General features: G+C 38.3%; 1 protein-coding gene across 1 annotated transcript; it reads left to right on the top strand.

Moving 5' to 3' along the window:
* The first annotated feature begins 25756 nt into the window (after positions 1-25756).
* Positions 25757-51055, top strand: pdx1 (pancreatic and duodenal homeobox 1). Its single transcript, XM_002934019.5, has 2 exons — positions 25757-26275; positions 50132-51055. Exons 1-2 carry the CDS (start codon positions 25867-25869, stop codon positions 50536-50538), a joined length of 816 nt encoding a protein of 271 aa, XP_002934065.1. The 5' UTR covers positions 25757-25866; the 3' UTR covers positions 50539-51055.
* The last annotated feature ends 21034 nt before the right edge of the window (positions 51056-72089 follow it).

Raw genomic sequence — 72089 nt, 5'->3', positions numbered from 1 at the left:
TTATTAGATGTGAATCCTTTAAACCCAAAGACATTTTACCCTTGTCATTAGTGGCCTAAGTGGTCCCTTGGGGGTAAAAACATGGCATCAAGTACAGAGGACTTATTATATTGTCTAACATATGTGTTATAGTACATACATCAGGGATATGCAATCTGCAGCGCCAAAAGTTCTAATGGATATCCAGATAAATCACAGGCCCAGGATATGAATGATGACATATAAATGATGTTATTGGAGTTAACGAGGAGCTCCAGCCCAGGGTTCAGAAAAGCAAGTGAACATGCTTAAGGGATACATGAATAATAACTGTAAATATAATGTGTAAAATATACGTTAATGATCCATTTATTTCCAGTCATTGTGAACTGAACTGTTATTAAGAGCAGTAGTAGTATGCACTGGCACTGCTGGTCCTGACTACATGTACCATTGAAACTATGTAGTAGCTTACCTCTAGCTAAGACTCACTTTCCTACAATGCCTTGTGATTCTCCTTCTTTACAGGCCTGTAAGTGACAGAACATTTAAGGCAGTGCTGTCCAACTTCTATGGTACCAAGCAGCATAGGGCAGGCAGAGTATGGCACACACAGGCAGGGTAGGGCAGGTAGAGTATGGCACACACAGGCAGCATAGGGCAGGCAGAGTATGGCACACACAGGCAGGGTAGGGCAGGTAGAGTATGGCACACACAGGCAGTATAGGGCAGGCAGAGTATGGCACACACAGACAGGGTAGGGCAGGCAGAGTATGGCACACAGGCAGGGTAGGGCAGGCAGAGTATGGCACACACAGGCAGCATAGGGCAGGCAGAGTATGGCACACACAGGCAGGGTAGGGCAGTCAGAGTATGGCACACACAGGCAGGGTAGGGCAGGCAGAGTATAGCACACACATGCAGCATAAGGCAGGCAGAGTATGGCACACACAGGCAGCATAGGGCAGGCAGAGTATGGCACACACAGGCAGCATAGGGCAGGCAGAGTATGGCACACACAGGCAGCGTAGGGCAGACAGAGTATGGCACACACAGGCAGCATAGGGCAGGCAGAGTATGGCACACACAGGCAGCATAGGGCAGGCAGAGTATGGTACCCACAGGCAGCATAGGGCAGGCAGAGTATGGCACACACAGGCAGCATAGGGCAGGCAGAGTATGGCACACACAGGCAGGGTAGGGCAGGCAAAGTATGGCACACACAGGCAGGGTAGGGCAGGCAGAGTATGGCACACACAGGCAGGGTAGGGCAGGCAAAGTATGGCACACACAGGCAGGGTAGGGCAGGCAAAGTATGGCACACACAGGCAGAGTATGGCACACACAGGCAGCGTAGGGCAGACAGAGTATGGCACACACAGGCAGCATAGGGCAGGCAGAGTATGGCACACACAGGCAGCATAGGGCAGGCAGAGTATGGCACACACAGGCAGGGTAGGGCAGGCAAAGTATGGCACACACAGGCAGGGTAGGGCAGGCAGAGTATGGAACACACAGGCAGGGTAGGGCAGGCAGAGTATGGCACACACAGGCAGGGTAGGGCAGGCAGAGTATGGCACACACAGGCAGGGTAGGGCAGGCAGAGTATGGCACACACAGGCAGGGTAGGGCAGGCAAAGTATGGCACACACAGGCAGGGTAGGACAGGCAGAGTATGGCACACACAGGCAGGGTAGGGCAGGCAGAGTATGGCACACACAGGCAGCATAGGGCAGGCAGAGTATGGCACACACAGGCAGGGTAGGGCAGTCAGAGTATGGCACACACAGGCAGGGTAGGGCAGGCAGAGTATAGCACACACATGCAGCATAAGGCAGGCAGAGTATGGCACACACAGGCAGCATAGGGCAGGCAGAGTATGGCACACACAGGCAGCATAGGGCAGGCAGAGTATGGCACACACAGGCAGCGTAGGGCAGACAGAGTATGGCACACACAGGCAGCATAGGGCAGGCAGAGTATGGCACACACAGGCAGCATAGGGCAGGCAGAGTATGGTACCCACAGGCAGCATAGGGCAGGCAGAGTATGGCACACACAGGCAGCATAGGGCAGGCAGAGTATGGCACACACAGGCAGGGTAGGGCAGGCAAAGTATGGCACACACAGGCAGGGTAGGGCAGGCAGAGTATGGCACACACAGGCAGGGTAGGGCAGGCAAAGTATGGCACACACAGGCAGGGTAGGGCAGGCAAAGTATGGCACACACAGGCAGAGTATGGCACACACAGGCAGCGTAGGGCAGACAGAGTATGGCACACACAGGCAGCATAGGGCAGGCAGAGTATGGCACACACAGGCAGCATAGGGCAGGCAGAGTATGGCACACACAGGCAGGGTAGGGCAGGCAAAGTATGGCACACACAGGCAAGGTAGGGCAGGCAGAGTATGGAACACACAGGCAGGGTAGGGCAGGCAGAGTATGGCACACACAGGCAGGGTAGGGCAGGCAGAGTATGGCACACACAGGCAGGGTAGGGCAGGCAGAGTATGGCACACACAGGCAGGGTAGGGCAGGCAAAGTATGGCACACACAGGCAGGGTAGGACAGGCAGAGTATGGCACACACAGGCAGGGTAGGACAGGCAGAGTATGGCACACACAGGCAGGGTAGGGCAGGCAGAGTATGGCACACACAGGCAGGGTAGGACAGGCAGAGTATGGCACACACAGGCAGGGTAGGGCAGGCAGAGTATGGCACACACAGGCAGGGTAGGACAGGCAGAGTATGGCACACACAGGCAGGGTTGGGCAGGCAGAGTATGGCACACACAGGCAGGGTAGGACAGGCAGAGTATGGCACACACAGGCAGCATAGGGCAGGCAGTGTATGGCACACACAGGCAGCATAGGGCAGGCAGTGTATGGCACACACAAGAGAAGGCAAGTGCCCCCATTGTGGCTGCAAGGAGGAAGTGCCCTCGGAACCCCAATGAATGCAGATGGTGAACATCATAACGTATTACTATCCATTATAAACTATTATGGGTTATCATGTAGTGCATCATAAAGTGGACCTGTCACACAGACACAAAAAGCTGTATAATAAAAGTTGTTTTCAAATAAAACCTGAAACCCAAAGCCTTTTTTTTCAGTTAAAACAACCATAGATGTTATAAACTTGTCTCAGCTAGCAATCCTATTTTGCCTTCCCTGCCTCTTTGTTGGAATAACTGCAATCACTTTCATTTTCATTTCTGCACTTCCTGGATGTCTCTTATCTAGTCTCCACCCTCCTCACTGTCCAGAATCAGACTGGGGTTTCCAGGAACCATCGGGCTGGAACCTCAAGGGCCCCCTCCTGCCCTGCAACACATACCTTTTACCTCCTCCTTAAAGGAACACTGTAATGGGAAAACAGTTTTTTCTTAAAACCCATCAGTTAATAGAGTTTCTCCAGCAGAATCCTGCAGTGAAATCTGTTTTTCAAATACACAAACAGATTTTTTTTTATATTTAATCTTGAAATTTTACATAGGGCTAGCCATATTCTTCATTTCCCACGGTGCTACAGCCATGTGACCTGTGCTCACTTTTAAAACGTCACACTTTACTGCTGAGCTGCAAATTGGAGTGATATCCCCCCTCCCAGCAGCCAATCAGCAGAGCAATGGGAAGGGAGCAAGATAGCAGCTCCCAGTAGGTATCAGAATAGCAATCAATATTAAGAAATCCAAGTCCGGCTTGGGACTCCCCCAGTTACATGGGAGTAGGAGAAACAGTAGGTTACCTGAAAGCAGTTCTAATTTGTAGCGCTGGCTCCTTCTGAAAGCTCAGACTCAGGCACAATACACTGAGATGGCGCCTACACACCAATATTACAGCTAAACAAAAAAGCAATTGTTGGTTCAAAAACAACATTTTTAATGGTAGAGTGAATTATTTGCAATGTAACAGTGTAATTTAGAAATAAAAAGTATACCATTAAAATCATGGCAGTATCCCTTAAAGGTGCACTATATGATAACCCAACACTGTTATAGTGCAACTTATGTCCTCTATGCAATGTCCATAATGGATAGTAATATATATTGATCCCATCTGTTTACAGTGCAATGGCCTGTCAAAGCATTTGCCACTTCACATGTGTCCCTAGTATCATTGGGTTCATCTTCTACATCACCATACATTGGTCCTGCCCAACTGTAGATAACATTACAGTCCTTGACCACTTCACCTCTTGTCTAAACAGAATGAACAGAGAAAGACAGTGTCGCTATCTGGCCACATCATTGTTCTTCTAATGTCTAGTTTTTTAACAAGACTGATTAAACCATCAAACATTGAAGAGTTGTTTGATCTAAGTTCTCTTTTACCACCAAACGATTCTGTGTATGGAGCCCAAAGAGATAAATCATAATGATCAAAGTCTTTAATTACCAGAACACAACTGATCTCTATTCAGGTTTGATGGTTGAAGTCCAGATGTTAGACCCGTACCATTGGTCAATTAGTCTGCTAGCAATTGAAAGTCAGTATGAGCTGACCTGGTGGCTCTGGTTTATGCACAACTATAATACAATGATCTATATTGTTACAGCTAAATTAAAGTGGTCATACATGCACAAAATGAATTTTATGATATTTGGTGTGTGTGGTGGGAGACGAGGCAACCAATATCGGCAAAAGCCTAGGATATCGGTCGTCTCATTGATCAGACAGAATGGCAAATTTTTATTGGGTGCCTTTGAAGGTGCCATTGGCAAATTGTTAATGCTAAATTGTCAGATAGGGGTACAATTCCTTTGTTTCTACCTGCATATCTGACAATTAGTAGCTCTTAAGGTGGCCACACACGTGGTGATCTGACGATCTTTCGTGTGACCGTTGGTCGCACAAAACATCCTCAGATCCGCCACACACCGTTCAGGGCTGAAACAGCAGATAAGGAGGTAGAAACAATAGGATTTCTAGCTCCTTCTGCCGATTCAGCCCTGACGGCAGATTTTACTCAGGCGCCTTCTATGGCGCCCGATCAAAATCTTTTAACCCGCCCGATCGACGAGTCGACCAATATCAGCAGCTTCCTGCGATATCGGTCGACTCGCCGACTTGCCATACACGCACCGAATATCGTACGAAATGAGGTTATATTATCGGTGCGTGTATGGCCAGCTTTAACATTAGTAGAAAAAAACGATTTTGTGACGTGTATGGCCACCATTACACATTAGCTGGCTGTTACTAAGATCTTTCCAAAACAGAATCAACTTATTTGCATAGTGATTAGATTGAAAAAAGATTAACTTTGCGGATTCACTTATTGATAACCTCTATTGTATTAATCCAACAAGCTGAATACTGAAGCTCTGGACTAATCTCTTTTACCGTGGGCGACTAATCTCCCACAAATGCTTTTTTACTGGGAATAAAGTGAATCACTGGTGGAATGGCCAATGCATCACTTAGTTTTTCCGAAAGTTGCCTGGAGAGGAAACTTCTGAAAACTTCTGAAAACCAAAGCGACTTTATTGCTAGTGGAAAGGCATTTTGAGGAGATTTAACCGTGGGCGACCTGAACACAAGCCAGTCCAGGTCTTTCCAGCTATTAAGATCTGAGAATGAGCTAAATTCTTGCATTACTTTGGGTCTGGCATCTTATGAACTTTGTTATGGAACGGCACAATCGCAGTCAGCCACTACATTTAATATAAATTCAATATTTACTGAACTGATTTGCTCAACTCTAATGTATTAAATATGTTCTCTCCCCATTCATTTCAGTTTATTGTTCATCTCTGTTTCAATTCTCTTGTTTACCGTGGTGCATATATCAGCTATAATCATTTCATTTACTCTTTCAGTTTCACTTAAGCCAGGGGTCGGGAACCTTTTTGGCTGAGAGAGCCATAAACACCACATATTTTAAAATGTAATTCTGTGAGAGCCATACAATATGTTTGGCCGCGGATGCTGCGGGGCAAGGTAGGGTGGGTCCCAAGGATACCGGATGTGGATGTGATGTGGAGGAGGGCGTGGCCTGCGCTCAGCAGATAGAAGACGTGTTCTAAGGCTTAGAACATGTCTTCTATCCGCCGAGCGCAGGCCACGTCCCCATTAATTTTTTTATTAAAGATTTGGGAGCAAGCCAGATGCAGCCATCATAAGAGCCACATCTGGCTCCCGAACCATAGGTTCCCTACCCCTGACTTAAGCCATTCCATCATTTGACCTGCCTAATTAACGTTATGTCTTGTGATTCCAATGTTCTGACCTACAGTATATATTCTGGCTTTTCTCTTAAGGCATTATTTCCTATCTGCCATATTAGTTTATCCCTGGGGTTACTCCATATTTACCAGTTACTACTTGCTTTCTTTGGCTTACAAACATCTATCAACACTGAGCTTACCTGAAACCAATTAGATAAAGCCATGCCTAGCCTGAATACATTCCCCTACACATTAGCAGATTTTCTTTATCCAACTGCAAGAAAACCTATGCGCCCAACTTATCTTCCTGGCAACGTCAACCCCCTTCTCTCTTGAAAATTACAGTTCTGCATTGATCTGGGCCTCTATTGGTATAAATGGGCTAAGTGGTATAAAAAGCCACGTATGAGGAAAGTTTAAAAATCTATGAAAGAATCAACACTTGAGAAGGAAGAGAAAGTGAGAAACAGATGAACCCACAAACCATGCAAGGGGCAATGGACTGGCAACAGATAGCCCAGACTGAATTTTGAATTGTGCTTACCCAATAACACTTTCCTGGATTGTGGGTCTTTTTATTTCTCATTCTCTTTCCTATGAGTGTGAGATATATAATTGGACACAGTAAGTAGGAGGTACAGTTCATCCACCATTGTTACCCCAGTGGAGTTTTCTCTTTCTACACATTGGCAGTAAATGCTCTCAAGCCCGGTTATTCCCTTTTGTGTTTGATGCCGTTTCTTTTTGCTTAGTTAAATGTTAACACTTGTAGTTTCTATTATTGATGCGTTCTTGAATATTATTAGTATTTTTGTCCAGGTTGGACCTTTAGCCATTTGCTTTGAACCCTTAGCGCTCTTTATTGCATCAAAGACCAATTAACATTCCTCTGGGTAGAAGGTAGATAGATGACGTTGGCAGCCAGCTGTCGCCAGTCTGCAAGTCAGCTTTATCACAGGCCCACTAAACCTGACATGTATCAGTATTTATCTGGCCAGATTTTGTCAGTTTTATATGAGTAAAATAAAGACAATAAATCATTCAGCTGCTAATAATATGTTTGTTATTACTTTTATACTGTCAACAAAGCATTAGGGTTCTGTCCCCAGCTACCCTTCTATGCAGCCAGAATAAAGAGACTTGACTGCCCTGTGATCTTTGGTGAAAGATATATTTTTAATGGACTAAGACAGGTAACATATTCTGTTGCACAGGCTGTTAAAGCCACATTTGAAATTAGAGGAGACCTTTACACTAGGATTCTTCATATGTAATATAAATGTATTGGCCACATGCATTGCAGGAAACCTAGTTGACAAATTGACAAAATAACTAATTTACAAAAAGGGAGCAAGGTGCAAAGTGCAATAAACTCCCAACTGAATTTGTGGGAGGCACAATTCTTTGTGTTTGTAAAATGGAGAGCAAAGGGTTGCACCACTCTCTGTATTAGGGTTTCCACCTTTTTAACAGCCTTCAGATTGTGGGGCGGGAAATGATGTAATTTGGGGGCAGGGCTATAACGTAAGGGGTGGGGAAAATGGGTGGGCTGGGCAGGGGAAAGGTGGATGGGGCTGGCAAATGGACAGGGAAATGGGTGGACTGTGTGGGGTTATGGGCGGAGCAGAGGTGGACGAACGGCAGAGGAGAGGTTCAGGGAAGGGAGGGATTTATAGGCCATTACAAATTTATCGGCAAGTACATTGCTGGTAAATTTCTAATACCGGCACTGATCCTAGCTGGTGATTTACCAGTTAGGGCGGTCAAAAATACCAGCCAGGTGGCAACCCTTACTCTGTATTTAGCTGTGTTATACAGAATGGCGGGAAGTAGGTTCCTGCAACTGCACCTAGCCCTTCGTAAATGGACCCTAAAGCCAGAATGGGGTATGAAAGGATTATGGCCCCCTGCATAGAGATCAATAGGCTTATTTTAATAACACCATTACTGTATTTGAATGCCATCCAAGCTGCAAAGCATGTTCATGCCCTTTACATGGCAGAAGGTGAATGGCAATATTTAGAATTACGCCTGTAGCAAAAATGGGAGATTACTGCTCACTGCTAAATTATAAACCATTAGGCAGGTGTGCAATGTTACTGTGAATGCAAAATCCATACAGACAAAGAAAAAGGTCCTTTTCACCCATAATAAATAAGTATAGGAAAGACATTAAGAAAATTTGTGTAAAATGTCTTCCCCTTTAAACAAAACAGAGATTCATTGTCCATATATTGCAATATATTCAATGTGGGCGACTACTTCAAAGTCATTATGCCTGCATAGGTATTTCCCAGGTATTCAGGTGAATGTGCCGTCTCTCCATCTGTCCAAGAAACACTGCGCCGATGCTTTCCAGCTCCTTGACGGGTAGCTCATTATCTCTTTGCTGTGGTTGTAGCACAAAGGTTATTTCAATTATGAATTTCTTTATTCTTCATTATTTACAGGATTTAAGGAAGGAGATTTAGCTCTGTAAGTTGATTTATCTCATAGCCAGGCCAGTGTTCAGCAATTGGAGATCAGACTAGCAATGCTGGTTCTTTGGCCCATTTGCCTACAGTCCCTCCGCTGTTAAGACAGTAGCTATGTGGGTACATTATTGTTCCAGTGCAAAGCTAAATGAGATTGGTTGAATACTACAAAAATGTACTTATTTTACAAGTAGCTTTTAGCATGATATTTCTATATATTGGTATTTGCAATGGGACTTCTTTTTCTATGTTAATTGTTATCTCTATACCTCAAATTCAAATTTAAAATATAAACTGATATCTCATCGCTGGGGTTATCTAGGACCCTAGTAACTAGATAATAGTATAAATCATACACTGGTTAGGTGCAAAACTAGAAACCACTGCACCGCTGGTTAGGTGCTAAATTAGAAACCCAAGGGGCCTGGTAAGGCAAAGGTTTATGAACCTGGGCCCTGCCAGCTAAGTAGTATATGGCCCCATGAGTTCTGATGGTCGCCCTGAAAAGCAGGCAAGGCTGGTACTGGTAACAGGCACAAAAGCAAAATAGACAAGTTATGAAGAAGCAGTGCAGTAACAAAGGGCTAAGCAGAGTTGAAGTCCAAGGCTGGGTTCTGGAAATAAGATCAGAAAACAGACCAATATCTATCAACAGGAAACCATTAGCAACATTGCTTTCAGGAATAAGTTAACATAAACCTACAATCAGGCAATGCATTGGTGTCAAAGGTAGGTTTAAATAACAAAAGATCAAGCTTTTGTGACATTGTGTGCAATGACATTGGAGTCTCTGGACCAGCAGGCGCTCCAGCACTAGAGGACGTGCTTGCTTCCAATGTGGACAGAAATGATTCCTCTGGAATGAAGAGACACTTGACTATGGCGGTCTGAAGGACGAGTCTAGGAGAATGCTACCTGCCTAAATGTGCAAACATGATGGTCAAGCTGGGTAAAATAGGAATAATAGTTTTGACCATTGGCTCCAATAAATGCAGACAACAAGAGCCCCTCTGCACTTACCCATTACCAATATATATGGGACATTAAGAAATGCTGTGCATTAAGCTACCAAGAAAGGCTCTCCCCTTAAAGGAACAGTAACACCAAAAAATAAAAGAACTTTAAAGTAATAAAAATATAATGCACTGTTGCCCTGCACTGGTAAAACTGGTGTGTTTACTACAGTAACACTACTATAATTTATATAATAAGCTGCTGTGTAGCCATGGGGGCAGCCATTCAAGCTGGAAAAAAGGAGAAAAGGCACAGGTTACATAGCAGATAACAGATAAGTTCTGTAGAATACAATAGTGTTTTATCTGTTATCTGCTATGTGCCTGTGCCTTTTCTCCTTTGAATGGCTGCCCCCATGGCTACATAGCAGCTTATTTATATAAATTATAGTAGACTTTCTGAAGTAAACACACAACTTTTACCAGTGCAGGGCAGCAGCACATTATATTTTAGTTACTTTTATACACTTTCATTTTTTGGTGTTACTGTCCCAACATCTAGTGGGAACCTTCCCAGAGGAGCAAAGAAAGTGACCAACTTCATATTAATGACCTTGGTTTTGGGACAGGCAGGTGTGCTTACACTTGGTACTAATATAGCTAGAATCTGTGCCTTAAAGTAGGACAAAGCTGCAACTGTACCATTTAATTGCACTACTCTATGCAAATAAAAAGTGCAGGCCCGGGCTGGCAATCTTTGGGTTTGAGGGGCTGCTGTAAGATGCCATAGACAGTCACTATTTATTGGGCTGGTGGGGGGGCTGTTTGGGCCTCTGTGTACTTGAAATACTAGGGCCTATTTTGAATCCATATCTGAGTCCATGCCCTGAATTTCTTCAAGGTTTAATTAAATCTGTCACATATTTACCGTACATCTGCATTAAATGTTTTGGGAAAAATAAAATGTTACCAGGCACAGAAACAAATTTGCTTGATTTTTTGATAATAGTGCCTCCACCAGTATAGTTCCATATAGCAAAAGGCACTTCTTTGGGTAAAGGTCCAGAGAAGCCTGGGATCTACCTTCAAGGGGCCTATTTATTATACTGTGTAAAAACTGAGACAAAATTTGCCACTCATCACCAGGCTTTGCTGCGTAAAATTTTTAATGCCTTTTTTCTTCTGCCGGAACTTATGCAGAATAACAGCATCAAATCTGGCGTCCGGATGTGAAAATTCAGCATTTATTATACACAGCTTTTTACACTTTTATTTTGGCAAATTTTATTTTACACTGCATAATAAATAGGCCCCTTAGTGTACTACTGGAGAAACAGGCAGTGGCATGGCAATTCAGGTACTTGTGTCTATCGAAAAAACAAAAAGAAATATAATCATTAACATGGGTTTAATCATAGCGGGGATGTGTATTGTGCAAGGAGCCTGCACTCACCAGCCACTATCCCCTTTGGCCACTAGGGGTCTTACTGTGCTGCTTTCTTCATCCTCCACAATCTGTGCCTGGGGCTTCACTGCCATTATTTCCCTGTTATCAGTTTCTATTAATGCCACTCTTTATATGAACTGCTTATTACAGAGTAACATCAGCTGTTTATTTGGCACAAACAAGGGGAGTGGCCAAAATTTTGGTACTGTGCACTTGTGTTCAAAGGATTCCCCATATAAATAACTTGTATGGGGCCCCAAAGTTTCTGATGGCTGCCCTGTGTGATGGTGATAATAATGTAACTGTAGAGGGGAGTTGTAGGTGAGACATATAGATGACAGATAGATATCTATAGATGATAGATGTCATAAGGTGGCACATAGACAGATACCATACATCTAGGCCAACAGGTAGTCACACATGGCGGCCATAGAGGGGAAAGGCAGGAGCCTCGGCTGGATTGGAAGCAATGTTTTTCAGTTAGGGTCCAGTTTTCATTACTATATAGGAACATGTAAGTGGCCTTCTATGATGACACCCAGTACCTATCCTTGAGTCTACAGTCATTTTAATTTGTACAGCTGTTCATTAAACCCACTGGCAAAAAGTTGAAGGGATGTGGTGGTAGCAGACATTTTTGCTTTGTTTACTCATTCAGAGACTCCAGTGAATTAGTGCCCCCCATTGGCCAAATGATGACAACAATAAGTGAATGCTTCCTTGAATTAACCAAGATAATCATAGCATCCCATTTAAGGGGTTATGTAATTAAAGGTGTCATAACAGGATTCTGGGAAGAAACTCCTTTAGGCTCTTAGAAAAGTCCCATTTACATGGGTTTATCTTATAGACTAATGCTGACCCACTGGGTTTTCAATGCAAAAGCCAGGATAATAGCTGGTCAGATTCCCAACTACAGACCGGTTTCGCCCTTCTTGGGGCTCATCAGTGTAGTGCAAAGGTCTAGCCACTTACAGCAGCCAATCAGCAGGTAGAATTAACTGATCACCTGGGTTACAGTACCTGGGCACACATTGAGCCTATATGGGGGGGGGTATTTGTTTAAAATCTTCACCTTAAATGGTATAATACACTAAGTGGCGATCCCTCTTCATTATTATTGTGCTGTTTTTACATAATGGGGTGTTCAGAGCTCAGTTTGGGAACCACTGGGAACTAGGGTTAGCTAATGACAATGCATTCGATGGAATTAAAGGGCATATAACACCTATAAATAGCTGTATCTGTGTGTCTCTATCTTATTTTATGGAAAGGGGTGAATGTACTGCAGTTCCTAATAATGTGTGACTATAGAGTGACTAATTTGGCCAGGCTAATGCTAACACACGGTTATCTTGCTTGAGAAATAGGCCTTGTGATATAGCCTGGGTATAGTGGCATGTATGAGGCGCGCCAGAATGAAGAGTTCAATCCAAGCTGATAAGACAGGCTCCTGCTATGGGCCCTTGCATTGTTCCCAGGTTACTCAGCACATTGGAGCGGGGCGACCATACTGAGCAAGATTTTCTGCCCTGCTCCAGGGTCCATGAGAAGAACAAGCTCCCTGTGTGTTAGTTTTGTCACTAATCGATGGCAAGAATTGGGCTGTACTCAAACAGGCCGGGAGCAGATAAGAGCAACGTTTGCATTTGCTTAACAACAGATCTCTTCTCAATACTCAGCCTTTTTCAAATCGAACCAGCAGATAGCTGCTCCTCCTCCTCAAAAATGCCCCTGCTGATAGCACTAAGCCCCAAACAGGAGCTGCTCCCAGTGCAGGGCATACAGCAGTTGTACAAAGCCAAGGGGCAGATAGCATTCACTGTGTGCGGCCTATCTCTGGCACACAATGCCCCTTTGTGTAAGCAGGTTGCTCAGTATCTCCTGGTTAGGGCTGAGATTGCAGGTTCCCTCCAGCCAAGGTGGGAGCAATGGGCCGCTCTCCTACTATGGTTACTTATTAATACAGGGAGCTCAATCGTAAACTTAGCTGTCTATAAAAATCAATAGGTGAAATAATCAGTTTTTAAGAGGGTCCATTTTGTGAGCCGTGCCGCGTTGAGCTGGCAGGTTGTTAGGGACGAAAGTTAAATATTGTTCTTAGCCTTTTTTTTTATCTTTCAGCATTACTGTGTGACACTTTCAGTGGCATTTACTGCCCTCGGAGGCACCGGAGGCTCACACAGCCATAGACGTGGCCATTGCTCACTGAGCGGGAAAGCAAGCAGGGGCTATTGCTGGGGTGATTAAAGGCTCCACTGGAGCTAAAAATTAGTCCATTTTAAAGCATAAAACAAACTATCAAAATTAATCTGGAGGTTTTGGATAAATGCAAAAAAATCAGAACGGAAGCATAATTCATCTATCTGTACATACCCTTGCACAAGCATGTATTCCATATACTCTGGGAAAGTCTCAGTAAATGAAATGCACAGAAAAGCAAATCATTTTCATAGTACAGGTATGAGATCCATTAACATGAAATCTGTTATCCAGAAAGCTACAAATGATGGGAAGGCCATCTCCCATAGACTCCATTTCAATCGAATCATTCAAAATTTTAAAACTGATTTCCTTTTTCTCTGTAGTAATAAAACAGTACCTGTACTTGATCCCAACTAAGATATAATTACCCCTTATTGGGGGCAGAACAGCCCTATTGGGTTTATTTAATGGTTAAATGATTCCCTTTTCTCTGTAATAATAAAACAGTACCTGTACTTGATCCCAACTAAGATATAATTACCCCTTATTGGGGGCAGAACAGCCCTATTGGGTTTATTTAATGGTTAAATGATTCCCTTTTCTCTGTTATAATAAAACAGTACCTGTACTTGATCCCAACTAAGATATAATTACCCCTTATTGGGGGCAGAACAGCCCTATTGGGTTTATTTCATGTTTAAACTACATTTTAGTAGAATTAGGGACACATTTATTAAAACTCTATAATTTCTAATTTTTTTAAATTTTCAAACTTGACTAAATTCATTTCCTCAAACGTCTAACATTCACTAAAAAAATTTGATGGGAAAAGTCTGTGCAACAGAAAACTCAAATTTTTCAAGTTGCCACTTCGAAACCACCTCTGTGCTGGCTGATACATTATATAACTTTAAGTTGATCCAGGGACTGGGCCGATTGCCATCTTGGAGTCAGGAAGGATTTTTTTCCCCTCTGCGGCAAATTAGAGAGGCTTCAGATGGGGTTTTTCGCTTCCTCTGGATCAGCTAGACGTTAGGCAGGTTATATATAGGCATTATTGTTGAACTTGATGGCGTATGTCTTTTTTCAACCTAACTATGTTACTATGTTACTTTTTTTAATTGTTACACAAAAACCTGGGTAAAAAATCCAAAAACTCGAGACAAAAAAGAAGGAACTTCTAGGAAAGTGAAAGGACATCTGCCATTGACTACATTATCTCTGCAAGTTTTAGCTGGTAAATTATCGGAATCAGATTTTTTTTTTAGAGCTAAAAAATCTGAATCAGAAAATAAAAAATTGATGGTTAGTCCCCTGATCCCAAACATTCTGGATAACAGATCCCATACCTGTAACAACAGTGCTCACATCCTTTGCTCCCTTTGCCTAGAACTGGCACACAGAACTGTTATCATGGGTGCTCCTGGGTGCCAGTGCCTCCATTCTCACTCCCCCATCCCTGAAGCAGGGGTGTCAAACTCAGTCATATAAGGGGGGCCAAAATCTAAAACACAGGCTAAGTCGCCGGCCATATTTTTTTATTAAGCTACTGTACGGTCAGGCGCAGTCACAGTGCAGTCAGGCAATTGGTGCAGGCACAGTCACCAGGGGCCACATAAAACAGCCACAATTGCCGTATTCGGCCCCTGGGCCTTGTGTTTGACACATGTGCTTTATAGGGTTGGAAGCAGGAATCATAGGGCTCCTATTTTCCTATTTAGCATTGGTGCACCCTCCTCTTGTTACACCTGGGTGCAGGGCCCTGGCATCTAAGTAGAATGTACTCGTAGCTGTGTATAATAAGCCTGACTCCCTGGGAATATGGCAGTGCTGCTAGTGAGTAGGTGGGCAGACAGGCTGCTGGGAAACACTCACACGTGCCCGGGTTTGCTTGGGTGCGCACTGGCTGTTAGTGAGCGCTGCTACAGGTACTTATCGGCTGCTTTTGTTTATCCAGAAATAAGGAGGAAAAAAAGTGTAAAATTCTATAAAATCCATTTACCTGCATGGAAAATGTTTATCCTCTTCCTCACGCTCTGTGCCCAGCAGGGTCTCTCTATCAGGGCAGAAGCTGATGGTGTTTTCCTAGGAGATGAACGAATTTGCGCTGCTTTTATTACCTGACTTTATTGGTTTATAGTTTGTTTTGAATGCTAATGCATGGAGAGGCTGTACATCCAGATTTAAAGGGACAGTGTTGACTTTATATAAAAGAATATTGTGGCCGGTGGCTACGCTGCAAGTTATTGTTCTTTTATAAAGGATCAGTCAAATAAACAATTAATACATTTATTTCAAATAATCAGTTAATATTTTGAAGCAATACGCCTGCTTTTATGTGTTGGATAATAAAGCCCAGCGCAATATAACATGTTCAATAAAACCTACAAGAAATGTTTATGTTCAGATGATGGAGCCTATTTAGCAACCTCAACCTTGCTCACGAGTGCAACTAAAGTGGGGTCTCCCTGCTACATTTAATTGCGTTCTGCACAGAGTCATGTGCTACACTAGAAGGACGATAGGATAGGAAAAAGGAAGCAAAAATGCTGCTAAATCCTGGTTACAAAGGGGACTGGGACCCTAGCAACGAGCTGCTGAAACTCCAAATTAGAAAGCTGCTGAAAAAAAGTTAAAATACACAACCAATAAAATAAAAAAAACTACAAATAAAAGATAAAGACCAATTGCAAATTGTCTCAGAATATTACTCCCCAGTGAAGCTTCCAATCTAAGGTCCCTATCCCATTCCCATCAGTCCCTGCCCCAGTGGAGCTTACAATCTAAGGTCCCTATCACATTCCCATCAGTCCCTGCCCCAGGGAGTTGAGTTTCATTCTATCATATTATATTTCACATTTTCTTCTTTTTGACCTTTTCCTCTTTCTTTTCAGTAGTATTTTTTGCGCAATACCAGTAGCAAGTCACATTGCACATTGCTAGCACTTTGTAAACCCACTCAATATCAGACACGTTATTATTAGCAATATCTAAAAGACTCCAAAATAAAGTGAAGTGAAGTGTCTATTTTGTTTGCGACCAGCTTTCTGCCTTCAGCAACCTGCGCAGTGCCATTCAGTCATGCAGGAACTGTAACTTGATATATGTCCCCTTAGATTGTAAGCTCCACTGGGGCAAAGACTGATGGGAATGTGATAGGGACCTTAGATTGTAAGCTCCACTGGGGCAGGGACTGATGGGAATGTGATAGGGACCTTAGATTGGAAGCTCCACTGGGGCAAAGACTGATGGGAATGTGATAGGGACCTTAGATTGTAAGCTCCACTGGGGCAGGGACTGATGGGAATGTGATAGGGACCTTAGATTGTAAGCTCACTGGGGCAGGGACTGATGGGAATGTGATAGGGACCTTAGATTGTAAGCTCCACTGGGGCAGGGACTGATGGGAATGTGATAGGGACCTTAGATTGTAAGCTCCACTGGGGCAGGGACTGATGGGAATGTGATAGGGACCTTAGATTGTAAGCTCCACTGGGGCAGGGACTGATGGGAATGTGATAGGGACCTTAGATTGTAAGCTCCACTGGAGCAGGGGCTGATGGGAATTTGATAGGAGCCTTAGATTGTAAGCTCCACTGGGGCAGGGACTGATGGGAATGTGATAGGGACCTTAGATTGTAAGCTCCACTGGGGCAGGGACTGATGGGAATTTGATAGGAGCCTTAGATTGTAAGCTCCACTGGGGCAGGGACTGATGGGAATGTGATAGGGACCTTAGATTGTAAGCTCCACTGGGGCAGGGACTGATGGGAATGTGATAGGGACCTTAGATTGTAAGCTCCACTGGGGCAGGGACTGATGGGAATGTGATAGGGACCTTAGATTGTAAGCTCCACTGGAGCAGGGGCTGATGGGAATTTGATAGGAGCCTTAGATTGTAAGCTCCACTGGGGCAGGGACTGATGGGAATGTGATAGGGACCTTAGATTGTAAGCTCCACTGGAGCAGGGGCTGATGGGAATTTGATAGGAGCCTTAGATTGTAAGCTCCACTGGGGCAGGGACTGATGGGAATGTGATAGGGACCTTAGATTGTAAGCTCCACTGGGGCAGGGACTGATGGGAATGGGATAGGGACCTTAGATTGTAAGCTCCACTGGGGCAGGGACTGATGGGAATGTGATAGGGACCTTAGAGTGTAAGCTCCACTGGGGCGGGGACTGATGGGAATGTGACAGGGACCTTAGATTGTAAGCTCCACTGGTGCAGGGACTGATGGGAATGTGATAGGGACCTTAGATTGTAAGCTCCACTGGGGCAGGGACTGATGGGAATGTGATAGGGACCTTAGATTGTAAGCTCCACTGGGGCAGGGACTGATGGGAATGTGATAGGGACCTTAGATTGTAAGCTCCACTGGGGCAGGGACTGATGGGAATGTGATAGGGACCTTAGATTGTAAGTTCCACTGGGGCAGGGACTGATGGGAATGTGATAGGGACCTTAGATTGTAAGCTCCACTGGGGCAGGGACTGATGGGAATGTGATAGGGACCTTAGACTGTAAGCTCCACTGGGGCAGGGACTGATGGGAATGTGATAGGGTCCTTAGATTGTAAGCTCACTGGGGCAGGGACTGATGGGAATGTGATAGGGACCTTAGATTGTAAGCTCAACTGGAGCCCACTGCCATCCCACTGGCGATTTACATTCTTGCTGGTGGGATGGTATTGCGGGAAGATTAGTTGTCTGTGGTAATGAAGATTTATCGCGGGTAACTAATCTCCCCGTGTGCTACTGCTCTAAGGAAATCTCAACCCAAAAACGGATTTTTACATAAATAAAATGCAATTCTAAGCAACATTCTAATATACGTTTATTACAAATGTCCAATGGTTTGAAAGTTATTTGCTTATGTCATTGCTACTGAAAGTAATATCTGTCTGGCTCTTTATATTCTCTTCCCCACTGGCTCTGACTCCTGAAACAATGTAGCAAAGTCAGCTGATCAAGTGAGGAGAACTGACTTCTGCTACATTGTTTTGAGACTCAGAACCAGCCAAAAGGGACATACACACGAACTGCTTTCATTTGCAATGACATTTGCAACTTTAAAAACACTGAAAATATTTAACTTGTAGCGGTGAGGGAATATTTTCGCCAGGCATGGATTCGCTGCAAAATTCTGTTTTTCACTATAGGCAAGCTATTTGTGAAACTGGAACAAAAAATTTGCCGCAAACACATTTGACGAAAAAAAAAGTTGCACATGTAAAACAAAGTTGCGTACTTAAAAAAGTTGCATGGTAGCGTGAAAAAACTCCTAGTGACTTCAGTGCATGTTGCATTTTTTTTTCCATTTCGTGAATTTTTCAGCAGTTTCGCTGATTTTTTTTGGCAAAGCGACATGGAACTTATTTGCTTATCACTATTAATGTGTTTAAATAATATTCTTGGATTCTCAGGTATGGGATCCATTATGTGTAAACCCTTTATCCAGAAAGTTCAAAATTATGGAAAGATCAACTCCTTTAGACTCCATGATAAGCAAATAATTCTAATTTTAAAAAATGATTCCCTTTTCTCTATAATAATAAAACAGTACCTTGTATTTGATCCCAACTAAGATATAATTAATCCTTATTGGGGGCAGAACAGCCCTATTGGGTTTATTTCATGGTTAAATGATTCCCTTTTCTCTGTAATAATAAAACAGTACCTGTACTTGATCCCAACTAAGATATAATTACCCCTTATTGGGGCAGAACAGCCCTATTGGGTTTATTTAATGGTTAAATGATTCCCTTTTCTCTGTAATAATAAAACAGTACCTGTACGTGATCCCAACTAAGATATAATTACCCCTTATTGGGGGCAGAACAGCCCTATTGGGTTTATTTCATGGTTAAATGATTCCCTTTTCTCTGTAATAATAAAACAGTACCTGTACTTGATCCCAACTAAGATATAATTACCCCTTATTGGGGGCAGAACAGCCCTATTGGGTTTATTTCATGGTTAAATGATTCCCTTTTCTCTGTAATAATAAAACAGTACCTGTACTTGATCCCAACTAAGATATAATTACTCCTTATTGGGGGCAGAACAGCCCTATTGGGTTTATTTAATGGTTAAATGATTCCCTTTTCTCTGTAATAATAAAACAGTACCTGTACTTGATCCCAACAAAGATATAATTAATCAATATTGGGGGTAAAATAATCCTATTGGGCTTATTTAATGTTTAAACGATTTTTTTGTTACATCAAAATTAAGGAAAAATCCCTTATTATAAAAAAATATATTTTTGAATATCCCTTTTAAATAACCAGAAGACATTTTATTCCCAATGCTTAGCGAAGTCCTAAAATGATTTTGCCATGGAGCCCCCCTCTAGTTACCCCACTCGCAATAAACATATTTGTACTGAATGAATGGACATTCAATTAACCATTTACTTCCTTTATTGACATTATCTGTGCAATATATTCTTATAGGGTTTGAACTAGTCTGACGCATTAGGGTGCATTATTATCCTATATTCTGCCCTGTTTATCTCAGGCTGTCAGTCATGCCTTGTGGGTAAGTATGTGGCTATTGTGAGTGCAGAGATTCCTAGCGAGCTGTATGTGTGTGTTATGGGCAGTGTGAGAGCTTTCTATGGGAAACGCTGCTATAAATACAGAGCTTTATCTCAGAAGGAATGTACCTGCTGCTGCTGCTACAATAATAATAGCTCCTGTTCTTTTCTATCTACACTGCTGTCTTCCTGGCCTGCAAACAGGATAGTGGCCCCGACAGTCACTTCATATGAGCCATATGTATATTTATATATATTTATTCTGAGCTTTCGAAACACTTCTTCATCTTCTATGCACCAATTCTTAATGTGGGGCTTGGGCACAAATACCATAACTAACATATTGAATGCCTAGAACAAAGCAGTAAGCTGCTCCTACCCCCACTGTATAGCTACTAAAATCACAACAAGCCCATACACTATACAGGTATGGGACCTGTAATCCAGAATGCTTGGGACTGGAGGTTTTCCAAATAAGGGGGCTTTCTTCAATTTTTGATTTTCATACCTTAAGGCTACTAAAAAATCATTTAATAAATAAACCCAATAGAAATGTTTTGCCTCCATTATGGATTAATTATATCTTAGTTGGGATGAAGTACAGGTACTGTTTTATTATTACAGAGAAAAGGGAATCATTTAACCATTAAATAAACCCAATAGGGCTGTTCTGCCCCCAATAAGGGGTAATTATATCTTAGTTGGGATCAAGTACAGGTACTGTTTTATTATTACAGAGAAAAGGGAATCATTTAACCATTAAATAAACCCAATAGGGCTGTTCTGCCCCCAATAAGGGGTAGTTATATCTTAGTTGGGATCAAGTACAGGTACTGTTTTATTATTACAGAGAAAAGGGAATCATTTAACCATTAAATAAACCCAATAGGATTGTTCTGCCCCCAAATAGGTTGTAATTATATCTTAGTTGGGATCAAGTACAGGTACTGTTTTATTATTACAGAGAAAAGGGAATCATTTAACCATTAAATAAGCCCAATAGGGCTGTTCTGCCCCCAATAAGGGGTAATTATATCTTAGTTGGGATCAAGTACAGGTACTGTTTTATTATTACAGAGAAAAGGGAATCATTTAACCATGAAATAAACCCAATAGGATTGTTCTGCCCCCAATAAGGGGTAATTATATCTTAGTTGGGATCAAGTACAGGTACTGTTTTATTATTACAGAGAAAAGGGAATCATTTAACCATGAAATAAACCCAATAGGGCTGTTCTGCCCCCAATAAGGGGTAATTATATCTTAGTTGGGATCAAGTACAGGTACTGTTTTATTATTACAGAGAAAAGGGAATCATTTAACCATGAAATAAACCCAATAGGATTGTTCTGCCCCCAATAAGGGGTAATTATATCTTAGTTGGGATCAAGTACAGGTACTGTTTTATTATTACAGAGAAAAGGGAATCATTTAACCATTAAATAAACCCAATAGGGCTGTTCTGCCCCAATAAGGGGTAATTATATCTTAGTTGGGATCAAGTACAGGTACTGTTTTATTATTACAGAGAAAAAGGTGGCCTTCCTGTAATTCAGAGCTTTCTGGATAACTGGTTTCTGCATAAGAGATCCCATACCTGTAATACATAAAAACGAACAAATACGATGGTCACTTAATGATGGTGAGCAAAACAGAGCAACTCCTATGTAATTGCTGCTTTCAGTCCAGGTTTATTTATAATAATTCTAATAATGAGGCAGCAGCAGTAGTAATTGCATAGTGGGGGGGCATATATTTTTAGCAGATGTTGTTTGCGCATATTTTCCGCTAAACGCTTCCATTTTGCACTGCTGTGCCGTCTTTTCTTTTATGTGAATTGCGCACACAAATTTGTAAATGAGATTGTGATTTGCATGAGCATGCTCTCTGTGCGCATTTATTATGTAATAATAATAGAATATATATATATATATTATATATATAATACTGCAGAATATATATTCGCAACTTGCAAAATCGATTTAGCGAAATTTAGAGCACTGAAAGCACCAGTCTTGTCCAGTCCATATAAACATGTGCAGGGCAAATATGTTCATTGTGCAAATAATTATGTGCTGCTCAAATTTTATAAATGACCCCCAGTGTATGTAATGCTTCCCGGTGCAGGCACACGTAGACGTTTTTTTCAAGCGTAGGGGCGTATTCCCAGCAAGTGTTTTTCGGCTTGCAGACAATACGCTATGTGTGGCATTAGCATCCTTACAAGGTGCGGGCAGTTTTCCATAAACAATTAGGGGATTTATCAAGGGTCATATTTTGCTCCGTTGCTAAAATGGGCAACTTTCCCTAGCAACCAGGTAGGTGCTGAAATTAACTCTTCCTAACTGAAGAGTTAAACAATAAGCTAAATAATTAAAAAAAAACGCAAATAATAACAAATGAAGATCAAGTGCAAATTGTCTCAGAATAGCATTCTTTACATTATAGTAAAAGTTAATTTTGAAGTAAACAACCCCTTTCATTTTCTGCCTGGCATAGAATATTGTAATACAGGGTATTATGGCCCATCTTGTTGCCCAGTTCCATCTTCCCCCTGAGAGAGCAGGTTGCCTATATAACCCCAACGTTAAGCAGATTGCGCGGATCTTTTCCCCTTGACCCCGCTGCTGATGGGGTTAAGTGAGGGGCTCAGGCTGGTAAATCAGTGCGCACAATTAGTAATTGAGGCTAATAAAATACTTTTCCCCTATCCACTGTGTAATTGGTTTACAGCCCCTTGTGTTTGTTTATTCAGCCGAGCTGCTGTTAAATGGCTTGGGGAGCAATTGCCTAATGGCACAATATTGAGACAAATGCTCCCATATCCTATTTAGGGATAACATGCGATTCCTAGCGGAAACAAGCTCTAAAACTAATGGATCTAGTACGTTATGGGCTCAGGAAACAGCGTATTTACAGAACAACTGATATACATTAAATCCATATCAGCTGAACAGAGAGGCCATCGAGTTAAAGCTACTCTTTCCTCAGAATATTGTGTAGACTTGGGCCTGAAAATAATGTGTTATCCAGAAATCTCCGAATTACAGTAAAGTCATCTCCTATAGACTCCATTTTAATCAAATAATTCAATTTTTTAAAAATTATTTCCTTTTTCTCTGTCACTATAAAACCATAGATTGTATTTGATCTCAACTAAGATATAATTAATCCTTTTTTGAGGCAAAAAAAGTATTAGGTTTATTTAATGTTACAATGATTTTTAGTAGACTTAAAGTATGGAGATACAAATGACAGAAAGATCTCTGGAAAACCCCAGGTGTCGAGTATTCTGGATAACAGGTCTCATACCTGTATACTGAATTTCCTTGGAATTTTTTCCACCCGATATTGCTCTCCAACTCATTATGTCCTATGGCAAAACTGTGGCATATTTTCATTGAAAGTCAAAAATTCTCAAGTTGCATCTATAGGAGAGTGTCACACAGGACAGAGAATACAATGCATAAAAACGACATATCATATATTATTTTTGGCTGATTTTATGATAGCAACTAAACTGCATAAATCCATATTGGTGGTAAAATTATTCTATTGTATTTTTTAATGTTTCAAAATAATCCAGATATACTCATAAATACCTAAAAAACATTCTACTTTATGTTTGGGGCCAATTTATACAATTACTATAGCACAAGTGAGTGCTCTCTGTCTAACTGTTGCTCACCTGTCTGTCCATGCCCCCGTACATACAGTATGTACCCCCATCCACATGAGAAAACATTACAGGCCGCCCCATTTGGCCGCAGTACATGGCATTATTCAGAGCAAGGATGGAGACTCAGACTCAGGCTCATTTAGTCTCCCACTTAGGCAGTTGGTGTAGAAGAGAAGTGCTGAAATAGGGGGAAATGAAGCATTTAAATGGACACGGATTTCCAGGACGTGCAATTAGAGAGAAGTGCAGAGCAAATAGGAGCTGCATGTTTTCCCTGTGTGAGAGCTCAGTCAGCCGGGAGAGTGATCTTTGTCCTGCCCGACTCTCGCCTCCTCCCCATATCGTTGTCACCAAGCCAACCAGCAGGGCACTATCTCCTGGGGTCAGCTCCATGTCCTTTAGCCCCCCTACTGGGGCATTGGCCACTGCTCTCTGGCTACCAGTCTGTGTGACTGGTTATAAGCATATACAATAGTTACTTGCTGCAATGTAAATGCACTTTATTGGGTCTGGAGTGGCCTGGCATGTCCAACATGTCCAGTGCATCCTCAACATATCCTTTGGCTTTCAGGGGCTGCTGGGAGTTGTACCCCAAAAGGCACTGCTTATGCATCCTGGCTTAGGACCAAATGTTATACTCATTGGGACTGGGCTTGATGGCTATGTATTGCACTCTAGGTGCCACTTTCCTAGGATGTCCAGATTGCCCAGCTTTTCAAGAACATCTCCCAGAACTTATTGCCCCTTTTTATTTACGGGGGCACTGGGAGCTGTAGTCACACAAAGCCAAGGGGCCTCATGACTCCTTGGGGGGAGGTGGAATATGTTATGTTCAGTTGTGGAAATAAGGAGTTTTGAGTAGAACAATAAAATAAATATTCTGCTGTTCTGTTCTGGGGATAATTTCCCTACAGATTTATTGGATTACATTTTGACATATTTCTTCTATTTTACCTTGGTAGCTGCATGGCAGTATGGCAGCACCCACGCCTCTGTATATTTACTGATATTTGTGTTTGTTGCCTGTATTAGGTGAATGTGAAAAAAACATGATGTACTATGGGCAGTCAGAATGCTGCGGCTAATGGGTTAGATGTACCAGTCCTGCTCTACTGGGCATTGGCTTTGGTTACGTGGCTAATGTGCTGTATATAACCTGCTGTATTTCAGCTTGAGGCTATAATGCTACTATTCCATTGTAACGATTGCATATTGTTTATGTATTACATTTAGCACACAGGTGGCTACAGAGATTTACAATGTGACCACCAGACCCTGCTGTGGCTGTAGCAAAATGTTATCTGATAACCACTGATTTCAGAGAATCCCCCCTCCCCTTTCTGTTAATCAATAGGTGTGCACTCAGCCCCTGTATTGATAGCAGTGGGATTCCTGCCAGGTAATATCCAACAATGACCCAATTCACTGCTGCTTGGTAAACAGCTCAAAGAAGGTCACTTGGTGATTCTGCCAGAGACTGGGGAGCAGCTGGTACTATTCCCAAGCATAGGGAGTCTGAGCATGCCTTGACATCCCCAGGTCACCCAGCAAAGGATATTCTCGGACCCCATAACTAACATAACCCCACTACCCCACGTACATTGACATGAATGTTCTTTCTGGGTCTATGCTGCACTCCCAAGTAGCAATTAATTCTGCTTTCTCTATTGTCCCATAACTAACTGGGAGCGCTTACCTGGACACCAAAGCACAAATACAGTTTATGCCCCAATTGAACCAGGTATAGGACCTCATTAAGAGTCATTTCCGAGGAAAATTTCATCATGTTGTTTGTTGTCCAATCAGTGGCATGCAATCAAGGGGGATCATGGGAGTTGTAGTCTATTAACAGCTAAACAACCACCAATATGACATTTTATTGATCAGCTGTTAATGATTAATATATATCCATTATATACACGCATACACACGTACCGATACCATTCTTGTACCAGATACAATTAAATTGAAAATTATAGTGCCTGCTGGGAAATGCAGTTTAACAACTTCTAAAGTTTCTCATTGTAAATGTCCCTTTTTATTCTTTATATTGGATTCACCAGACAGACATATTTGTTCAGAGCATGATTTAATTCTAGCCAGGAATCCTCGGTATACGTAAAACCCGAATATGAGTGCAGTTTGTACTATTAATGGCCGAGGTCACGTATAAAGTGCTAAAAGTAGGGAAAATGGTCACCATGAATAGGGAAGGAGCTCTCCTTATCTACTAGTCCTAACCCCTCCCAACAGGTGTCCACTGCCAAGTCACATGTGCAAGGGATGGACCAATCTGGCTGCAGAAGGAAGGCAAGGGACCATTCCCTGCAGGTAAAGCTTACCTGTCACCTAACACAGCAGACTTGAGAGAGAAGTGCAGAGTGATCACCTTATGGTTTCCTCAGCTGCTTATCGCCATGAACACCGATGACCAATATTATCCCCAAGCTCCACTTTACAAAGAGCCTTGTGCGTTCCAGAGGAGTCAGGCGCAGGACTATAACCCAAGCCCCCCAGCATGCCTTTACATGGGAAGGCAGCAGCAAGCAGCCTACAGCAACCCCTTGGTAGCTCTGGACCCCGGCAGTCCTCCAGACATCTCACCGTATGAAGTGCCGCCCATATCCGAAGAGCCCATTGTTCCTCACCTCCATCACCATCACCACCATCATCACCACCATCACCCAGGGATCCCTCACCCCCACCAGCAAATGCCATTCCCAGATGACACTGAATCTGCAACATTAGAGGAACGGAATCGAACCCTTTTACCTTTCCCATGGATGAAATCTACCAAATCCCACACCTGGAAAGGACAGTGGACAGGTGAGCTACAGATCACTTTCATTTAATTGCTGGGGCCTGTACTTTTAATAATAATCAGCCAATCAAATGCTCCAGTAGAGTTGAGCAGCAGTTACTATGTTTGGGCACCATGTTTGTCCCCTTTGTGTATGGGATACCTTAGAGACAGTTACATTTTAACCACTGCTGTGAGATAGGACTTTGGTGAAGCCTAAAGGCACGCTGTACTTTCCATGGAAAGGGAATAGCTGTATAGGAAGTTGTGGAGTAGGAGACTCAGGCTGGGGATTAGAGGCGCAGCACTCATGCATTATTGCTGCTATTGCCTAGTCCCGTGCATGGGAGTCTGGCCGGAAACAGGCAGCATAATGCAGAGCTTGTCTGCCCGTGATTGGCACATTTGGGGAGAAAGCCCTCTATCAGCTCAGAATAGCTCCGTCTCTGGAACAATATTCCTGTATCTCATCGCACAATGTTATCACGGGGCCCATTATGCACTATTTTGTCACACCTGCAAAGCAAATATTTTATTAATAGCTTTGTACAAATAGGCTGTTGAAAATGTATATTCTAGCAATATTCAGGGCAGATATTTTCTGCCCTCTAACCTTGCCCAGACGACGTCAGATACCCGGCAGGAAGTGGGTTTATCACCCCCAAGAGATTGACAGGAGAGCCTGAGCCTGTTTGGGTCACGCGGCCTGGGAATGGCACAATTATTACCTGCACTTTCCTTTCTATTGTCTCCAATGAGTAAATCAAAATTCTGATTTTATTGCAATATTTATATCATTCTTCCAAAATACATTAATCTTTTAAATATCATTTCTATGATTTTATATCAGAAAGTTGACATTTTCTTTCATTATGCAAAAACAGTTTTTGGGTGGATATCCCCTTTATTAACAATTCATAATACAGTATAGGATCCATTATTCGGAAACTCGTTATCCAGAAAGCTTTTAATTATGGGAAGGCCATTTACCGTAGGTCACATTTTAATCAAATAATTCAAACTTTTAAAAATGATTCCCTTTTCTCTGTAATAATAAAACAGTACCTGTACTTGATCCCAACTAGGATATAATTACCCCTTATTGGGGGCAGAACAATCCTATTGGGTTTATTTAATGGTTAAATGATTCCCTTTTCTCTGTAATAATAAACAGTACCTGTACTTGATCCCAACTAAGATATAATTACCCCTTATTGGGGGCAGAACAATCCTATTGGGTTTATTTCATGGTTAAATGATTCCCTTTTCTCTGTAATAATAAAACAGTACCTGTACTTGATCCCAACTAAGGTATAATTACCCCTTATTGGGGGAAGAATAATCCTATTGGGTTTATTTAATGGTTAAATGATTCCCTTTTCTCTGTAATAATAAAACAGTACCTGTACTTGATCCCAACTAAGATATAATTACCCCTTATTGGGGGCAGAACAGCCCTATTGGGTTTATTTAATGGTTAAATGATTCCCTTTTCTCTGTAATAATAAAACAGTACCTGTACTTGATCCCAACTAAGATATAATTACCCCTTATTGGGGGCAGAACAGCCCTATTGGGTTTATTTAATGGTTAAATGATTCCCTTTTCTCTGTAATAATAAAACAGTACCTTGTACTTGATCCCAACTAAGATAAAATTAATCCTTATTGGAGGCAGAACAATCCTATTGGGTTTATTTAATGTTTACATGGTTTTTTTTAGTAGACTTAAGGTATGGAGATCCAAATAAAGCAAAGATCCCTTATCCAGAAAGTCACAGGTCCCGAGCATTCTGGATAATAAGTTCCATACCTGTATAAGAAATGATTTATAATATTATAATACATAAGCATCATAACCTCAGAAACCACATTACTATTGAGGCTGCAGACCATAAAACACTAAGGTGACCTCTGATTATTATTACAAGAATAGGTGCATTATTTCTTTTCATAAACAAAATTCAGGGAGCCATGCAGCAAATGTGACATCACTAAGCCCCAGTTTATTATTGATGACATCATGTAAAGATGTAATTATCTTTATAAAGTTATTTGTGGGTTTGGTAAATTAAACGATTGTTTTGTAATGTCATTCATTATAATCCATGATGTCACTTGTTACTTGTGATTGGTTGTAACTTAAAAAATAAATGTACCCCCTATTGTAAATAAGGATATTAGAATTTAACTAGGAGTTCCATGATCTGTATAAAAGCACTCGGCCTGCAGCCTCGCGCCCATTTGTCACTGAGCTCCTCGGTCACCTCTGAAATCCCTATGTTTTATAATATAATAGGTTGTGAGCCTATCGAGCCCCATAGATCCGACTGGTGGCTGTCCGACTACTACAACTCCCAGTATAACGTGATAGCCTTATTGCTATTATGGTTAAATGAATATATCCATTTTAAGGTAGCATTAAATGACACAGTAATACATACTTATGGGTATGGGATCTGTTATCCGGAAACCCATTATCTAGAAAGCTCTGAATTACGGAAAGCCTGTCTCCCATAGACTCCATTTTAATCAAATAATTCAGATTTTTATAATTGATTTCCTTTTTTCTTTATAAAAATAAAACAGTACCTGTATTTGATCCCAACTAAGACATAATCAATCCTTATTGGCGCAGAAAAATCCTTTTGGGTTTAATTAATGTTGTATTGATTTTTTAGGGGACGTAAGGTATGAAGATCCAAATTACGGAAAGACACCTTATCCGAAAAACCCTTGGTCCTGAGCATTTTGGATAATGGGTCCTATAATTTTACTACTTATTAGAATAAATAAAGAAATGTATAACATCATTAACAAAGCCACAATATCGGCACAGCTATGGGATCTACCTGTTCTCCAGGAAGTGACAGGAATCCTATTTCCCATAGGGTCCTATTTAAACAGTTTTAATTTTTGTCCGTTACCCTGCAATTAACAAAAATATCCTATTTTTTTCAATGCCTAAAAGTTTTTAGTAGCCTCGGGGCACAGTGCTCAAAATTACTGGCACCCCAAGGTCCTAAGCAATCTGGATAACGTCTCGTACCTGTAGTAATAACTGAGACAGCTACCATTATTATCTTAATAGTTAATGATAATAAAAAGGATTTCCAAAAATGTTTAAATGGCTATAGGATATGAAAGTACCGGAAATGTGTCATAACGACCAGCAACGTTCATTTATTTATTTATTGCATTAGTATTGGGGGGCCCTTCGTATCCAGCAAATTATTTCTAGCGCTAATTCTTACTGTCACCTAAAGGAAAAGTATTTCTTGTCTTCAAACTGGCAACTTTGATTTCCCCTGGGATCAATATTTACCCTGTAGTTGAATGTACTGATATAACGCTGTTACTTAGTCATTATCCAATCAATGCAATCGATATTTTATAGGACGGCAACAGATTATTCTATGTAGGATGTAGCACAGAGAGACTTTTCTCGCTGCCATTCTCGTACCATAGAGGATAAAATCGCATCAGTGAATATTATATGGAGTACTGAGAGCAGGCACCTTAGTAATTGTGCAGCTCATTTGGGGCAGCCATACTGTTGTTTTGCCTTGGTTATTTATTTTTAATAAACTAATTTATTTACTTTTTCAAGCAACACGGTGCCTGTGGTCATGCAAATCTACAGTATTCTTGTCTTAAGAAAGCAATACATTTCTTGTTTTACTCCCATTTACAGATTCAGTTTCAGAATCCACCATTGTTTATTAAATTGCCCTTCTACCAATGTAGCCCCGAACTTGTTTCCTGCAGTAGTGTTGGCCAGACCCCTTAGCTCTTGTCCAACTATATCTCGCAGGATCCCTGTAACAGGGATTTTCAGTTCTTAGAATGAGGGACTGGGCTGCATCTCCCAGTATCCCCCTGACTACCTTTGCTTTTCAAGGGGTGCTGTTTGTCATAATTCAGTAAGAGCTGATAGGCCAGAGAAGCTGGACATCCCCGGTCCAAAGTACTCCAGTAAAGTGCATAAATATAGCAGCTAGCAACGAACACAGAGTAGCCATACAACATAATCAATGCAATTCAATAAAAGGCAGTTGGCGGTTGTTGTGTTTCCGCACTGTATAATTACTAAGTACAAAGTGAGGAGCCAAAACTTCACTCGGCCGTGCCACTAAGGCATCAGGCCCTGGCCCAGTTCTGGCCCAGTATAAGAAAACCACCATTGTCAGTAATTTAATCGGTTCCAAGCACTAAAGCCTGAAGAAGTCACGCGGTATATAAATCAATGGACTGAAAGCGTAGACTCTGATCCGAGGAAGAGCTACTCTTATTCCCTTTGCCCTCTTACTGGGACTGGGACAAACCCATATGTTTCCCATGTTATCAAAAATCCACTCACTTCAACCAGGGGGTTCCCGCGAATGCGGAAGTTTACTGAACATTGTATTTCTAAGTAAATGAATGTTTAATTTATTAAGGAATATAATAACAACATTGTACATATCATCATATTTTTAAACACACTGTGCTTTGCTATTACTTCGTATTACAAGGGGAGTAATATTTGTCAAAATATTGGTGGCAAATTGGTGTCACAAAGTGATTTTATTCCACTGAAGCTCCACCCAGTTTGGGCAATGAAAAAGCGGCAAAAATTTAATTTCTGTATCATTTCCTGAGAGTATTTTGAGAGCTATTTGGATTTAAGAGACACAAAACCATTTTTCAATTCTGTACCTTCCCCAGAACCTGCTTTGCTAGTCTAGACTAGTTTAGCATTGGGGGCTAGTATTGGGGGCTAGCACTGGGGACTAGTATTGGGGGCTAGTATTGGGGGCTAGTATTGGGGCTAGCATTGGGGACTGGTATTGGGGGCTAGCGTTGGGGCTAGCATTGGGGGCTAGTATTGGGGGCTAGCACTGGGGACTAGTATTGGGGGCTAGTATTGGGGCTAGCATTGGGGACTGGTATTGGGGGCTAGCATTGGGGGCTAGTATTGGGGGCTAGCACTGGGGACTAGTATTGGGGGCTAGTATTGGGGCTAGCATTGGGGACTAGTATTGGGGGCTAGTATTGGGGCTAGCATTGGGGGCTAGTATTGGGGGCTAGCATTGGGGGCTAGTATTGGGGCCTAGCACTGGGGACTAGTATTGGGGGCTAGTATTGGGGCTAGCATTGGGGACTAGTATTGGGGGCTAGCATTGGGGGCTAGTATTGGGGAACAGTATTGGGGGCTAGCATTGGGGGCTAGTATTGGGGGCTAGCATTGGGTGCTAGTATTGGGGGCTAGCATTGGGTGCTAGTATTGGGGGGATAGCATTGGGTGCTAGTATTTGGGGGATAGCATTGGGTGCTAGTATTGGGGGGATAGCATTGGGTGCTAGTATTGGGGGATAGCATTGGGTGCTAGTATTGGGGGATAGCATTGGGTGCTAGTATTGGGGGCTAGCATTGGGTGCTAGTATTGGGGGATAGCATTGGGTGCTAGTATTGGGGGATAGCATTGGGTGCTAGTATTGGGGGATAGCAATGGGTGCTAGTATTGGGGGCTAGTATTGGGTGCTAGTATTGGGGGCTATCATTGGGGGCTAGAGGCCCCAAAAACAAGGCATTTGACAAAAAAAATGTTCTATCTTCAGTATATTGTGGAATTTTTCTGAAAATGCTGTAATGTTGTATACGGTGGAGAATGCTCTCATTGTACTTCAATAAATATTTTACATTCTGCTATTAAACTGTGTTTCCTCAAATGCCCTGAGAGATTTAATTTAATTAAAATAATGGCTGTTTCTTCTCTCTATTCTGGAAAAGAAATTCTATTTTTGATCAGAGGCACTACAGAGCTTTATGCAGAACTATTTCTTCCATAGGACTATTAAAATTGCATTGGAGGTATTTTTTATAGGTTTTGTTACAGAAAAGTTTGTCTTGTGACAGAGGGGAGGACTTTGATACCTCACAGTAAAATAAAAAGTGAATTTTTACACCATTCTTGTATTATAAATGTGCCCTACAGCTCAGATACAGATACATTTCCAAACTATCCATAAATTAGAGAATTACATCTCAGTTGAAAAGGGAAAAGGGAATCATTTAACCATGAAATAAACCCAATAGGGCTGTTCTGCCCCCAATAAGGGGTAATTATATCTTAGTTGGGATCAAGTACAGGTACTGTTTTATTATTACAGAGAAAAGGGAATCATTTAAACATGAAATAAACCCAATAGGGCTGTTCTGCCCCCAATAAGGGGTAATTATATCTTAGTTGGGATCAAGTACAGGTACTGTTTTATTATTACAGAGAAAAGGGAATCATTTAACCATTAAATAAACCCAATAGGATTGTTCTGCCCCCAATAAGGGGTAGTTATATCTTAGTTGGGATCAAGTACAGGTACTGTTTTATTATTACAGAGAAAAGGGAATAATTTAACCATTAAATAAACCCAATAGGGCTGTTCTGCCCCCAATAAGGGGTAATTATATCTTAGTTGGGATCAAGTACAGGTACTGTTTTATTATTACAGAGAAAAGGGAATCATTTAACCATTAAATAATCCCAATAGGGCTGTTCTGCCCCAATAAGGGGTAATTATATCTTAGTTGGGATTAAGTACAATGTATTGTTTTATTATTACAGAGGAAAAGGAAGTCATTTTTAAATATTTGAAATATTGGATTAAAATGTGATCTATGGTAGGTCGCCTTCCCGTAATTCAAAGCTTCAAATCTGGGTTTCCAGATAATGGATCCCCTACCTTTACCTGTATGTATAAATTTGGGTGGAAAATGATTTATAATATTTGGGCATATGTAACACCATTTCCATCCCCTTTCACTATAGCATTAGGAACAGCAGCCATAACAATGTGCATATTATACAGGTTTAAATATAAGTTTTAGTTACCCTTAATTTGCCTTCTATTCAGCTTTCTGTCTCGCCACAGGCGTAGCGCTCTCGGCTGTACAGCCATTATATTTATCCACTGCATAACAAAAAGCCCAAAAACGTTTTTCATGTCCATATTATTCATTCTAATACTTCTTTAAAAGAAACTGTACAATGCAGATAAATTGAATTATACGGGAATTTCAGTTATATTACTGGAGATTGTTAAGGTGGCAGCTGCACCCTCATCTTCACGTAAAATCGTTCTTGGAAAAAAAGACTGTTTTTTTTCAGCGATTTGTATTCTGTTGGGCTGCGCTGTGTTTATTGAAACATTTTTTTTCTGAAAATAATCAATACACAATTGCTGTTAGCAGGGGACAAATGTGACAGGCTCCAGCTCCTGGGTAGGACAGTAGATACGCTGCTGTTGCATGTGTGCCCGGGACAATCATTTTGCAATGCACAGTGCTGAGTGTATTTTCTAGCAGATAATTGGCAGTGGGGATTTTTCTTACGTTATGTGCAGCAGAATTATGAATACTGTAGGCTTGAAATTCTTCAATTCATTTTTTTATTTTAATTTGTCCATTTAATGCAGTCAATATTCATTGCTAGAACAGGTTTCTCTGTAGTACTTTGTACTTGATCCTAACTCAGATATAATTCATCTTTATTGGTGGCAAAACAATCCTATTAGATTTATATATTTTTAAAAAAATTTTTAACAGCCTTAAGGTGGTGATCCCAGTTACGGAAAGATCCCTGATCTGGAAAACAGGTCCTGAGCATTCTGGAAAATAGATCCAATACCTGTATGTTTATAATGTAATTCTATGTGCACATTATTCTGCATATGATAAATATAGAGGAAAACCCCTTGTATTGGTTATAGGTAGTTTTTGTATGTTTAATGCACACACTACACTTTTAATGCATCCATTTCTTGTAGAACACTGCAGAATAAGTTGGCATCTTGTTCATTATATGTTATTATTATTATTATTATTATTATTATTATTATTATTAATGTTATGTATAATAATAATAATAATAATAATAATAATAATAATAATAATAATAATAATAATAATAATAATAATAATAATAAGTATTATTATTATTATTATTTCCATTACAGTTGAACATACAGAATAATATTGAAAAATATATTTTCTATTTATGATTAAGTGGTGCTAATTTTATAAATCTCATAAACCTCATAGAATTCAGATTGTTCCCTTGGTGCATAAGATAATGAACACATTTAGGATTTTTCATTTTCTTGACTGAGAATAACTGCATTTATGAAACTTGTTTGTTTAGCTAATGAAATGTACTGGCAGGAAATGGCCGTTTTACTTAATGGGAGAAATACCTCACATCCTCACATATAAATTTACAAAGATGTATATACAGGTATTGGATCCGTTATCCAGAAACCCATTATCCAGAAAGTTCTGAATTACAGAAAGGCCATCTCCCATTTTAAAGTAAATAATTCTAATTTTTTATTCTGTAAAAAAATGGTACCTTGTACTTCATCCCAACTAAGGTATAAAAAATCCTTATTAAAGGGAAAACAATCATATAAATGCAATATATAAATATTTTTTTAGAATGCTTAAGGTATGGAGAGCCAAATTATGGAAAGATCCCTTGCCTAGAAAACCCCAAGTCTCTAGCAATCTAGACCCATACCTGTATTGATATTATTGAATTATAAATAATGGCAAGGGCATTGGAAAACTGGAAAGACTGAGACTAAACCCTTTATCGGATGAGCATTTGTCTTCCCTGTCCCTATATGGGTTTCACCAAGTTACTCTTAATGGTTGGGATCCGTTATCCGGAAACCCATTATCCAGAAATTTCCGAATTACGGAAAGGCCGTCTCCCATAGACTCAATTATAAGCAAATTCTAATTTTTGAAAATTATTTCCTATTTCTCTGTAATAATAAAACAGTACCTGTACTTGATCCCAACTAAGATATAATTACCCCTTATTGGGGGCAGAACAGCCCTATTGGGTTTATTTCATGGTTAAATGATTCCCTTTTCTCTGTAATAATAAAACAGTACCTGTACTTGATCCCAACTAAGATATAATTACCCCTTATTGGGGGCAGAACAGTCCTATTGGGTTTATTTAATGGTTAAATGATTCCCTTTTCTCTGTAATAATAAAACAGTACCTGTACTTGATCCCAACTAAGATATAATTACCCCTTATTGGGGGCAGAACAGTCCTATTGGGTTTATTTAATGGTTAAATGATTCCCTTTTCTCTGTAATAATAAAACAGTACCTGTACTTCATCCCAACTAAGATATAATTACCCCTTATTGGGGGCAGAACAGCCCTATTGGGTTTATTTCATGGTTAAATGATTCCCTTTTCTCTGTAATAATAAAACAGTACCTGTACTTGATCCCAACTAAGATATAATTACCCCTTATTGGGGGCAGAACAGCCCTATTGGGTTTATTTCATGGTTAAATGATTCCCTTTTCTCTGTAATAATAAAACAGTACCTTGTACTTGATCCCAACTAAGATATAATTAATCCTTATTGGGGGCAGAACAATCCTATTGGGTTTATTCAATATTTAAATTATTTTTAGTAGACTTAAGGTATGGAGATCCAAATTACGGAAAGACCCCTTATCCAGAAAACCCCAGGTCCCGAGCATTTTGGATAACAGGTCCCATACCTGTACAGGTAGGGGTATTATTATCCAGAATTCTAAGCACCTGGGGCTTTCTGAATTTTTAGAATTGTCGATCACCATACTTTGCTTATGTGAACTCAGTGTTTTCCACTTGGGAACAGAATTCTACATAAATATCTACAAGGATCCATTAAAAACATCTACAGAATATGCCTGGAAATAAGGTTAATAGCTATACTGGTTAATATATAAGTTCTACTCATAGTAACAGCAATGGCCCCATTTCTGAAGCCAGTGTTACACAGGGATGTTGGATCAATTCAATCAACCCTGGGCAAAGGGGCCCCTGGGCATTTGATTTCATGGCTGTTTTTATTTTAGTGCTCCACCCCTATATATATAAATGTCTGGGCACTACTGTTGCTGTCTATGTTAGGATAATACTATTATGATGCTGGGGTGATCACACACAGGTCTGAAAATTTTGGGGGGATGATTCTGGCATAACCCTGTCGGTATCCATTAGATCCAGCTTTTTTGTTCTTGTTTATTGGAGATTTTAGTCACTCAAGTCAAACACTACTGACACTGGCGAGAAGCAATTTCCCAAGCGGCTAAGATTTCCCACTAAAGAAAATCCCAGCAGTCCAATAACCCCTATGTCATAGGCCTGAATTAAACCATACTACTAATAAAAAACACAATCATCAATGCAACTGCAATAGTGGGGAACTGCAGATCTACCGATACCTTTAAAAAAATATAATACAGGTATAGGATCCGTAAACCCATTGTCCAAAAAGCTCCAAATTATAGGAAGGGCATCTTCCGTAGACTCCAATTCAAAATTTTACAATATATTTCCTTTTTTTCTGTAATAATAAAAAACTTGCCCCAAACGAAATTATTTTTAAGTAGACTTAAGGTATGGAGATCCAAATTACAGAGAGACCCTTTATCTGGAAAACCCCAGGTCCCAGGCATTCTGGATAACAGGTCCCATCCCTTTACTTCTCTTTTCTTTATATATTAGGAAAATAAAGAATAATATTGGTTTGTTCAATGTTAATCCCCCAAACAGATTCATGCCGTACTGTACATTTGATATCAGACTAAAGGTGAACAAACAGTAAATGGTAGCTTACGGTCTAGTGAGTAGAGCTGGATACATTCGTTTAAGATTTGCAATACAGAATTATGCTAAGCTGAAGTATAAATTCTGAATAATATTTTATTTAAAGGGGAAACATGAGGGTGAGCAAAGGGGAACGGATGGGATATCGCAAAAGGATAATGGATTGTATGAAGGAAAGCTCGCTAGCGGCGGGTGAAAAATTATAATTTTGTAGCATAATTATCAAAGGGTGAACAAAAAATGTAGACAGATACGGCATTCCGTGCCACTCGCAGCCTAGCAAAGAGCTAAAAAGGCGGAATGTTTTGTTGATTTTGCTAAGGAATAACTTTATTGTTAAGGAATAACTTTATGAACGAATTGACTCTTAAATAACTCATAACCTACTTTTAATCGAAAAGAAAGACGACGCAGGGTATTAATTGCTTTCTAAAGCCACAAGTATACACTGCAATGTATAAGGTGCATAAATACAGCCCTCCTGGCGCCAGGTATCCAGACGGTATGTAGAAACCTACGTGCTTCATATCACTTCTATAGATTAAGGCTGATACCACATGCCTCATTCGCAAACACCTTCAGCTCCTCTACATGTTAAATGCCTCCATCTAAACCACCATCGCCTTCTGGAGTAGTTCCTCCCATATGACCCATGATTCCAAACAAGGCTGCTGCCAAACAGAACTGCAAGAGTGTGAATATGTGAATATGGTCACATGATTGTATTTTTATACAAGTATAGGGCTTGTGATCCAGAATGCTTGGGACCTGGGGTTTTCTGGGTAAGGGGTCTTTCCATAATTTGGATCACTTTAAATCATTTAAATGTTAAATAATCCCCAAAGGACTGTTTTGCACCCAGTAAGGATTCATTATATCTTCAAATCAATTAGAAGTTCTGTATTATTAATACAGAGAAAAAGGAAAATATTTTTGAAAAATTTGGATTTTTGTTAAAATTCGGCAATGGCCTTCCTGTATGGATAACGGGGTTTCTTGATAAAAGATCCCATACCTGTATGTTTGTTAGGCTTTCACAAAGGGAATACCACATTCTCCTGTTTTTCTGTTGCTTTTTATTATTGCTAAACAATTATTATTAAATATATCATGTAAAAATAAATGAATTCTGATAATGTGAAAATGGTCCCACAAAATCAGCAGATAAAGCAAAAGCAACACTCCAACCTGCTGAGCCTAAAAACCCTTTATATTTTCCTTTTCTCCAATTTCATTATAATATTTCCAACAATGTCATTTAATAAATAATGTACTCATTGCAGAATGCTCAAGAGAACATCCCATTTAGTAAGAGAATTTTGCACAATTTTGGCACACAATTATTGCGTAGGAATGCAGATACAGTTTCATGGGATTGTTGCAAATTCAAAAATGGAACGATTATACTTTAACTTTGCATTAATATGTTTGTTGACAGTAATTTTCCAATTTTTTTCAAATATCAAATTTTTTATCATTTATAATTTTAAAATTATTTTTATAAACACAATATCTAGTTAACTGTATCTATAACAACACAAACCAAACATGTCACTGTAATAGTTATTCCATTGTGTGTGATAAAAAGCTGTAATGTAAAAGCTCACATTTGCATGGTATCTAGTAAATCACAAGCAATTGTACAACATTGTGATGCTTAGATTTCTTTTAACAACAACATTCTGCTTATTCCTTATCCGGAAAGGCCATCTCCCATAGACTCCATTATAAGCAAATAATTCTAATTTTTAAAAATGGTTTCCTTTTTCTCAGTAAGAATATAACAGAACCTTGTACTTGATCCCAACTAAGGTATAAACAATTCTATTGGGTTTATTCAATGATTAAATGAATTTTAGCAGAGTTTAAGTTATGGAGATCCAAATTACAGAAAGATCCCTTATCCCAAAAACCCCAGGTCCCGAGCATTCTGGATAACAGGTCCCATACCTGTATTTACTTTCAATAAAAATCCCTTAATACCCTTCCAAATATGCTTTCTAATATGAGTCACAAATAGCAAAATGACAATCTGCACAGATTGGAAAATACAAGTAATAAAAAACATTCACACTCTTTTCTCTGTTTTATTCCCTAAAATTTAGTGGACAAATATTGTTTATAAAAAAGACGCTGCATGTTTCACTTTCATTTTTGGGTAAATATTGAGAGCAGTATTTTATCTTAATTCGATCCAAAACCCCCAGTAATTTGTGTTTCTGTTCAGTCCCTGCATTTCTGTTTTCTCTGGAAATTTAGTACAGGTATGGGACCTGTTATCCAGAATGCTTGGGACCTGGGGTTTTCCGGATAAGGGGTCTTTCCGTAGCTTGGATCTCCATACCTTAAGTCTACTAAAAAATCAATTAAACATTAATTTTAAAAATGTGAATTATTTGATTAAAATTGAGTCTATGGGAGATGGCCTTTCCGTAATTCGGAACTTTCTGGATAACGGGTTTCTGGAGAAGGGGTCTGATACCTGTACAATAGAAATACTAAAACTGCATCAAGATAATTAACATTCAGTCTTTTATTTTCTACAAAATGTTAGACTGATACAATTTAACTTGATTATTTTATATTAATATAAGTGGGAAAGAGATACAGGTTGAAATGAATGTGCCTGCAATTTATTTTTAATTTGACATTTTTAAAAAAAATTGTATTCACCAGAGAAAACCCTAATAGAAGGGCAAACAACAGAAAAAATCTCCCTCAAAGAATTAAGCTGAAACTACATGAGGGGCAGTGTTTCTGTTTTCTCCTTAAAAATTAAGTAGGAATAATAATTTAATTGTTAATTCATAAAATGATATAAGCATATTGATATATTCAAGCAATTTGTGGGACTTTTTGGAGCAACATTTCTATATTTCTTTAACCCCATATTTAGTTATATCTCTCATAGAAATAACCGCTCATATTATTGAATGGGATAGAATGACATTATATTTAACACAGGAAGGCAGATTTATTAATTTTCGAGGTCGAGGGGGGAAAAAACTTGATCAAAGGGGAAAAAAGCAACAAAACAAGTGTTTTTGAACACAAGCTTATTTCAGAAAAAGGTGACAGATAGTGATGAGCGAATCTGTCCCGTTTCGCTTCGCCAAAAAGATGCGCAATTAGTTGTGTGTGTCTTAAAAAAAGAACCAACACCTGCAACTTTTTTTTTGATGCAGGCGACACTTTTTTGATGTGGGAGACAATTTTTACGAGGCGAATTTTGACGCCCGTTTTGTGAAACAATCCACCAATGGTGAAATGTGGAAATTTGCCCCCACTCCATGCCTGCTGAATAATTTTGCCCGTCACTAGTGACAGAATATTCTCAGTTACACTTTTTTACAGAAGAAAAATTGTCCCCAAGTAGGAATCACGCTGTTCCGTTCTTTTTTAACCGGCCTACAAATCTCAAATGTTTGAATGACCTGGGAAGTAAATAAACTTGTTACAGACGATCCCCACTGACTCCCTAGATTTTACCTGCCATGTTTTTTTCTTTTGACAAATCCTGACTAAGGTTTCCAAAAATTATTCCCACATATATACACCAATCAAAATAAAAAAACACAATCTCAAATATTAAAATGTGACCTGTAAAAGATTCCCAGAAGCTGGAAATTCTTCACATTTACTAAACTGTCAGGAAAGGGTTTAACAAATTGACACATTAATCAAAGCAAATGAACGCGTCTATTCATCAGAATGTGCCGTCAAACACCATTCTATTCATTACGAGGCTTAGATATAACACCCCTCCGGATTATTAGTTGGATTATTTGGGATTTATTTGGGGCTTTACAATTTGGACAAATTGTTCCAGTGCTGAAATAATCTTAGTAAATCTAACAAAGCTAAATAATTGGAGAAAAAAACCATAAAATATAAAGACCAGCTGGAAATGATCTCAGAATATCACTGTCTACATCATATTTCAATTTGAATAAACTTAAATAATAATATTTTACCAAAGCTGAATGTTTGCTGATTTATTAAAAAAAATATTCATAATTTTCTTTTCAATTATTTTTATTAATTTTTCACATTAAATAAGGTGGACTGAAATACAAAGTCCTTAAGGAAATAACTGGGAAAAGGGGGATTTCAATCATTTTCAATGGGTCTAGAATCTTTCAAAAAAATTTCAAAAGATTTGAATTTACTTAGATTTTAGATTTCAAAGTTTTCTCAGCTATCATACATCCAGCTTCTGGTAGGTATTAAAGGAATACTGTCATGGGAAAATATGTTTTTTTCAAAACGCATCAGTTAATAGAGCTTCTCCAGCAGAATCCTGCATTGTAATCTGTTTTTCAAAAACACAAACAGATTTCTGCCATTTTTGCCATTTAATCAGGGGCGGGCCAAGCCAACCGGGCGCCCTAGGCAACCCGGTCGGCCAACTCCGCCCACCCACCCCCAACGGCACATGCGCGCCAAAGCACAGGAGGAGGTGCAGGGGGGGGGTGCGCAATGCCAATGACAAAGTAGCACTAGGGGTAGGCAGGAGAGGCTCCTGTCTGGCGCCCCCCAATCATTGCGCCCTAGGCAGCTGCCTCTTCTGGGTACCCCTAGTTCCGGCCCTGCATTTAATATTTTCATAGCGCACAGTTATGCTGCCAAATACAATCCTTGGCAGTCTATGTTATATAGGTGATACCGCAGTGACACTTGATAATAAATAGACAATAGTTACATTCATGGGCACGGTAATCATTAATAGCAAATACACACACAGAATAGGGAGGGGGGAAAGCAAAAACCCTCTTTAATTTTGTCATTGTCCCTCCTTTTGGGGGTTGTAAAAGGATGTCTATACATAGAGACAAATATAAATTGCTGGTACCTAAACCGACAACACTACTTATTGTTCTGAAATGCTATAAGACCTTTTTTCGAGCAAAAGCATTGTCAATCAATCGCTATTGGAATCGCTGAAAGTAAAACCCACTGAGCGGGAAGTCGCTGCATTCGCCCATTGCACTGAATGTCATTTGTAATTGTGGGCAGGGAGTATGACACTTGGATTTATGGGAAATAGAATCGCTCCGTTGTGGAAATCTTTAGTAATCACTAAAGTCGGAAAAGACGAACGACTTGTCGCTGGAACTCGCTTTTTAATAATCGTAGCAACTAAATCTCCCCGTGGGACATTAGCCTCACTGATTTGCTTAAATCCCTGAGCATTGAGGATCCACAGAGATTGTTTGATACTTTCTTCATCCGTTAAGGTGGCCAAACATGCCAAGATCCACTAGCTTGGCGGTCCTTCTCCTGATATCCCCACCTACGGGTGGGCGATATTGTGCCAATTCAATCATTTCTGGGGCCAAGCAATCTAATTAAAAAGACCAGTATAGGCTTCAGTTGGTTCGGGGGACTGCATCAACGAGCCAATGCGGTCCCCGATCCAACTAATTTTCAAACCAGCCGTGCAGGCCGTCATTAGTGCCCAGTCTATGGGGCCAATATCGGCAGCTAGAATAGCCCATGTATGGCCACCTTTAGTGTCTTGGGACCCACATTTTCATTGCCCTTCTTTTAACCTGGAGGAAGATACTGTATATCGTCATGACTGTCATACCTCCTTACATGTATGAATGGCCCCTAGGTATATCCTTTTCTGCAGGTTGTAGGTTTCAAGAAATGAATATAAGTGAATATAAAGAAGAAAAAACATATTTGTGAGCATTATTATATATGTTTGGGTTTCACGTGGAGGTCACTGTAAAGACACATCCAACTTTAAGAGACATCACTATCTCACAGGTGGAATTCAGTGGGAATTGTACATATATAAATATATACACTCATTGGGCTCATTTACTTGGGACCCTTCAGAAATAGGACGTACATTTCTATGCATAATAAAAGATGCTAAAGGGACTATAGTCAGGTAGCTCTGTCATAAATCTTATCTCATCCTCAATATACAAACAACTCTTTCTAATCATCTTTGTTGCTAAATTGATTCTTTGGCCACGGGGAATCCCTGTGTAGAGATTAACAACATCATAGCTGGAAGGAATTAGTTGGCCTATTGTCCTGTGAAGTTACAATGTTATTGTTACTTTTTATCTTTCTATGCAGGCCCTCTCTTGGTCATATTGTCTCTTGTTTAAACCACTGCCTGGTTGCTAGGGCAAAATTAGGCCTTATAATAATAATATCATTGTCAAGTTAATTTAACGTTGGACTATGCCTTAAAGAAAGCTCACTAATGCACTAATTAATGAATTATACAAGTAAATGATGGAACAGTGTCCTGACTTGAATCCAACATACCTTCCTCCATTTCAGCCTTAGCTCCTTCTGCATTTCCAGATGGGAATGACTGTGTAATTTAGCTGTTGATTTATCATTGCAGAAATATTTAAGTTCTGTAAAAAATGTTCTCAGGAAGAATTGGTGGACAATAGCAGTTTCCTATAGACATAAAAAATTCAGCTTTATGAACATGTGTCTTTTTTCAACCCAACTTCCTATGTTACTATGACACATCATCAAAGCATGCTAAAAATTTTCTTTTTGGGTTTAGGTCTGGGAATTGGCCTTGGCCAACAAAGGAGTTTATATTTACCTATGTACAATTGGCTCATACCCATTATAAGTTTCCTTACACAAGGCAACTTATCTTCTTCAGGAGTTGCCAATTCTTAAGTTTTTTGTGGTCTGTGCTCACAATGTTGTTGTTTTGGTTCATTTAAACAGTGTAGACCATCAAATCCGCCTCTTGGTAGCCTTTCTGATCATTCTTCATGCCATCGGGTTTGGTGATTTAATGAGGGAGTTCAGTGTTGCTATACGGCTTACAAACATGACTGTGAGGAAGAATTCTCTCCCTTCAACCAGTGTTTCCTGCTGAATTATTCCTATTTCCAATGGATCTAAGCAAGACCTTTCCAGGGCCATATAAACAGGGGGTTTCTAGTTTCTATTTGATCGAGAGTTTGCTCAATAGACACATCTATTGCAATCTTATCTTGAGGTGTGACTTTTCTATTGGAACCAATATTAAGTTATGGAATTGGGTTACAACGGATTGTTGGTGCATTTTAGTTTTGAATCTGCTGTTCCACTGAGATCTATGAAGCCCATTATTAACAATGAGAGCTTCATTTACTGGTGTCATTTAGTTGTGCCCCTGGGCTACCAATCAAGGGAATTATAACACAGTAGGAGAATTATGGGACATGATAAGTAATAGCCTGTGACAATCGCTGCGTAGTAAAAAATTAAAACTGTAGGTTTATAAAAGCTGGGAAACACAAACCAACACCTCTTAATATCTCCATGAAACACAAATAGAAAACGAGCCATGTGTTTTTTTTTTATTCAAACAAGGAATGAAATGTCTCCTACAAGTCTTTGGAAAGCATAACCATTAATCCAGCAAACCTTTCATGGATTTATCAGTGTAGCTATATTTTTATCATGGCTTGGACTTATCAGATGCAAATTATAACATGTAAGGAATAGGACTTATTGATCCATCCTCATAAATAGACGCCATCAGTCTTTGGGACTAATAATGAACCAAGCGACAAAAAAAAGACCAAAGTTCAGGTAAACAAATTGATCTTGGAAAAACGAATGTATATTTGTTCTGTGTTGCTATATCACACAACAATAGCCTTAGACAAGCACCCCATACAGCATATAGCCCAGAACTCGCAGCCAATAAGTTATTGATATCATATTTTTAGATGGTAAACTAGTGATTTTTACCTCTTTAAAGGTTACTCTTTCTCACAACTTTACAAATTGGCAACTTTACAAATGTGCCGCTGCATATTTCCGTGCTTGGGACAGAACACTTGAGAGCCAGAGAAACTACAACTGTGTATTAAGGATCAGTAATCACTCTTTGCTTTTCTATGGGCACACATGCGCAATGCCTTTCCAGGGGGGCATTGCCCCCGCCATACGATAACAAGCATGGGGGCAATGATACCAAGCATGGGGGCAATGATAAAGGAGCGTGAACTACGGGTAGGCAGGGGAGGTACCTGTCTGGCCCATCATCGTTGCACCCTAGGAAGGTGCCTCTCCTGCCTACCCTTAGTTCCAGCCCTGCCAAATATTATTGGAAATGCTTATCTCCGTCAAGATAAAATCTGTTTAGACAAATATCAGCGGTGCAGACCATTTTTTCCATTCTGCAATCAGATTTCCTTGAGTCTAAATAATGCAGAAGAACCACCATGTATTCCCTTGTGTGATCTACCAAAGATAAAACACCTTGAAGCCAATTATTTGGGCACAACAGCAGGTTGGCCCACACATTTGGGTCCCTCTGGAACTTTGGGCCCTGGACCCTACCTGAGCAGTAATTATAACCCGCCTCTGCATTCCACACATTTTTACACCAAATCAATTCATGTTTTCGTTTCTCCCTGCCCCTAGGAGGGGGTCCCAGACTGTTTCAGCTCTCATGCATGGACACCCCTCTTGTTAAGCTCTGAATTGTCCCCTAAGCTTACCAACAGAACTGGAATTGAGTTTTCACCCTTGTACTTTGTAACTACTGGTTCCCTAGGACTTCATATTTGTGGTGATTTATGACACAGAAAAGTGGTTAAAATCAAAGGTCCATTATTAGAACAGGCTATTCCAGAATGCGGAAAGGAATACTGTCATGGGAAAACATGTTTATTTCAAAACCCATCAGTTAATAGAGCTTCTCCAGCAAAATCCTGCATTGAAATCCATTTTTTATATTTGATTTTGAAATTTTACACGGGGCTAGTCATATTATTCATTTCCCAGGGTGCCACAGCCATGTGACCTGTGCTCTGATAAACTTCAGTCTTACTTTACTGCTGCGCTGCAAGTTGGAGTGATATCCCCCCCTCCCAGCAGCCGATCAGCAGAACAATGGGAAGGGAGCAAGAAGGCAGCTCCCTGCATTGCTTATGTCCCATGGAGCGAGTTAGTTGCCATAGATAGATCTCTGCTACAGGGGGCGATTAACCACTTTGAAATGCCTCCTGCAGGCAACTTCATGCAACTTCAGAAAGCTGAAGAGATGTGTAGTAGAGATGTAGCGAACTGTTCGCCGGCGAACTAATTCGCGCGAACATTGGGTGTTCACGAACGCGCAAGTTCGCGAACTTTTCGCGTATGTTCGCAATTTGGGTTCGCGTGGCGTTTTTCCGCTGCGTTTTTCTCGGCCTAAAAACGCCATGCAAGCCATACATGTCTATGAAGATTCTCATTCATCCAGGTCATGATATACAGTATCTAGTAGAATTAAGTCTAAAACAACTGGACTTTTCTGAGTTTTTCTTGAAAACGTTTCACCACTCATCCGAGTGGCTTCTTCAGTTCAAATGACTGGTAGGGAATTCCCCGGTATTTAAACTCTTGATGGTAGTAGAGTCACAGACATCCAATCACAATGGTTCCATTGAACTTGTTCAGTTAGGTGTTAGCTGAAACTGACAGGTGTAAGAAGGTATGATCCAATCACAATGGTACCAAGATTCTCATTGATGAAGGTGTTAATCCTTCAAAGTACATGACTGGAAGTGTGAACTGTTGTGAAACTGCCGGGGTAAGGATGTCAACGCGCCATTGTATGTTGGTGACAAGCGGTGTCTCAGGCCCCCTCCTCTGTTCAGGGATGGTTTTTCCAAGCTGGCATAAATGGCCTCTTTCACACCTCTTTCGAACCATCTGTCCTCTCGGTCCAAAATATGCACGTTACTGTCCTCAAAGGAGTGACCTTTTTCTTTGAGGTGTAGATAGACCGCTGAGTCTTGTCCTGAGGAGTTTGCCCGCCTATGTTGGGCCATTCTCTTACAGAGAGGTTGTTTTGTCTCCCCAATGTATAAGTCTGAGCACTCTTCACTACACTGGACAGCATAGACCACATTACTTTTCATATGCTTGGGTGTTGGGTCTTTAGGGTGCACCAGCTTCTGTCTCAGGGTGTTGCTGGGTTTGAAAAACACAGGAATGCGATGTTTGTTGAAAATTCTCCTAAGTTTTTCTGATGTTCCAGCAACATATGGAATGACTATGTTGTTTCGCCTGCTGTGTTCCTCCCTTCTGTTTGTAGGTCTGGTCTTTCTTTTGGTCTTTGATTTGGTTTTGATGAAGGCCCAGTCTGGGTACCCACAAGTTTTCAGAGCTCCTTTTAGATGTTAATATTCTTTCTCCTTAGCCTCTGCATTGGATGCCACAGTTTCAGCCCGATACATGGCGCCATACATGGCGTTTTTCAGCAAATCCAGTTTCCATGGTGGTAATAGCGTGAAATAGCAAAAAACGCTGCATATTTCCGCTAGGTCTGCCAGCTGCCTTTGCGATTTTATGCAATGCTGTGTCAACAAAGTGTTTTTCAGAGAAATTTTTGCCCTTGATCCCCCTCCTGCATGCCCTGTCCAGGTCATGGCACCCTTTAAACAACTTTAAAATTAGTTTTCTGGCCAGAAATGACTTTTCTAGGTTTTAAAGTTCGCCTTCCCATTGAAGTCTATGGGGTTTGAAAAGTTTGCGAATATTCAAACTTTTTTTTTGAGGTTCGCTACATCCCTGATGTGTGGGCCTTTTCACCAGGGACTCCTATTGTTGCCGATGGAAAGGCATTTCAGAGCGATTAGTTGCTTGTGATAGCAGAGATCTACTGTGGGCAACCTATTTGTTCCGTGGGACATTAGTCTAAAGGTGGTAAATATGACAATAGTTCTTCTAATAAAAAAATCTAAGTCTGGCTTGCGACTCCTCCAGTTACATGGGAGTAGGAGAAACAATAGGTTACCTGAAAACTAACAGTCAGATTGAAATTGTAGGATAAAGTCCTAAAAAATTAAATCAGAGGATGTTTTAACGACAATCATTTGAAAGTGATCTATCGGAAATGCATTGTCGGTCCCCCAAGGATATCTTCTGATACACAATACACACACAGATTTTACCATTATCCGACCAAAATTTTCTAACCTGTCCAATTGACTAAAGGACTGATCGCCATGGAAGAAAAATGATCAGGACTATAATTCGGGACCCAAATATGGTCGGAAAATCATACGAAACATACGAAACATACACGCATTGATTATATCAGTATGGCCAGCTTTAGAGGGAAATGTAAGAAGGGAACAAAGGTTTGATCAGATGCCCCATTATGTGATATGCAATGGAGAGCACCTTTGGTGAGTTTAGTGTTTATGGGAAATGGGCAGAGAGCAGAGAAGTCCAAAGGGAAAGGCACGAGGAAAATTGGATACATACAAACAGCATCAGCATCCCAATGAGATGGTCACTGGAACTGATAGAATCTTTCTCATAGCGTGACCTAAGCAAGAATTGTGCTGTCAGGTCTGGAACTGCAGGAAGGCCACAATGGCCCAGGCCTGGGGCAACACAACTCTGCATACCTTCGGGCAGCACTTGGGAATGGGCACACAGCAGATAGAAGCTGACCCACTGACACCTGGGAGTGTTGCTGGAATCCCAGTCCTACACTGAATTTATTTCATATATCAAGTTTCAGTCAAGTTAAACACCATTTGTAGCCTATGTTATTGCATTTTACCATATATTCATGTCTCTGGTGTATCATAAGGCAATACATAGCAGGAAATTATAGCAATATAAATGGTTTTTGTTTATTATATTGCAATAATTTTGCAACAAGGATGTCACAATGGTACATTACTCAGAAGTTGTAATGCCATATCTTATAAACAGATCTAGTTTATAAAGCTAAAGGAACATGCCTCTGAGTCATGACCCATCCTCACGTTATATCTTAAGACATGCTTCTGTGAATTACAAACTAACATTTTTAGCTTCCTATCCCATTGAGCCCCTGTAGAAATCCAGCACCGCCCCCTGGGTAAATACATTTATGCTGTTTCCAGCATTTGCCAACATGGAGGTATAAGGAGTTGAGGTCTGTACAACTTTGTTATTGCATCTGGCACAAAGCCAATTATCTTTAGCAGAACGTAAGCATGGAGCTTAGGATTTGCCCTGTTGCACATGTGGAATGGTGGGTTGGTAAGGGGTATTATGGAAATGCCCATGGGCCACTCCTTACATGGCACATCCCATGGTCTGACCATGGTTGCTTGTCATTTACTGTCATGTACAATTCTTTGTGTCTGATGCAAAGATTTGCCTCTGACAGTGGTGGCCAAGAATCAGTGGAGCAATGAGGACACAAAAATGTGGTTCCTTGTGGTTCTTTGTTTGCTTTACCCCCTATAGCAGGGGTGTCAAACTCAATTGCACAGGGGGCCAAAATTCAAAACACACTTTAGGTCGCGGGCTGAACATGTACCTGTGCCAGCAGCCATATTATTGCCCCATGTACCTGTGCCAGCAGCCATATTATTGCCCCATGTACCTGTGCCAGCAGCCATATTATTGCCCCATGTACCTGTGCCAGCAGCCATATTATTGCCCCATGTACCTGTGCCAGCAGCCATATTATTGCCCCATGTACCTGTGCCAGCAGCCATATTGCCCCGTGTACCTGTGTCAGCCAAAATATCAAGCAAGCGCCAGAACTCTGCGCCGCGCCGGTTTCTCCCGCCAGCTCTCTCTGTCTCTCTCTCTCTGTCCGTGACGGCAAATGCGAATGCGTGCACCAACCCCTACGCGCATGTGTCACAGCGGGCCGGATACAATTACATGCCGGGCCGGATATGGCCCGCGGGCCGCCAGCTTGACACATATGCCCTATAGAGATGTACAATCATCTAATGCTTCAGTTGTAACTGTTGTTCAGTTGTATCCACCAGGGTTCAGTTTATTATTTCTTCTTGATTTTTGGAGGCCAGAAAGAAAGAATAATCACCCAGCTTATATAAAAACAAAAGAATCTACACACACAATGTTACATAAATTAAGTTCTGTCATTTAAGGGGAGTTTTGTTTATATGATTTGGAATGGTGAGCCAATAGGCTACAATTAGCTTAGTGTTCTAAGTATTGTTGACCCACACATACAACATAAGGGCTGTGATTGGCTATTTGGTAGCACCATGTGATATGTGTCTCTATGCTTCTGAAACTTTTCTCCAAGCCAAAAATATGTAGTATATCACACAAAAGTGGAAAGTTTTTGAGTAGAACTTGGCTTGTTCCCAGGGTGGCTGCTGATTTGCATGCATGGGGCTCTGCTGTTGATGTGTGGATATATATGACATATACAAGGAGCATGTGCAACCACAGCTAAATAGTGATTTTCTCTCATTACAGGTGGATCATACATAATGGAACAAGAGGAGAACAAAAGAACAAGGACAGCCTACACAAGAGCCCAGCTGCTGGAGCTAGAGAAGGAGTTCCTCTTCAACAAATACATCTCGAGACCACGGAGAGTAGAGCTGGCAGTCATGCTGAACCTGACAGAGAGACACATAAAAATCTGGTTCCAGAACCGAAGAATGAAGTGGAAGAAGGAGGAAGATAAAAAGAGAGGAAGGGGCAGCGACCCAGAACAAGACTCTGTTGTGTCCTCTGCTGATGTGATTAAAGATGAGCCTCAATGTCTTGGAAACTCCCAAAACACAGGGGACTTGGTCCGTTCTTCTGCTCTGCCAACTTCGCCCCAGTCCAATCCCATTCCCGCTACCGGATCCTTGCGGCAGGCAGAAAAACGATAGAAATAGCCAAGAAAATGAAATGCTGGCCCAGTTCGTATTGTCTCACAAGTATTATGGAGATCAACTTTTCATGGACACAATAGACCATAAAATGAAATACAACCACTTATAGAATGAGCCCTCTTCTTTTGCCAATTAACAGCAACAACAAAAAATGTTTTTTCTCCTTGTACAACAGTAATTACTATTATATTGTTTTAGGTGCAAATATTCAGACTCCGATCTTAGAAAGTATTGAATGTTCTTTATTCATTGCATAGTACAGTGTGCTAGCATAGAGGCGTTATTTTTATGACATTGCAAATTATTTGTAAGATATTCTAGAATTGTACCAACATGTGAAGGGTTATTAGGGGTACAAAAACCATATGATTGTCAGCAAAAATGGACTGGCCCATCATAATACTTTTTGAGATATATAATGACAAAATTACATGATATGTTAGGCCAGAATTTTTATATAAATATATATATATATGTATATGTATGTATATATATATATATATATATGTATGTATGTATAGTACAGGTATGGGACCTGTTATCCAGAATGCTCGGGACCTGGGGTTTTCCGGATAAGAGATCTTTCTGTAATTTGGATCTCCATAACTTAAGTCTGCTAAACATCATTTAAATATTTTATGAACCCAATAGTCTTGTTTTGCCTCCAATAAGGATTAATTATATCTTAGTGGGGATCAAGTACAGGTACTGTTTTATTATTACAGAGAAAAGGGAATCATTTAACCATTAAATAAACCCAATAGGGCTGTTCTGCCCCAATAAGGGGTAATTATATCTTAGTTGGGATCAAGTACAGGTACTGTTTTATTATTACAGAGAAAAGGGAATCATTTAACCATTAAATAAACCCAATAGGACTGTTCTGCCCCCAATAAGGGGTAATTATATCTTAGTTGGGATCAAGTACAGGTACTGTTTTATTATTACAGAGTAAAAGGAAATCTATGGGCGACGGCCTTTCCGTAATTCGTAACTTTCTGGATAACAGGGTTCCAGATAAGGGATCCGATACCTGTACATGTAGTACATATCTGTGTGAATGTTTGTGTGTGCATACAGAAGCCACATGCATGACTGAGGAGGTTCAAGCTATTGTATGTTGCTTCTGTGTTTATGAATTGGGACATTTTGCATTTCCTTATTTTCCAGTATTGACTTAAGTTTATTTTGTATTTCACTCTCCATTTTTATTTAAATAAAGCACATATTGGTAAAATCCAGAGTATTAATGGACTTATTCAAATGGATGTAGCGGATGTGAACATGGGCATTTTTGAGTGGACTTTGCATGTTTCTGAAGCCTCGGTTGCACACTATAATGATGAGCACAAAAAGGGCTGTTGTCAGTAATCATGAGGCTGCATACTGTCATATAATTAATTAGCAGGACCTTCATTTATGAATCCATTGGTCACCTAGACCCTTTGGGCCCTGTAAACAAGTAAAATGGGGCCCCAATTAAAATAAAAGAGCCCCTTTGCATGCATGGCCACTCCCCATTTATGCCAAAACTCCACCCATGATCCATCCTCTGCCAACTCTGCCTACTCCACACCATCTCTACTGCTTTTGTGACCCATAAATTGTGCGTTTGTATCTCGGTCACAGGGTCTCTAACTTCAGGAAACACCTGGTAGAGGGCTGTATTTAGGTCCCGTGCCACCCTAGGCCCTGGACCTAAACACGCCCTCCAAATTGCGGAGGGCAAATCACTTTCATCCACCATTGCGCTCTGCACCCTCATCCCCCAGCTCCGTCACCAGATTTTTAAAATTTTCTCAATGATATAGGCACCCTATATATAAATACGGCCATGCCCTGATGGCGGCCCTGATCATACATGAAATGTGAACAGATTTATCTGCCACTGAATTTAGATATCCAGGGTCAGACTAGGTCAACGGGACACCAGGAGAAAACCCAGTGCGCCCCAGCCCTCATGGGCCCTGCCCCCTCCAAGCCACCCCAGCTGTATAATAAAAATCTTTTTGAAATTAGACATCGCATTGGTTTTATTAAAACATCCAAGCCTGTCAATCATATACTGGCAGGCAGTTGCTTTCACTTTCCATTGAGCACTTCCTAGATGTCACTGCCCTTCTTTCAATTCCCCTCCCTCCTCATTGCCTATAATTGTAAAGCCTAGGCATGGGAATCAAGTTTCAAGTTTCAAGTTTTATTGTCATATACAAATAACAATGAAGCATCATTACTGTAATGAAATTTTTTTTGACCCGTGTCAGGCCCCCCCATTGGCACATACATCTGGGATGATGCAAAGCTTGCCTTAATAACAGTGTAAACAAATGGCACCTTCCTGCTTGCTGTGATGGTGAATTCCGAGACTGAAGGAAACGAGATTTATATAATGTATATAGTGTAAATAAAGTTCATTTTGCCTGACTAGCACAATAGAAAAACATCTGGAATTATTTCTCAGGGTGACAGTCCCCCTTTAATTTTGTGTTTTGTACAAAAATCATATTAGTGTTCTCTACTCTCCCTTACGAAGTGATCCCAACATCTCCATAAAATATTGCCACATCTTGCGGCATCTGCCAGCCCTGAGGTAACAGTTGACTTAAGGTGGCCATACACAGGCAGATTTAAAGGAGAAGGAACGTTTAATGCGCACGTGCATGCCCGAAAAGAAGAGAGAAAATATTGCACCAAAGAAATACCCTGGGCCAGGGCAGTCGTCGTTAGGCACCCTCCAGTGATTTAGACTTTCCTTCTTCTTTAAGCTGCCAATTTGACTCCTTCAGATTATTTTGTGACCCCCCCACGGACCTACCTGGTTGATAACTGGCCGGAAATTGGCCAAGTGTCCATCGGGCAGGTTTGATAACCTCTGGAACATTGTGATCCTGTGCCTTTCACCTTCCACTTCCATGTTGCCCAATGTTCCTTTCATACTTTTTAGATACAGTGATGTAGACATTTTGTTACCTGGTGCAGCAGCTAAGGATAAAGGGAAGGAAGTGTTTTTATCATTTATATGTCTTCTGCAGAATGGATATCTTGCAGGAGATTAGTGGGGTTGTACTAAAGATCCCACAACTCATGATCTACTGGAATCTGATTCATAGCCAGAACCTCTCGGAGGCATCTCTCCCCACAGACGGTACAGCTCTTCTTATCACAAAAACATGAAATAAGCCGTAGCCCACACTGGCAAGGAGATCTCTTTTACTGGGTACATATACCTAGTGCTGTCTCTGTTCCAATGGAAACATCTGCATCACTGTAAGTCACTAGGGTAAGTGGGAAATGTTTATTGATGGGGATCATCATCACGGCCACATAGCGCAACCGGGTTACTAATTGAGCAACTTTGTTCTACATCAGTCTTTGTCGGTGTCGTGGTCCACAATGTTACCTATGACACCAGTGATCATAACCATAACCCCTGGACCTCCCCATCTTACTTTTCATAATAAGCCTTTCTCTGTGGCCAGTGGCTTGCACATGCTCAGTGAGAGCCATTCCTGACTTTCTAATAGGACTACTGAGAAGTGTACTATTCAGGGTCATAAAGGGGAGTATACAAAATGAACATGTCATAAGATGGCCAATGGTAAGATTTGCTCATTTGGTGAGGTCACCAAACGAGCTAAACTTTCCCCCGATAAGCCCACCTTGGGTTATGAGAAGTTGCAGTGAGGACTGTATCAATGAGTCGATTGACAGTAAAATCAAGCCCGTCCGATTGACATCTGTCTAATTTTTTGTCCAGATATCGGTCAGGCAGGCCTGAAGGAGGGCCCCATACACAGGCAGTGTACACAGACAGGCACTGCCGAATCGATCTAAAGGACCTGAATTGGCAGTTTAAATCTGCCCGTGTATGGCCTCCTATACTATCACCCCCAATTGAACCACGATGATTGATATATAGGCGTACATATATCAGCAGAGACTGGCAAACACTGAACGCTAGCTTTATAAAGTTTATGCCAGTGCTGTCACACCTCTGAAAATTGCCTTTTTAAGAGACCCTTCATCCCAGTTGCGGGGGGGGGGGGGGTGCTGAGTAAAAAAAACAAATGTTATCTATTGCTCCAATTATCTTGTTTCTTCACCAGCAGGGGAAAAATCAATACTTTTAGCGCCTTCCTCATTTGGCTCAGTCTGTACTTATTCAGGTTTATCTTATCTCACTTCCGAGCCTATGGCAGGGGGCGGGGTTACAATTCTAAATGCTCAAAGTGCATTATATATACACATATATTCATATAGAAAGGTTTGTTTCTTAGGATTTTGGAAGCTGGCAGCCCTTACACCGAGGTCCCCATTAGAGAGCAAAATGTGGGAGAAAAGAAAAATTTCATGCAAAAAGTGCCCCACGTTTGTACCCAAGATGCCAGTGAAAAAGGGCAGCAATGCTAACCAATGTGCCACAGTGCCACTCTGCTTCCCCATAGCAACCACACAGGGCTTTCCTTGGTATTATTACTTGGAAGGAAAAGTCCCAAGTATTTATTTTGTCTTCTGCCTTTATTCAAGACTTGACACTTAGATGTTGCTTGCAACATACTTAATTATTGTCAGTAGGTGGCATCATAATCCTTAGGTGATCTATTAGCAATATGCTGCAGGGTACATGTTGGCCCAAAGATCCTGATATCTAGGCTGTTTGGCTTGCAGTTCTATAATTGTACCTGTGCTACCACTCCCAGCACCCACTACAAGTAGAAGACTTGCAGGTCAGTGGATCCTTAGATTTTACACATTTCCTCATAATGTCAGCATTGGCAGTTGGTGCAAACGCACTATGCAACTGCTATAAGCATGTCTTTATGATGGCAGAGGGAGCTAATTATAAGTATATTATGGTACAGTAGTACTGATGGTGCTGTGAGCAATTTGTAGGTTCTGGCAAATGCCAGAGGGGCTGCTGTAAGATGCCACAGACAGTCACTATTTATTGGGCGGGTGGGGGCTGTTTGGGCCTCTGTGTACTTGAAATGCCAGGGCCTATTTTCAGTCTCGGTCCTGACCTGTCCCATGAACACTTAACCTGCAACAGCTTTTTAATTTCATAGAAATGTCCATGTACAGGTATATAATGGCAAGCAGAGGCATCAAGAGGGTTTGCTTGACATTTCCCAACATCTCACCCCACCCCTTTATGCAGTGGGCTTGTGCGGAGGTTAAAGCCCAGCTGGGTAGAACCAGGCGTCTGTCGTCTCTGTGCCCGGCAGGACAATACTGTGCCCATTTGGGAGGGAAGCAGACACCTGACAGTAGGTATTCCTACAATATAAGAATTACACTTTGGCAATACCACCCCTGGCTGTGCTGCTAGCGAGGTTAAACAGCTCCATCTAGTGTTCATTGGCAAGGATTTACATGCAGAGGTGAAAAGCTAAAGCTGCAGTGAGTTTCTGATGCTGTACAGCAGCCAAATACAGCACAAGAAACTCAGAAATAAGAGGAGAGCGCATTATATCATTCTGTATGGTTTGTAGGGATGTATTTATCAAAGGGATAGCAATGTATACTGTGCCTTACTCTATTGTAGCATATGCTGTGACCACCATGTAATGGTGTACTGAGGGATCCCTGTATTGTATGTGTCCAGAGCTTGCTCCATCTGCAAGTATCAGTTTTCAGAAACTATTTGTTTTCCGAATCAGTGGTGTAAACATTATGGGAGGTGGGGTGGGACTGCCCCAGGGCCCACCATTATGGGCCTGCTGGGAGGTAAGGAGAGGAGCAGCCATGTTGCCAGGAGATGAGCCAGTGGGTTGCCACTTGGAGAGTATTTTACCAGCCTGGTCCGTAAAATAATGCTTTATGTGAAATGTTATTAGTAGGGAAGAAAGTTAAAAATATAGGAAGGCCAGTATTTTTGTCCGGAAAAGGTGGCAGACATGGGGGCAAAACAAGTTACATTACTAACCAAAGATTTTTTTTAAAAAAATAAGCATTTTCTAATAACGAGAATGCAATTTAAATATAAAACGCAGAGTGGCTGTTATAGTCGAAAAGGGGTGATTATTTATATGTGAAAGATGAAAAACCTCCCAGTGCTCTTGTTTCTCTCAAAGTGTCCCCACACATACGAGTGGGTGGATAATGGCCCCAACACATGCTGCCCAAGAGTATTTTGTGCTTCATCTACTGACTACTCTGCATGCAAGGGAAATAGCCTTCTATGCTTTACAGTCCTTATTCATGCTGAGGTTTAGGCTACTGTTTGTACAGAACAGAAAATGCCTTTTTGTAAATGAATGAATGAAATGAATGTACTGTACCACTAAATAAATAACAGGATTCCAAAATTTCAACACAAGAAGATGCCAGTAGGTTGATATAGTTCCAGTAGGGCAAGGTGGTGTCAGAGGGGCAAGATAGTTCCAGTAGGGAAGGTGGTGTCAGAGGGGCAAGATAGTTCCAGTAGGGAAGGTGGTGTCAGAGGGGCAAGATAGTTCCAGTAGGGAAGGTGGTGTCAGAGGGGCAAGATAGTTCCAGTAGGGCAAGATGGAATCAGATGGGCGAGATTGTTGCAGCAGAGCAAGATGGTGTCAGAGGGACAAAATGGTGCCAGTAGGACAAGAGGGTGCCAGTAGGACAAGAGGGGTGCCAGTAGGACAAGAGGGTGCCAGTAGGACAAGAGGGGTGCCAGTAGGACAAGAGGGTGCCAGTGGGGAAAGATGGTGTCAGAGGGACAAAATGGTGCCAATAGGACAACAGGGTGCCAGTAGGACAAGAGGGGTGCCAGTAGGACAAGAAGGGTGCCAGAAGGACAAGAGGGTGCCAGTGGGGAAAGATGGTGTCAGAGGGACAAAATGGTGCCAATAGGACAAGAGGGTGCCAGTAGGACAAAAGGGGTGCCAGTGGGGAAAGATGGTGTCAGAGGGACAAGATGGTGCCAATAGGGCAAGATTGTGTCAGCATGGTAAGATGGTGTCAGAGGGACACAATATGCCAGTACAGCAAGATAATGCCAATAGGGAACAAGGTTGGCAGAGAAACAAGATGGTGTCAGAAGGGCAAGATGGGAAAGGGCATGTAAAAGAAATGTCAAAGTGGGTGCATATCTATCAATACCTACTAAAAAAGAGGTCCACAGGTTAGTGGAGTAAATGAAAATTCTGCCAGTTCTGCCATTCTGGGGAAGTGCTGGCACCTAACTGGCTATATACATGCAAATCCCTTCCTGTTTGAAGGAATCTCTTCCCTGCACTTGTATAGTCCCAGGTTTACTCTGCCTGCTCTCTTGCCCCATGTGACCTGGTACAAACTGTTCTGCCATTCTGGGGAAGTGCTGGCACCTAACTGGCTATATACATGCAAATCCCTTCCTGTTTGAAGGAATCTCTTCCCTGCACTTGTATAGTCCCAGGTTTACTCTGCCTGCTCTCTTGCCCCATGTGACCTGGTACAAACTGTTGAACAAGTGCACAGAGTAGTGTCACGGTGGGGACAATTTCACACCTACATGTGACCCCGGGGGCTGAGGAAGTACCTGCTATTGTGGCTGCACAAAGGAGCCCAGGGAATTAGCCTGTCAATGCTCAGGAGCTGTGAAACAGCCACGCTACCTTCATACATATCATAAACCTCATTCCTGTGCCAAGGAAATCTGAATAAAAATAAGTGCCCCTCACCCTAAACAAGTACATAGTCGGAATTCCACCACTGCTATTAGCATGTCGTGCAAAGAAACCAAACACTGAAAAATAAACATCTAAAGCGCCTGGTGTGTACCCAGAACACATGGAAGACACTCGGCCGGTATTGTATTGTGTGGCTCTCTATAGAACAGGGAATGCGCCAGGTGTCTGGGAACACTGGGAACACAACGGGGCCTATTTATCAATCTGTGTAAAAAAAAAAAAGGCGACTGAATACAGAAAACACTGGCGCCTGAACTCCAGGCATCGGCATCTGCCATATTTATCAAGCTTTGTATTGATTTTACAGGATTGTGTAGCTCTGTGTAAAATGTGGCATTCAGCATTGTGTTTATATGACGACTATAAATTGGTGGTCCAGCTTTAAATGATCATTTGGTATGTTATAGAGTAATATTCTACAACAATTTGCAATTGGTTTTCATTTTTATTTTTTTGTGGTTTTTGAATTATTTTCCTTTTCATTCAGCAGATCTCCAGCATGGAATTTCAGCATCTTTTTGCTAGGTTTCAAATTACTCTAGCAACAAGGCATTGATTTAAAGGAGAGGCTTGAATATGCAGGCCCGGATTTGTCGTGAGGCCTAGGGCGGCAAAAATTTAGGGGCAGCATGCCGCCCCGCCGAAGTTTCGCTCCCATAAGGAGCAATGGGAACCTCTCCCCACTGCGGGAGGGAGTGACTCGCGAATGCGCACGCGCACGGGGGGGGTGGGGGGTTGAGGGAGTTAGCCTTGGGGAGCACGGATCAGAAATACGGCCCTGTGAATATGAATAGGAGCAGCCTGAATAGAAAGATGAGTACCAAAAAGTATAAAAAAAAATAAAAAACAATAAATTAAATTGTAGCCTTGCAGAGCATTTGTTTTTTAAATGTTGGGTTGGTGACCCCTGTTTGAAAGCTGGACAGGGTTAGAAGAAGAAGGGAAATCATTTAAAAACGATTAAAAAAAAAAAAGCAAAATTCAAAACTTGTTTAAGATTAGCCTTTCTATAACATATTAAGGTTAAAAGCAGAACTAAACCCTAAAAATGAATCTGACTAGAAATGCCTTATATTGTGCCATTTCTATTCTATATATACAGTATAGTGTGCCATTTCTATTCTATATATACAGTATAGTGTGCCATTTATATTCTATATATACAGTATAGTGTGCCATTTCTATTCTATATATACAGTATAGTGTGCCATTTATATTCTATATATACAGTATATTGTGCCATTTATATTCTATATATACAGTATATTGTGCCATTTCTATTCTATATATACAGTATAGTGTGCCATTTATATTCTATATATACAGTATAGTGTGCCATTTATATTCTATATATACAGTATAGTGTGCCATTTATATTCTATATATACAGTATAGTGTGCCATTTATATTCTATATATACAGTATAGTGTGACATTTCTATTCTATATATACAGTATATTGTGCCATTTATATTCTATATATAGAGTATAGTGTGCCATTTCTATTCTATATATACAGTATAGTGTGCCATTTATATTCTATATATACAGTATAGTGTGACATTTCTATTCTATATATACAGTATAGTGTGCCATTTATATTCTATATATACAGTATAGTGTGCCATTTATATTCTATATATACAGTATAGTGTGCCATTTATATTCTATATATACAGTATATTGTGCCATTTATATTCTATATATACAGTATAGTGGGCCATTTATATTCTATATATACAGTATAGTGTGCCATTTATATTCTATATATACAGTATAGTGTGACATTTCTATTCTATATATACAGTATAGTGTGCCATTTATATTCTATATATACAGTATAGTGTGCCATTTATATTCTATATATACAGTATAGTGTGACATTTCTATTCTATATATACAGTATATTGTGCCATTTATATTCTATATATACAGTATAGTGTGACATTTCTATTCTATATATACAGTATATTGTGCCATTTATATTCTATATATACAGTATAGTGTGCCATTTATATTCTATATATACAGTATAGTGTGGCATTTCTATTCTATATATACAGTATAGTGTGCCATTTATATTCTATATATACAGTATAGTGTGCCATTTATATTCTATATATACAGTATAGTGTGCCATTTATATTCTATATATACAGTATAGTGTGCCATTTATATTCTATATATACAGTATAGTGTGACATTTCTATTCTATATATACAGTATATTGTGCCATTTATATTCTATATATACAGTATAGTGTGCCATTTATATTCTATATATACAGTATAGTGTGCCATTTATATTCTATATATACAGTATAGTGTGACATTTCTATTCTATATATACAGTATATTGTGCCATTTATATTCTATATATACAGTATAGTGTGCCATTTCTATTCTATATATACAGTATATTGTGCCATTTATATTCTATATATACAGTATAGTGTGCCATTTATATTCTATATATACAGTATAGTGTGCCATTTATATTCTATATATACAGTATAGTGTGACATTTATATTCTATATATACAGTATAGTGTGCCATTTATATTCTATATATACAGTATAGTGTGCCATTTATATTCTATATATACAGTATAGTGTGCCATTTATATTCTATATATACAGTATAGTGTGCCATTTCTATTCTATATATACAGTATAGTGTGCCATTTATATTCTATATATACAGTATAGTGTGCCATTTATATTCTATATATACAGTATAGTGTGCCATTTATATTCTATATATACAGTATATTGTGCCATTTATATTCTATATATACAGTATAGTGTGCCATTTATATTCTATATGTACAGTATAGTGTGCCATTTATATTCTATATATACAGTATATTGTGCCATTTATATTCTATATATACAGTATAGTGTGACATTTATATTCTATATATACAGTATATTGTGCCATTTATATTCTATATATACAGTATATTGTGCCATTTATATTCTATATATACAGTATAGTGTGACATTTATATTCTATATATACAGTATAGTGTGCCATTTATATTCTATATATACAGTATATTGTGCCATTTACATTCTATATATACAGTATAGTGTGACATTTATATTCTATATATACAGTATATTGTGCCATTTATATTCTATATATACAGTATATTGTGCCATTTATATTCTATATATACAGTATATTGTGCCATTTAAAGGAGAGGCTTGAATATGCAGGCCCGGATTTGTGGCGAGGCCTAGGGCGGCAAAAATTTAGGGGCAGCATGCCGCCCTGCCGCGCCGAAGTTTCGCTCCCATAAGGAGCAATGGGGACCTCTCCCCACTGCTCCGTATGAAGTTTAAATTGTCACCCGCGCGAATGCGCATGCGTGCGCTCGCAGGGGGGGTAGGGAGGGACTCGCAAATGTGCATGTGCGGGGGGGGCGGGAGTTGGCCTTGGGGAGCACGGATCAGAAATACGGCCCTGTAAATAAGAATTGGAGCGGCCTGAATAGAAAGATGAGTACCAAAAAGTATAAAAAATAAAACAATAAATAAAATTGTAGCCTTGCTGAGCATTTGTTTTTTAAATGTTGGGTTGGTGACCCCTGTTTGAAAGCTGGACAGGGTTAGAAGAAGAAGGGAATTAATTCAAAAATGATTTAAAAAAAAAAAAAAAAGCCCAATTGAAAACTTATTTAAGATTAGCCTTTCTATAACATATTAAAGGTTAAAAGCAGAACTAAACTAAAAATGAATCTGACTAGAAATGCCTTATATTGTGCCATTTCTATTCTATATATACAGTATAGTGTGCCATTTCTATTCTATATATACAGTATATTGTGCCATTTCTATTCTATATATACAGTATAGTGTGCCATTTATATTCTATATATACAGTATAGTGTGCCATTTCTATTCTATATATACAGTATAGTGTGCCATTTATATTCTATATATACAGTATAGTGTGCCATTTATATTCTATATATACAGTATAGTGTGCCATTTCTATTCTATATATACAGTATAGTGTGCCATTTCTATTCTATATATACAGTATAGTGTGCCATTTCTATTCTATATATACAGTATAGTGTGCCATTTATATTCTATATATACAGTATAGTGTGCCATTTATATTCTACATATACTGTATAGTGTGCCATTTATATTCTATATATACAGTATAGTGTGCCATTTATATTCTATATATACAGTATAGTGTGCCATTTATATTCTATATATACAGTATAGTGTGACATTTATATTCTATATATACAGTATAGTGTGACATTTCTATTCTATATATACAGTATAGTGTGCCATTTATATTCTACATATACTGTATAGTGTGCCATTTATATTCTATATATACAGTATAGTGTGCCATTTATATTCTATATATACAGTATAGTGTGCCATTTATATTCTATATATACAGTATAGTGTGACATTTATATTCTATATATACAGTATAGTGTGACATTTCTATTCTATATATACAGTATATTGTGCCATTTCTATTCTATATATACAATATAGTGTGCCATTTATATTCTATATATACAGTATATTGTGACATTTATATTCTATATATACAGTATAGTGTGCCATTTATATTCTATATATACAGTATATTGTGACATTTATATTCTATATATACAGTATAGTGTGCCATTTATATTCTATATATACAGTATATTGTGCCATTTATATTCTATATATACAGTATAGTGTGCCATTTATATTCTATATATACAGTATATTGTGCCATTTATATTCTATATATACAGTATAGTGTGCCATTTATATTCTATATATACAGTATATTGTGACATTTATATTCTATATATACAGTATAGTGTGCCATTTATATTCTATATATACAGTATAGTGTGCCATTTATATTCTATATATACAGTATATTGTGCCATTTATATTCTATATTTACAGTATATTGTGCCATTTATATTCTATATATACAGTATAGTGTGCCATTTATATTCTATATATACAGTATATTGTGCCATTTATATTCTGTATATACAGTATAGTGTGACATTTATATTCTGTATATACAGCATAGTGTGACATTTATATTCTATATATACAGTATAGTGTGCCATTTATATTCTATATATACAGTATATTGTGCCATTTATATTCTATATTTACAGTATATTGTGCCATTTATATTCTATATATACAGTATAGTGTTCCATTTATATTCTATATATACAGTATATTGTGCCATTTATATTCTATATTTACAGTATATTGTGCCATTTATATTCAATATATACAGTATAGTGTACCATTTATATTCTATATATACAGTATAGTGTGCCATTTATATTCTATATATACAGTATAGTGTGCCATTTATATTCTATATATACAGTATAGTGTGCCATTTATATTCTACATATACTGTATAGTGTGCCATTTATATTCTATATATACAGTATAGTGTGCCATTTATATTCTATATATACAGTATAGTGTGCCATTTATATTCTATATATACAGTATATTGTGCCATTTATATTCTATATATACAGTATAGTGTGCCATTTATATTCTATATATACAGTATAGTGTGACATTTATATTCTATATATACAGTATAGTGTGACATTTCTATTCTATATATACAGTATAGTGTGCCATTTATATTCTACATATACTGTATAGTGTGCCATTTATATTCTATATATACAGTATAGTGTGCCATTTATATTCTATATATACAGTATAGTGTGCCATTTATATTCTATATATACAGTATAGTGTGACATTTATATTCTATATATACAGTATAGTGTGACATTTCTATTCTATATATACAGTATATTGTGCCATTTCTATTCTATATATACAGTATAGTGTGCCATTTATATTCTATATATACAGTATATTGTGACATTTATATTCTATATATACAGTATAGTGTGCCATTTATATTCTATATATACAGTATATTGTGACATTTATATTCTATATATACAGTATAGTGTGCCATTTATATTCTATATATACAGTATAGTGTGCCATTTATATTCTATATATACAGTATATTGTGCCATTTATATTCTATATTTACAGTATATTGTGCCATTTATATTCTATATATACAGTATAGTGTGCCATTTATATTCTATATATACAGTATATTGTGCCATTTATATTCTGTATATACAGTATAGTGTGACATTTATATTCTGTATATACAGCATAGTGTGACATTTATATTCTATATATACAGTATAGTGTGCCATTTATATTCTATATATACAGTATATTGTGCCATTTATATTCTATATTTACAGTATATTGTGCCATTTATATTCTATATATACAGTATAGTGTTCCATTTATATTCTATATATACAGTATATTGTGCCATTTATATTCTATATTTACAGTATATTGTGCCATTTATATTCAATATATACAGTATAGTGTACCATTTATATTCTATATATACAGTATAGTGTGCCATTTATATTCTATATATACAGTATAGTGTGCCATTTATATTCTATATATACAGTATAGTGTGCCATTTATATTCTACATATACTGTATAGTGTGCCATTTATATTCTATATATACAGTATAGTGTGCCATTTATATTCTATATATACAGTATAGTGTGCCATTTATATTCTATATATACAGTATATTGTGCCATTTATATTCTATATATACAGTATAGTGTGCCATTTATATTCTATATATACAGTATAGTGTGACATTTATATTCTATATATACAGTATAGTGTGACATTTCTATTCTATATATACAGTATAGTGTGCCATTTATATTCTACATATACTGTATAGTGTGCCATTTATATTCTATATATACAGTATAGTGTGCCATTTATATTCTATATATACAGTATAGTGTGCCATTTATATTCTATATATACAGTATAGTGTGACATTTATATTCTATATATACAGTATAGTGTGACATTTCTATTCTATATATACAGTATATTGTGCCATTTCTATTCTATATATACAGTATAGTGTGCCATTTATATTCTATATATACAGTATATTGTGACATTTATATTCTATATATACAGTATAGTGTGCCATTTATATTCTATATATACAGTATATTGTGACATTTATATTCTATATATACAGTATAGTGTGCCATTTATATTCTATATATACAGTATAGTGTGCCATTTATATTCTATATATACAGTATATTGTGCCATTTATATTCTATATTTACAGTATATTGTGCCATTTATATTCTATATATACAGTATAGTGTGCCATTTATATTCTATATATACAGTATATTGTGCCATTTATATTCTGTATATACAGTATAGTGTGACATTTATATTCTGTATATACAGCATAGTGTGACATTTATATTCTATATATACAGTATAGTGTGCCATTTATATTCTATATATACAGTATATTGTGCCATTTATATTCTATATTTACAGTATATTGTGCCATTTATATTCTATATATACAGTATAGTGTTCCATTTATATTCTATATATACAGTATATTGTGCCATTTATATTCTATATTTACAGTATATTGTGCCATTTATATTCTATATATACAGTATAGTGTACCATTTATATTCTATATATACAGTATAGTGTGCCATTTATATTCTATATATACAGTATAGTGTGCCATTTATATTCTATATATACAGTATAGTGTGCCATTTATATTCTACATATACTGTATAGTGTGCCATTTATATTCTATATATACAGTATAGTGTGCCATTTATATTCTATATATACAGTATAGTGTGCCATTTATATTCTATATATACAGTATATTGTGCCATTTATATTCTATATATACAGTATAGTGTGCCATTTATATTCTATATATACAGTATAGTGTGACATTTATATTCTATATATACAGTATAGTGTGACATTTCTATTCTATATATACAGTATAGTGTGCCATTTATATTCTACATATACTGTATAGTGTGCCATTTATATTCTATATATACAGTATAGTGTGCCATTTATATTCTATATATACAGTATAGTGTGCCATTTATATTCTATATATACAGTATAGTGTGACATTTATATTCTATATATACAGTATAGTGTGACATTTCTATTCTATATATACAGTATATTGTGCCATTTCTATTCTATATATACAGTATAGTGTGCCATTTATATTCTATATATACAGTATATTGTGACATTTATATTCTATATATACAGTATAGTGTGCCATTTATATTCTATATATACAGTATATTGTGACATTTATATTCTATATATACAGTATAGTGTGCCATTTATATTCTATATATACAGTATATTGTGACATTTATATTCTATATATACAGTATAGTGTGCCATTTATATTCTATATATACAGTATATTGTGACATTTATATTCTATATATACAGTATAGTGTGCCATTTATATTCTATATATACAGTATAGTGTGCCATTTATATTCTATATATACAGTATATTGTGCCATTTATATTCTATATTTACAGTATATTGTGCCATTTATATTCTATATATACAGTATAGTGTGCCATTTATATTCTATATATACAGTATATTGTGCCATTTATATTCTGTATATACAGTATAGTGTGACATTTATATTCTGTATATACAGCATAGTGTGACATTTATATTCTATATATACAGTATAGTGTGCCATTTATATTCTATATATACAGTATATTGTGCCATTTATATTCTATATTTACAGTATATTGTGCCATTTATATTCTATATATACAGTATAGTGTTCCATTTATATTCTATATATACAGTATATTGTGCCATTTATATTCTATATTTACAGTATATTGTGCCATTTATATTCTATATATACAGTATAGTGTACCATTTATATTCTATATATACAGTATAGTGTGCCATTTATATTCTATATATACAGTATAGTGTGCCATTTATATTCTATATATACAGTATATTGTGCCATTTATATTATATATATACAGTATATTGTGCCATTTATATTCTATATATACAGTATAGTGTGCCATTTATATTCTATATATACAGTATATTGTGCCATTTATATTCTATATATACAGTATAGTGTGACATTTATATTCTATATATACAGTATATTGTGCCATTTATATTATATATATACAGTATATTGTGCCATTTATATTCTATATATACAGTATAGTGTGCCATTTATATTCTATATATACAGTATATTGTGCCATTTATATTCTATATATACAGTATAGTGTGACATTTATATTCTATATATACAGTATAGTGTGCCATTTATATTCTATATATACAGTATAGTGTGACATTTATATTCTATATATACAGTATAGTGTGCCATTTATATTCTATATATACAGTATATTGTGACATTTATATTCTATATATACAGTATAGTGTGCCATTTATATTCTATATATACAGTATATTGTGCCATTTATATTCTATATATACAGTATATTGTGCCATTTATATTCTATATATACAGTATATTGTGCCATTTAAAGGAGAGGCTTGAATATGCAGGCCCGGATTTGTGGCGAGGCCTAGGGCGGCAAAAATTTAGGGGCAGCATGCCGCCCTGCCGCGCCGAAGTTTCGCTCCCATAAGGAGCAATGGGGACCTCTCCCCACTGCTCCGTATGAAGTTTAAATTGTCACCCGCGCGAATGCGCATGCGTGCGCTCGCAGGGGGGGTAGGGAGGGACTCGCAAATGTGCATGTGCGGGGGGGGCGGGAGTTGGCCTTGGGGAGCACGGATCAGAAATACGGCCCTGTAAATAAGAATTGGAGCGGCCTGAATAGAAAGATGAGTACCAAAAAGTATAAAAAATAAAACAATAAATAAAATTGTAGCCTTGCTGAGCATTTGTTTTTTAAATGTTGGGTTGGTGACCCCTGTTTGAAAGCTGGACAGGGTTAGAAGAAGAAGGGAATTAATTCAAAAATGATTTAAAAAAAAAAAAAAAAGCCCAATTGAAAACTTATTTAAGATTAGCCTTTCTATAACATATTAAAGGTTAAAAGCAGAACTAAACTAAAAATGAATCTGACTAGAAATGCCTTATATTGTGCCATTTCTATTCTATATATACAGTATAGTGTGCCATTTCTATTCTATATATACAGTATATTGTGCCATTTCTATTCTATATATACAGTATAGTGTGCCATTTATATTCTATATATACAGTATAGTGTGCCATTTCTATTCTATATATACAGTATAGTGTGCCATTTATATTCTATATATACAGTATAGTGTGCCATTTATATTCTATATATACAGTATAGTGTGCCATTTCTATTCTATATATACAGTATAGTGTGCCATTTCTATTCTATATATACAGTATAGTGTGCCATTTCTATTCTATATATACAGTATAGTGTGCCATTTATATTCTATATATACAGTATAGTGTGCCATTTATATTCTACATATACTGTATAGTGTGCCATTTATATTCTATATATACAGTATAGTGTGCCATTTATATTCTATATATACAGTATAGTGTGCCATTTATATTCTATATATACAGTATAGTGTGACATTTATATTCTATATATACAGTATAGTGTGACATTTCTATTCTATATATACAGTATAGTGTGCCATTTATATTCTACATATACTGTATAGTGTGCCATTTATATTCTATATATACAGTATAGTGTGCCATTTATATTCTATATATACAGTATAGTGTGCCATTTATATTCTATATATACAGTATAGTGTGACATTTATATTCTATATATACAGTATAGTGTGACATTTCTATTCTATATATACAGTATATTGTGCCATTTCTATTCTATATATACAATATAGTGTGCCATTTATATTCTATATATACAGTATATTGTGACATTTATATTCTATATATACAGTATAGTGTGCCATTTATATTCTATATATACAGTATATTGTGACATTTATATTCTATATATACAGTATAGTGTGCCATTTATATTCTATATATACAGTATATTGTGCCATTTATATTCTATATATACAGTATAGTGTGCCATTTATATTCTATATATACAGTATATTGTGCCATTTATATTCTATATATACAGTATAGTGTGCCATTTATATTCTATATATACAGTATATTGTGACATTTATATTCTATATATACAGTATAGTGTGCCATTTATATTCTATATATACAGTATAGTGTGCCATTTATATTCTATATATACAGTATATTGTGCCATTTATATTCTATATTTACAGTATATTGTGCCATTTATATTCTATATATACAGTATAGTGTGCCATTTATATTCTATATATACAGTATATTGTGCCATTTATATTCTGTATATACAGTATAGTGTGACATTTATATTCTGTATATACAGCATAGTGTGACATTTATATTCTATATATACAGTATAGTGTGCCATTTATATTCTATATATACAGTATATTGTGCCATTTATATTCTATATTTACAGTATATTGTGCCATTTATATTCTATATATACAGTATAGTGTTCCATTTATATTCTATATATACAGTATATTGTGCCATTTATATTCTATATTTACAGTATATTGTGCCATTTATATTCAATATATACAGTATAGTGTACCATTTATATTCTATATATACAGTATAGTGTGCCATTTATATTCTATATATACAGTATAGTGTGCCATTTATATTCTATATATACAGTATAGTGTGCCATTTATATTCTACATATACTGTATAGTGTGCCATTTATATTCTATATATACAGTATAGTGTGCCATTTATATTCTATATATACAGTATAGTGTGCCATTTATATTCTATATATACAGTATATTGTGCCATTTATATTCTATATATACAGTATAGTGTGCCATTTATATTCTATATATACAGTATAGTGTGACATTTATATTCTATATATACAGTATAGTGTGACATTTCTATTCTATATATACAGTATAGTGTGCCATTTATATTCTACATATACTGTATAGTGTGCCATTTATATTCTATATATACAGTATAGTGTGCCATTTATATTCTATATATACAGTATAGTGTGCCATTTATATTCTATATATACAGTATAGTGTGACATTTATATTCTATATATACAGTATAGTGTGACATTTCTATTCTATATATACAGTATATTGTGCCATTTCTATTCTATATATACAGTATAGTGTGCCATTTATATTCTATATATACAGTATATTGTGACATTTATATTCTATATATACAGTATAGTGTGCCATTTATATTCTATATATACAGTATATTGTGACATTTATATTCTATATATACAGTATAGTGTGCCATTTATATTCTATATATACAGTATAGTGTGCCATTTATATTCTATATATACAGTATATTGTGCCATTTATATTCTATATTTACAGTATATTGTGCCATTTATATTCTATATATACAGTATAGTGTGCCATTTATATTCTATATATACAGTATATTGTGCCATTTATATTCTGTATATACAGTATAGTGTGACATTTATATTCTGTATATACAGCATAGTGTGACATTTATATTCTATATATACAGTATAGTGTGCCATTTATATTCTATATATACAGTATATTGTGCCATTTATATTCTATATTTACAGTATATTGTGCCATTTATATTCTATATATACAGTATAGTGTTCCATTTATATTCTATATATACAGTATATTGTGCCATTTATATTCTATATTTACAGTATATTGTGCCATTTATATTCAATATATACAGTATAGTGTACCATTTATATTCTATATATACAGTATAGTGTGCCATTTATATTCTATATATACAGTATAGTGTGCCATTTATATTCTATATATACAGTATAGTGTGCCATTTATATTCTACATATACTGTATAGTGTGCCATTTATATTCTATATATACAGTATAGTGTGCCATTTATATTCTATATATACAGTATAGTGTGCCATTTATATTCTATATATACAGTATATTGTGCCATTTATATTCTATATATACAGTATAGTGTGCCATTTATATTCTATATATACAGTATAGTGTGACATTTATATTCTATATATACAGTATAGTGTGACATTTCTATTCTATATATACAGTATAGTGTGCCATTTATATTCTACATATACTGTATAGTGTGCCATTTATATTCTATATATACAGTATAGTGTGCCATTTATATTCTATATATACAGTATAGTGTGCCATTTATATTCTATATATACAGTATAGTGTGACATTTATATTCTATATATACAGTATAGTGTGACATTTCTATTCTATATATACAGTATATTGTGCCATTTCTATTCTATATATACAGTATAGTGTGCCATTAATATTCTATATATACAGTATATTGTGACATTTATATTCTATATATACAGTATAGTGTGCCATTTATATTCTATATATACAGTATATTGTGACATTTATATTCTATATATACAGTATAGTGTGCCATTTATATTCTATATATACAGTATAGTGTGCCATTTATATTCTATATATACAGTATATTGTGCCATTTATATTCTATATTTACAGTATATTGTGCCATTTATATTCTATATATACAGTATAGTGTGCCATTTATATTCTATATATACAGTATATTGTGCCATTTATATTCTGTATATACAGTATAGTGTGACATTTATATTCTGTATATACAGCATAGTGTGACATTTATATTCTATATATACAGTATAGTGTGCCATTTATATTCTATATATACAGTATATTGTGCCATTTATATTCTATATTTACAGTATATTGTGCCATTTATATTCTATATATACAGTATAGTGTTCCATTTATATTCTATATATACAGTATATTGTGCCATTTATATTCTATATTTACAG

This window comes from Xenopus tropicalis, chromosome 2 (assembly GCF_000004195.4).
Source record: "Xenopus tropicalis strain Nigerian chromosome 2, UCB_Xtro_10.0, whole genome shotgun sequence".
NCBI classification, from domain to species: domain Eukaryota; kingdom Metazoa; phylum Chordata; class Amphibia; order Anura; family Pipidae; genus Xenopus; species Xenopus tropicalis.
The sequence above is the reverse complement of the archived record's forward strand: the minus strand, read 5'-3'. Positions and strand labels throughout refer to the sequence as shown.

What these genes read in the sequence shown, in the direction of transcription:
- pdx1 (XM_002934019.5), top strand. Translation starts at nt 25,867, where the DNA reads ATGAACACCGATGACCAATATTATCCCCAAGCTCCACTTTACAAAGAG. An exon ending in CTGGAAAGGACAGTGGACAG is followed by an intron (nt 26,276 to 50,131) that starts GTGAGCTACAGA and finishes CTCTCATTACAG; the next exon opens with GTGGATCATACATAATGGAA.